Source organism: Mytilus galloprovincialis, chromosome 2, assembly GCF_965363235.1.
Source record: "Mytilus galloprovincialis chromosome 2, xbMytGall1.hap1.1, whole genome shotgun sequence".
Taxonomy (NCBI): Eukaryota; Metazoa; Mollusca; class Bivalvia; order Mytilida; family Mytilidae; genus Mytilus; species Mytilus galloprovincialis.
Genome location: NC_134839.1, coordinates 17,612,974 through 17,685,062, shown reverse-complemented (window position 1 = coordinate 17,685,062; position 72,089 = coordinate 17,612,974). Strand labels below are relative to the sequence as shown.

At 31.9% G+C, this 72,089-nt stretch overlaps 1 protein-coding gene and 1 long non-coding RNA gene across 2 annotated transcripts; both read left to right on the top strand.

Annotated features, from left to right (window-relative positions):
- The first annotated feature begins 35,545 nt into the window (after window positions 1-35,545).
- Window positions 35,546-49,592, top strand: LOC143063029 (techylectin-5A-like). The gene is made up of 6 exons (XM_076234943.1): window positions 35,546-35,678; window positions 37,472-37,540; window positions 43,867-44,003; window positions 46,752-46,848; window positions 47,144-47,308; window positions 49,315-49,592. Exons 1-6 carry the CDS (start codon window positions 35,606-35,608, stop codon window positions 49,560-49,562), a joined length of 789 nt encoding a protein of 262 aa, XP_076091058.1. The 5' UTR covers window positions 35,546-35,605; the 3' UTR covers window positions 49,563-49,592.
- A 7,721-nt stretch (window positions 49,593-57,313) lies between these two features.
- LOC143062142 (uncharacterized) lies at window positions 57,314-64,424 on the top strand. Its single transcript, XR_012974572.1, has 3 exons — window positions 57,314-57,452; window positions 62,983-63,079; window positions 64,265-64,424. It is a non-coding gene; the product is annotated as an uncharacterized LOC143062142 (long non-coding RNA).
- Window positions 64,425-72,089: the final 7,665 nt, after the last annotated feature.

Sequence of the window (72,089 nt, the reverse complement as noted above, 5' to 3'; positions counted from 1 at the left end):
TACAGGATGTAGTGTTAATCAAAATTCGGAAAAGATCATTTTATTTATCCTCAATTCAGTGCTTATACATTAGTATTTTGTTTCTCATATTTTGCTATCCAAGTTTGCCATGGCATAAAAAGTAAAAACACAAAAATACTGAACTCCGAGGAAAATTCAAAAAGGAAAATCAAAAATCAAAAGGCAAAATCAAAAGTCCAAACACATCAAACGAATGGATAACAACTGTCATATTCCTGACTTGGTACAGGCATTTTCTAATATAGAAAATGGTGGATTGAACCTGGTTTTATAGCTAGCTAAACCTCTCACTTGTATGACAGTCGCATCAAATTCCATTACATTGTCAACGATGCATGAACAAAACAAACATACTCAAAGAGTAAAAATGTCAAAAATAGGGGTACAACAGTCAATATTGTGTTATCATCTTAATATCACTACATAAACAACAAATGTAACAAAGTAGCACAAAAAGGCATACATCAAATTTAACATTCTCATTTTGCTTTTCTTATACGGCTGAATTTATCTAGTATGTAAAGTCTACCCATAAATGAAAGAAGGTTTTCATTACTGGTGTAAAATTGCGCGTTTGAAATTCGCACAGGTAGACATAAAAATAATTTTGTCGTATGACGGCATACATAATTGCAGACTCACGTAAAGTAGATATAACAAAAAAATAACATGTTGAACTGTACTTTAAAGTACCTTCCATAACCAAAACATAGGTTTAAATTTAATTATTTTCGCCTTTGAAGGCTTATATCTATTGTTTGCTAAAACGTGAAATAATTCATTATAAAATTCATTTAACAGTGAAGCCATGTATGCGCTTGGTGCCATTCTAGATTAGACTTATAATATATTCTTTAAATTTTGCCGATTTAACACAAGTTTCACGAAACTGACATGGCTTCGTTTATTAAATTGTTGAAGGTTAACTTTCATTTTTTGCTTTTAACAAATAATAGCTAACAGCAAAGCATTTCACAATGAATAAAATGAAAGCTTGCTTCACGTAAACAATCAAAGTCGGTGCACATAAATTTACCCCCGCCTTTTTATTCTAAAGGTTAATGTCGATCAGTCTTACGTTGTCTTTGTTTTTTGATTACTGGGGTTTGTCTTTTGGTTTTAGTCTTTTTTGCTATGACATTGTCAGTTTGTTTTCGACTTATGAGTTTGAACTACCCTTTGGTTTCTTTCGCCGTTCCTTAATGTATATGGTTCCTGAAATCATTGATATTTTGAGCCGATCTCAAAGTAGATAGGTAATTCTAGACGAATATACCATGCAAATTGAAAGTAGTATCATATACTTTAAATATATGGTAGTTTTCTTAAAGGTGTCTTTACGATGTTGTCTAAAACTGTAGTTACTCAGTTTATAAGTTAACCTGTTTCCTTTATAAAAAGGTACTTTAACAAACATGGTTAAACGTGAATAAGTTATCGTCACTATATTTGTTAACCGTTTTTATTTGTAAAAGGCAGACATTTATTAAATCGAGAATCATATATAACTTTAAATTTATATAAACATGAGAGAAGATAGAAAGAAATATTAAAATCAACAAGTAGGGAAACAATAAAATACCATCAGAAAAAAGACAAACAACATTTCACTTAATAATACACATACAATTTTGGGATTAAGTAACGCGACCAAAGCTGTACCAAGTAAGGAATATAGTTATCAAAAGTATGACAGTTGTTATCGTTTCGTTTGATGTGTTTGAGCTTTTGATTTTGCCATTTGATTAGGGACTTTCCTTTTTGAATTTTTCTAGGAGTTCAGTATCTTTGTGATTACATTTTTTAGGGGTGAATTGAAATATTACAGAAGTAAATGCGAGCGAATCTTGCTTCTTTAGTGAAATCAGCTTTGATATTTCTGCTCATCACGTTAATAAATCACAACAGGTGATTATGCATCATATAATATAAGATTGGTAAGTTGCCCTCGTTTTCCACTATAACACCACAAGATTCATAAAACAGGCGAAAAAAAAAATAAAATTATGTAACCCTTAAACTAAGTTGATCGAATTTGAAAATATGAAATGAAAATTTAATTTTTTCCAGGCCAAGGATATGCGAGACTGAGGCCGGTTGAAACTACAATGAAATCATTGAATAAAAAAGCACAACATACAATACTGAAATGTTAAAATTTCAATTAGTTGTAAATAGTTATCAAAAAATATTAGGATTATAATTTAGTACGCCAGACGCGCGGTTTTTTTTTACACAAGACTCATCAGTGACGCTCATATCAAAAAAGTTGCCAAACAAGTACAAAGTTGAAGAGCATTTAGGATCCAAAATTCCAAAAAGTTGTACCAAATACGGCTAAGGTAATCTATTCCTGGGACAAGAAAATCCTTAGTTTTTCGAAAAATTCAAAGTTTTGTAAACAGTGAATTTATAAAAATGACCACATAATTAATATTCATGTCAATACCGAAGTGCTGACTACTGGGCTTGTGATACCCTCGGGGACGAAACATCCACCAGCAGTGGCATCAACCCAGTAGTGTAAATATTTATCAAAAGTACCAGGATTATAATTTAGTACGCCAGACGCACGTGTCGTCTACATAAGACTCATCAGTGACGCTCATATCAAAATATTTACAATGCCAAACAAATACAAAGTTGAAGAGCATTGAGGATCCAAAATTCCGAAAAGTTGTGTCAAATACGGCTAAGGTAATCTATTCCTGGGACAAGAAAATCCTTAGTTTTTCGAAAAATTCAAAGTTTTGTAAACAGGAAATTTATAAAAATGACCACATAATTGATATTCATGTCACCGAAGTGCTGCCTACTGGGCTGTTGATACCCTCGGGGACCTGTTTGACAGTTTAACAGAGGCAAATTCGAGTTGATTGACTGTTATGGAATATCTGTGTCACAAATTACCACAGATATATTCTTACTTATATTCGTAACCACTATCCAGTCCTATTTTCCTTGAAAATGACATCATTAAAAAAACCGTCACTGAATGTTAACCTACTATGAGGAACACGGAGGGTGCAACTAGTTGAGTATAATCTGCTTCACTTTTATTTCAACGTTTTACGTGTTAGAAGTTTACGTGGATGATCATTTTGCTCAGTTTTCTGTGAAGTCTTTTATGAATAAAGGCGACAGTAGTATACCGCTGTTCGTAATTCAGAAATCGATAGACAAAAAAACAAATCCTGGTTACAAACTAAAACTGAGGGAAACGTATTAAATATAAGAGTTCTAAGACACAACAGAAACACAACATTAAAATGTAACACACACAGAAACGAACTACAATATAACAATGGCCATTTTTCTGACTTGGTACAGGGCATTTTAAGAAAAATATGGTGAGTTGAACCTGGTTTTGTGGTATGCCATTCCTCCCGCTTTAATGTCAATGTTAATTATAACATTAAAATGACAACATTACATGACAGGATTACAATACAAATAAATGGGAGAAAATATAGGATAATGAACCTAATTTCAGTTGTGTAAATCATAATTTATATATATATATACAAATATATCTGGAAAACCCGCAACCCATCTCATCTTAGAAAAGTAATAAAGTTACACATATTTAATTATACAAAAGAAAAATATAATTCAAACTTTTTATTTATTATAATTTATCTAAAGTTTTGCATTGCATCTACTGTACATATCAGTAACCTACCTCAGAAGATCAACACAATTTAAATGTACATATAAACAACATTCCGTACAACCTACTGTTAAAATGACAGATATCATTAACCCACCCTTGAAGCACACCACACTTGATTAAAATATACATTTAACCATGATAACTAACATTACGTACATTTGTAATACATAAAAATAATGTAATAGATTTTGACAACAAGGAAACAAATACTACAAATTTGCAGCAACATCATAATTTGAGGATTCATTGACTTATCATCGGTATTTTAAAAAGAACATACTGGTGAAACTTTAATTGGAGCAGTTTTTCTAAGATAAGGAAGGATATTGGATTTAATTTGTGAGAAATTGTTCTTAGTTTCCGTTCAAATGTTATATAAGTACTGAACGAAGATGACCGCTGCTGTTACATAAAATAAAAAAAAATGCTGTATTATTAAAGATATTATCGATTAAACTTGTAACTTGTGTTTGGTATAGAAAGTTCTAAGACAATATTTTTCTTCACAATACGGATATCATGTGGCAGGTTTAAATGGAACTGACAATTTATTTCCCTATAAATTTGACATAGGAAGTGAACAGTGGTATTTGCATAACAGTTGTTCCTTTTTTTCAAGTTTAACTTTTGGTAATATTCTGACCACATTCCGCGTGTCTCCCTAAACAAATATTGTTTGTCAAAATGCGCATTTTGCGCGGTTAATGGGAACCATTTAACGTTGATATCATCGCCACTTGGTCGCAATCTCTGATGCAGGAATTCTAAGTTCGACATATGAATACTGATATTGTTTTAGGATAGATGCAAAGATATGTACAAAGATCTGAAAACTAGGGATTTTGGCTATAACTTATCTCCTTGTTTGGTACTATCAGCTCTATAAAGTTGGTATTAGGGTTTTTGTTTTGGAATTCTTTTGATCTTGTGAATCTATAAACAAACATTTGTTTTAGGAATACGTTTTTAATGCAGAAAGGTTGGAACTGTTTAACGTTATACTATTACACTGGATTAATACCTTGATGATGGGCTGTAAGTACCCAGATTTATTAACAGTTCAATAACTCAATACTTCGGTAACGACTTGACTTGAAAATATGGATATTGGTACACGAAATCTGAAGTCAATACGGAACAAGAGCTATGCATATAAATGTCAGCTCTTTAACGTTCGTGTTTTAATTTTAGATTGTTTTGGGGTCTTATACATCCCATAAGAGACTTTATTTGTCGAAATGTGTTTTTGGTGTAATTTTGTCCTGTTCAGTACTATCAACTCTTTGACAAAGTATTATATTTTGGAAATACTTTGATCTTGGGCATTCCTAGATAGATACTATTTGTCGGAATGCATATTTAATATACTAAAGTTGCTTACAATTTACTGTATATATACCCCTGGTTGACAACTCTTCTAGTTGAATGTAAGTAACAAGTGGTATTTCAGTAACTCAATACTTTGACTGTTACATGAAAACACGGATATTAATTTTAGAAACATACAGGTATAAATGTATATACATAGCTTTCATTCTGTTTTCTCGTGTTTACCTTTTGTCTTGCTTGGTACCTTTCGCTCTACGACATTTATATATGGTTGTGTGTTTTGAAATTATTAAGCAATGTCCATCAATTTCTATCCTAGAGTCGAAACCTCTGCTATTTATATGTCAGTCTCTAATTGAATTTTATCCTACAGTCGATACCTCTGCTATCTAGACATGTTATGCAGTCCCTATAGATATTTCTTTCCTAGTTATATTCGTATGATGTGTTTGAGTTTTTGATTATGTCATTTGTTAAGGGAATTTTCGTTTTGAATTTTCCTAAAGTTCGGCATTTTAGTTTATTTTACTTTTTACTACTTTTGTATCGACATGAAAATATTTTAATTGCTCTTTTCCTTAATCCATGTTTGACTGCATGTTTTGTCCTGTCTCTTCAACTTTTGTATAATGTTTGGATTTTTTGTCGTGCATTCATAAAGATATATTGTTTGTCGGAATGTGCATTTGTCGTTTAAAATGGGTACCGTTTACTATTTTATTATTACCACTAGTTCAATTCTCTGCATCTACTGATCAACTGCCGGTTTCTGAAAGTATGTCTTTCCCAGCAAGTCAATATTTTGTTTCGCCATGACAACGGCTATTGTTTTTAGTAAATTTGCAGTGATATTTGCATAGCTAGAAACTCTAGTTTCTTTACCAGATTTGGACAAACGTTTTATCCAGTTTCGTTCTGTCAGCTCTTTAAGGTTTTTCTTTGGTGAAAGTTTGGAAATATGTTGTCTTCTTTTATTTCTAAAGAGACGATATTAGTCGAAATGCGAATTTTGTGCAGTGACGTTGAATATTGTTGTTTGAACCATTTCAAGTTTTCCTTTCACGATGTCTTTGGATAAGGATCGATACTTAACAGATGCTATTAAAATCATGACTTTAAAAGTTTGACAGACGCAATCATGATTTTGTGAACGGATTGACTATCGGTGTCACGAAAAACCACATACACTGTATACAGCAACTGTTTAACTTCCCCAAAACATCTGAGATAAAAAAAAAAAAAAAACTGCTGTCGTTCTCCTATTACGATCAAAATTAATAAAATAAGCTTGAATATGAATTAGTTTTATCAAGAATGTGCTTCTTAAGCCGATATTTTATCCTTCGCTATAGCTCGTGGTAAAATTTTTAGCACAAAGGGCTTACCAATGGTATAATTGATATTAATTCCAGCCCCGTGAATCATTTCTTAATTCAATATTTTTTTTCATGAACAAATAATCATTGATCATACATTAGCAAATAGGAGACCACCAAGATTGCTTCACAAATACGTGTAATTTCATTGTTAAAATTTAAAATTCCAAATAGCAATACTTCACTCATGAAATATCCATTCTTTATGGCGCTTTAAGCCAATTACAATGTTTCGGAGTACGCCTTTGAAAAAACTTCCAATACTGAAATTTGATTTAAAAACGGCGAACTGGTTGAACAAAATTTGTAATACTTCACCAATATTTTATTTTATTTTCAATTTGATTAATTGGATACGTCGGTTACATGTAATTGCAGACACCGTTTTATTTTCCAAATTTATATATATAATTATATATCTAGTAATAAAGATTAAGAATTCTTCTTAATAGATTTTTTATAAAACTGATGTATTTTTTGGAAAAAAAACAAATGACGGATCAGAAATGTTTGCAGTCAAGGAATATTCATCTTCGCTAGCCAAGGGTTACGATCCACTCCCGCTCTCTTCACCCTTGGCGGATTGAGATAAAATTTCGAAGACACAAGGTAAGTATTTTTATTGGTTGCAGTAGAAACTCGCTGCATCCAATCAAAAAGCGCCTATACCACGATCACGTGTAGATGAAGAAATTGTTTGTAAACAATTGCCACGTGTTTATTGTGCAACAAGTCTTTACATCACTAAACATACGACTATATTTAGTGATAACTTGAATGTTTTTAATCAACTAATAGAAGTCCCTGTGTATGTTTCATGCACAAATGCATGAATGTTGACGCATATTTTCGTTTCCGGCTTTACCAAGTGTGTAGAATCGAGACGCTACCGTGTTTTTACCTCCAAATTGAAGAATTCAAGTGCTATCATTGGTCAAGAATAATGTATTCGAAATAGGCTTGACTTTTATTTTCCGATAGATGGCGCAACATTGATATCACAAATGTTAGCTCTATCTGCCAAGGGTGAAGAGAGCGGGAGTGGATCGTAACCCTTGGCTAGCGATATGATGAATATTATGATCCGTTAAGTTAGTACTATTGCAGCAACTGATTGGATTCGTATGGGGTATTTGTAATGAACTGTTTGACTATGTACTACATAATGTACTAAATTGAACTGTCATACACATCTGTCCCAGGGTAGGCGCAGGCATTGGCGCCGGTAACCAAGCCGCATTTTTTTATTTGCATGTCTTGTTATTCGGTGGTTGTTGTTTGTTGCTGTATATTATACATTCTATATTTACCTTTATTTTCATTCATTGATGTTCATTAATCGCATTACTATAATCTTACCTCTCTTCTTTATCTGGTGTTATACCATACAAATTATTTTCCCCAAGAACGATATGTGACGGATACCACAGCTTCATGTTTAAATGGACGACTATCGATCTGATTTTTATACATTTACAAATAAATATAGCAACTGTTTTGTTAAAGCGACACGATTTATCTAATATAAATATGTGGAACACGATTGCAAAATAAAGGCAACAGTTCATAATATAAGTAATAAATCGATTGCGAAAAATAAAAACAAATCCGGATAAGAAACCATAACCGAAAATCAACTAAAGGAACAACAGGATCACCGAAGTGCAGGTAAGATTAACGTAAACAACTATAGGAACAAACTATTCCTGACTTAGTACAGAAAATCACTTACACATACAACATTGAACATGCGTATTGAAAAAATAACATTAAACAAAGACCGTGTGAATGAATACAGTTGTTTGCTGTACGTCATGTAGATTGTAACCCGTATAAGCTCTGTTGCCAATTTTTTTCAATAGTAGCAATGGTTTCAGAAAAAAAACAAATTAACCTACATAAGTATATATTTTGTACATCGAAAAACTAATTAATAGTACTTGTACAATAAGAAAGATGGTTGTGTTTTCTTAAAACATAGATGTATTTCAACAAGATTGATTTCGAAGAAAAAAGCTTCAAACCTTGCAGCAATAAAAAAAAAAAAACACAGACCTATCTGTCGTTACCAATAAAAAAAGACTAGGCATACCTCTTGTGTCTTCTACGTCATTTTGTTGCTGATTGAAAGTTGTCTAATTGGCAGTCATACCACATCTTTTTATTTTTATACTACTTATACTTATATATGAGTCATCAAAAGACAAAACGATTGTAGTGAGAAGGCCCAATGTTCAAGTTTATTTACTGGATGTTTCTTGTTCAATACCAATTTCTCTCCTATCAAAATTCGTGCAAGGATGAAGATTTTATCTGCATATGAACTGGTTTTATATATTTCGACCTTTTTTAAATGGTATATTTAGATAATCATTTTTTTCTTTACCTGCCACCTTCTACTCAAATATGGCTTTAAAGATAATGTTCTTAAAGATAGCTGGATGTCTTAAAAGATATACACAATCCCAAATATCTATGTTTTTAAAAGCAAAAAAACCTCGTCACGACCTTTGGCTGACCATCCCTATAATTAAGAAGCAAATTGTCAACTATAATTCATGTACTTCATAGAAATGCCATTTGTCTCAATGATGACTTCCAAGAAATAACCGGATTATATTCGGTTCTTTACTCTTTTCTCTCATTTGTCAAGTCATTAGTATTTTTCATTGATATTACCAGATCATCACTTGAAAAATCTATACGAATTAGTAGGACAGGACACAAAGGTCTTACAGCCAAATAATCTCTCTGAATGTGCAATCTATAAGTATTTTTATATTGATGTACTTATAAATGCAACACCATGAACAAGGACGTGTAGAAGAGGTTAGTTAAAAGTCTTCTCATAATTAATAATGAAAAATTATATCTTTATCACTGTCCTAAGTTAAACTGGCATACTTGGATTTGATAAGAATAAGTCTTATGTCAGCACTATGAGAAAAGAAAAAAAAAAACATGTGTATTTGATAACGATGCTATGACTTTATAAATTACATATATTACATAAATAAAAGTCATTTAATAAAAAGACAGATATTTCATACAAATTCAATAATTTAATGTAAGAAAGGCAAACACATAATTTAATATTAAGAATAATATTCTTATTGATATCGTTGACTGTTTATAAAAAATATAATTAATCGTATCAAAATTAAACGGTAATAAGCATATATGCTTCCAAAGATCAACTGTATTCTTACACAATGTCAATAATAAAGATTGCGCTGTGTAATTCTTGGCTTCAACGTGTATACAATGTAGTGACAAAAATTGGGGAATTTAAAAGCTAAGTAGCCTACTCAATATTAAAGTGCAGTTGAAAAAGAACTTTAAATTTTGTTTGAACTCATTTGGATTTATTTATTACAACTAACCGCCATTACAAAACGCTTTTATTCAAGTAATAACTACACAAGAAACATATAAATCAAATGAAAAAATGTTCACGTTCAATCCTAACAAGCAAATTTAAATACAAAATGCAACTAGTGATTTCAAATGCAAAACAGGTTGCCATACAAAATTTAATCCTGGTATCTATAATGAGTTTATTTGCATAGTAGGCATAATACATTAAACCAAGTTAGAATGAATTTCCATGCAAAAAGATGTTTGTAAAATGAAGCAAACTGTATCATTAAAGCACATCGAAAGTGTTTCCTTCTTATGATGGTTTCTCTGTTGAAAAAGTCTTTCTGATATGCGTTTTGTGTCTTTTAGGTTTTCAATATCTGCAACCAAAAAAAAAGAAAACCTTTTGCATGAAATTATTCTTCTCGAAGATTTTTGTTCTAGCAAACTACATAATTATACACTTAAACTTTATATGTAGTATAAATATACAACCATAAAGACTCTACAGATTGTTTTATGTCATCGAAAAAAAGTAGTTAGTTGTTAAACCATCTACCAGTAAACCTACCTCGCAGATAGCGGGTAAAGTGGAACTGATCCAGCAAGTTCTTTCAGTTGTAATGACTTGTTTTTTTTTATAGTGGCCACCTCTCATAAATGGAGGAATGTGTCTCCAGAGAGAATCACCAACCTTCGGTAATAAAGATTGGCAATCCTAGTAAATTATTGAATAAAATGGACTCGTCCACGACTGTCGAGCGTGGGGGTTGAAGTCACAACATTAATGTTGAAAAGTTAGTGATACCGTATTCCTGTTTGAAGAGTGACAACTATTAAATACACAATAGGCGTTGGTTGCTGTTCTCAAATATATAAATTCTCTTCTGATGCAATACTTGTAAAATGTTTAAACAATGAAATATCCCATAAAACGTTGAGTGCGATTTTACTATTATTTTGCAAATAACTACAACTTACAATCATGAAACAGTCGTTATTACTATAAATATGTAGTTTTATGGCAATAAAGATTTGATTTGAGTTGAATTGTTATTCAATTATAAGGGACGTTACGTATCATATTTCATAAGAATCATTACAGATATAAATATAATAGATTTGCAGCAAAAACAAGTATTGCTATCATTCAAACCATTATTGTCAACCTAAACTCGTTTGTTCTTATCTTCGAAAGAAGAAATACAAAAGTACAAAACTATACTATGTGGTATTTAATCACGTGATGCGCTTTCACTGATTTGCGCATAGGGTGAGAAGGTATGATGGTTATCAGGTGTAAAAAACACAATCGAATCATGTGATCAGGAGACATTGACTAAAGTAAATATTTTACAATCAAGCACTTAGACAATTGATGTAACATGTCGTTTTATCACAGAGTAAAATGAATGTTTAAAACTGATATAATATGACACTACATGAACTTTTTAGTATCTCGCTTAAAATCGTAGAAAGTATTTACTGTCTAATATGTTTGATATGGAAGTTAACTCTAGAATTTAAGCTGAATCGAGACAACGCGGAGACATCAAGGAAGAGAATGAGAACTCTCATTGGCAATCATACCAAATCTACTTTTTTATATCTATCTTAACATATAAAATATACGTATGTACTTCACATTTACATGTTGTTTTTCCTCTCTCAAAATATTTGCATCATTCTTTAGTTTATTAGAATATACAAATAAGATTTTATATAAATTGAAGACAACTAATTTGAAAATACAAGTCAAAAGAGTTATGACATTTAGCCCAAGTCCCATTAGACCATGATCGCACTACGCTCACCGCGATCTAAAATAAATTCAGATCGTGGTGAGGTCGCGGTATGAGCGACATGAAAATGTAAATTTTCGTTGCTTTCACGATGCTACTACGTCCTCATTACGCTTCTACAACGATCCCGATTATACCACGTTCTCACCGCGCTTATTCTGCGACCTCACTACGCTTATTAAGATCTTTCTACGCTCATCACGTTATCACTACGACCATTCCACGAGTTATCCGATTGCAACACGATCTTACCACGATTTTACTGCATTATAGTACATTCTTACCACGATTATACTACGTTCAAACCGTGAACTTACTACGTTATCAGTAATAACGTCAACATCGTGTTCCATATCAATGCAATTATATTCCTTCTATTTCTTATTAATTCATAGATTTTTCGGAAACAATATAGTCATGCTAACAAAATCTTCTTGAACACGTAGGCGTGGTGGTAGTGGTTGGTGTAGAGGCAGAGGGAGCTCTGATAGTCACGAATCCTGATCAAGCAGAGGTTTCGGACCAATCCAACCTAAATTACAACCTTTTGCAGGGCCATCAAGCTCAAATGACGATATTTTAGTGAACGATATCAGAAATGACACAGATGTGTCAATATATATAGGAAGATATGGTATGAGTGCCAATGAGACAACTCTCCATCCAAGTAAAAATTTATCAAAGTAAACCATTAAAGGCCAAGGTACGGCCTTCAACACAGAGCCTTAGTTCCCATCAAACAGCAAGCTATAAAGGGCCACAAACATTACTAAACATGTAAAATTATTCAAACGGGAAAACCCACGGTCTAATCTATATAAACGAGAAGCATGGTTGAGCCGTTAGAGAAAATGGACAAGAACTACATATAGACAAACAAAACCTGGAGAGATATAGTATACTTTATGTGAAAATGACAATGAGAATGTTGGTCGTAGTATGAACGTAGTCAGGTCGTAAGAAGAGCCTGATGAGGACGGCAAGGGTATGCTAGAATTGCACTATGGTCTTGAACAGTGTGTTGTAATCGTGGCATAACCGTAGGGGAAGCGTAGTTGGGTCGCGGTGAGAACGTGATGGTCGTAGTGAGGTCGTAATAACGTCGTCTGTGAGATCGAAGTATAGTCTCTACGAATAGAATCACGCTTTCGCTACGCTCTCGCTACGATGGTACAGTGACCTTTGCGATCTTACTACGAACTTAGTGCATTCTCACTACGCTTCTACTACGACCTGATTTCGCCACGACTGCACCACGATTGTTTTGAACATGTACAAAATTGGCCACGTTCATAACGATATTGAAAACCCTATCACAACCGTGAGACGACCTTACTGCGATCATCAAAGTTTGCATTTTTTTCCACAGATTGTAGTGCGATCGTGGCCTAGTGGGACTGCGATAATAGCAATGGCGTATAATACATTTTCCCAAATGATGTGTATTGTTATATAATAACTAAGTATCTGTTTGCTCACACAATTTTACTTTACTTTCCATCAGTTTAATCACTTCTAAAAGTAAACTGATTGATTGATTGGTGTTAAACGCCAGTTCTAATAGTTATCAAAGGTACCAGGATTATAATTCAACACTTTTGTGCTATTGTATGGCGGCCAGTTTTTATCCATTGGCGGAGGAGGAACCACTGACCTGCTGTAGGGCAAGAGACAATCCTATACAATTACGATAGAAGGACTACCAACCTCAGTGTTGACCGGTCAGTGGTACATGAGTTTGACTTTTTATCTCTTGATTGAATTTTTGACTGTCTGTGGCTTGACTATAAGGATGCCAACATTTTAAGAGTTTCTAGTTCAATTAAATGGCATATATTTACCTTTATTATTATGAAAAGTATTTATATTATTTGAAATTCCCATTATATGCAATGTATTGACCATTTTTGTGACAAAGAAACTAAATCATGATGTTGAAACAACATTATACGTCTGCGAAGTGGTCTATAATAAAAGTAATCGGATTGTCCATCCGATTGAACCATTTTCTTTTAACCAAAGAATGGACAGCATTGTCATTACCTAATGGTTTTTCGCATTTTCTATTTCATTTTTTGTTCCAAATGATTTCTATCAAAACATTGGCTTTGCCATTTTATATCTTAGAGGGGTGATTATTCAAATTCGCAACGCTTTTTTAAACCAGTGAATGGATTTGATTTTAATCAAACTGTCACGGATTCTTTATAGCAAAATGTTCTTATGAATCTTCATTTCACTTTTTGGAAGCATTTTAGAACATTTATTTTTAAGCATACAAAACACAAGATTTGCCTTTTCATGACTAGTGGGAAAATTTGCTATCCACATCTCCTCCTAAACCATTGAACAGATTTCAATCAATCCGTCACAGATTCTTCATTACGCAATGGAGAACCTCTTAATTTACGTAGTAATTAAAATAATTTCCTGGGTTCTCATACTATAAAACCCAACAAACAGAGACATTTTGTTGTGTTAGTTTACAACATTTACTGATATATAGTTCTTTTTGAGATATAAGACTTTAATAAACATTGAATTTATTTGAATACATTTGTATTATTTTATGACTAAATTACTTTGAGTTATCTTGTTTCAATCGGGGTTTGTAAAATAAATTACGAAATTGATATTCTTTTTGTCTTCTTTTTTTTGTAATTAATTTTTCATGAGGAAACATTTGAAATGACATACTTAGTTTAGTTTATTAAAGAAAACTCAGCCGCAGAAGTCTGCGTAACAGGAGCATATTATGCACAATATAAATCGCAACATATTTCATAATACATACAGTATACATTTTTAAACTATACATCTTCAGAGATAAATCTTTGTTTATTGCAGTTTTAAATCAGACAAGCCTCTTTTCTACCTTTTGAATAAAAATTGTACAGTATTCGATACATTATAAAAAAAAAAAGTAATGCTTGAAAGATCAATTATGTCATAAGGATATAATAAGGTATAAATATAAATATTACAAACGATTTTGTTAATTAATTAAATAAAAGCTGCTTATAACAAATGTCATTTCTGATCCATATTTACTTTTTGTACAGGGATTATGAAACAATACAGAGTATTTTTCTTTATTAATCCAATATTTCAAATATTCTACCACATCATATTATGTGGGAGCTATGTTTTTACATCTACATTTGTATATATATTGACATTCTGGTTCGATATTCGAACTATCATGGGTCCGAATACACTACAAGACCTCAACGACACGTTTAAATGTTTTTGGACTTTTTTTAAGACGACTGTAGAACGATTACAATCATCAACTTGAATTTGTCTTATTATTGTTTGGATAAAAGATTTATACTTTAATGTAAAAATACCAGGAGACAAATTCAATATTATCATCCACTCGATGTGTCAAATAAACGTTGAAAATTGAATTCATTGACAAAAAAGAAACATAACAGCCCTTGACTTTCTTTTTATCGTCTCAATCGAAGAAAAAATTCGAAAATTTTGAAAGATTTGTTAAATATCTTCTTTTCTTGCACAGAACAAACACATATTTGTGTGTAAAGTTATTATAAACTATTACGTTGCTATGACATATATATTATATAAGAAATAAATTGCTAGAGAAAGGTCAACATTGGTATCATTGTAAATTCCTTTTTCTTTCACCTTCACACTTTACAAGGACCCTATGATTTTTTTTTTAAATTAGATGTACTGATTGAATGATTGATGTTTGCTCACTCTTAATGGCAAATTGATTTGCATACAATTTTAAGAAGAAGATTATTCTTTTTTAATTACTAAAGTCTGCTATATATTTTGGTTCAGAAGTACTGCATGCTTTGTATTCTTTTCTATTGAATATATCATCGAAGAAATACTGATAGAGATTAAACGAAATTTCATTAAAAAAAATTGATTTAAAAGTCTATCAAAACAAAACACATAAATAAAGGCAACAGTAGTATACCGCTGTTCGAAATTCATAAATCGATAGAGAAAAACACAAATTCGGGTTACAAACTAAAACTGAGGGAAACGCATCAAATATAAGAGAACTTCGACACAACAGAAACAAAACATTTAAATGTAACACCGACAGAAACGAACTCTATTATAACAATGGCCATTTCTCTGACTTGGTACAGGGCATTTTAAAATAAAATGGTGGGTTGAACCTGGTTTTGTGCCATACCAAACCTCCCATTGTTTGTTTGCTTCATGAGTAATATCATCATAGAAACCGGACAGTCACGAAAAACCACATGTCTATTCATTCCTGAAAATACTATCTCAATTTAGCAAGAAGTCTTAAGTTTAATTTATCTTAGCTTGCGACGTAAGGAGACATGTCCAGATTATATCACCGTCGTCGATTATACTGCCAAAAGTTAATCAGATGCTAAAAGATATGGCAAGATCCCAGAGAGACATTAAAATACATTCAAATACGTAAGTTGAAAATAAATTGACAACGGCATGGCTTAAAGGAAAAAGACTTATAGACAATCAATAGTACACAAAACACAGCACAATATAGAAACCTTAGCAATACGAATCCCAACAAAAGACCTCGAACTGCTACACAGCTACTTTTGCATAGGTACTATTTGTGTACTAAAAATATGTAGTACTGGAAATTTACTTTTAATATTCAGTACTATTTCTATATTTTAGAATTATTGTAATATTTAGGTACTTGTATTTTACAGTACTTGATTTGTACTAAATATTTCGGTACAGAAATAATACAATATTCGGTGTTTGAAAATCATAATTTTAAGAGATTTGAAATAGAAAAAAATTTCAAAATGCTGAAAATGTAACAGTAGTTACCAAAAATCTGTAGTACCTAAATTTCAAGTACAAATTAAGTACTGTAAAATACAGGTACCTAAATATTACAATAATTTTAAAGTAACAAAATAGTACTGAATGTTAAAAGTAAATTTCAAGTACTACAGATTTTTAGTACAGAAATAGTACCTATGCAAAAGTAGCTGTGTATCATGTGCTCAAGCAGGATGAGCAGATCCTGCTCCACATAAAAGGCAGACAAATTGATTAGAGATAGATTACCTAAGGTGTAATGGCAAAACGTTTTGAAATTTAGGGTTCTCAATGCTCTCCAACTCCGTACTTTATTAAGTCTTTTTGAACGTTTTGTATTCAAACGTCTCTGATAGGGTCCGTTTGCAGCGTACACAATGTGTAGTCTGATATCTAAGATGTAACCCGACACGTCGCTACAAACACATGCATATCGGAAAATAATATGTAAATTTAGAAACATGGGACCAACATATTATTTTCGTCATAAAAATGAAAATAAAAAAATAAATTTGAAAAAAAAGAAAAGTTACATATCAACGATAACAAGAAAGAAGATACCAAAAAGAACATTAAAATTCAGAAGTCGAAGAGAACTGACAATACAAAGTCAAAAAGTCATAAAAAAATACGAAAAGAAAACAACGTCTACAAATCAGGAAGTGTGTGGTAAAGTTCGATAAAATTAAATTTATTTTGCTATTGAGAAGGACATTTAACAATTCTGCCGCAAATACGATATAGGAACAAAATCAAAAGAATACAGAAAAAAGCAAAAATTTTGCCTTTTGCTTAACACAAAATTCAGGAGAAAAGAGATTTCAACTATTTCATGATCTGGTATAAAAAACCTGAATAGGTGGTGTTAAAGTCATAAACTTAAAATTTTCATCAGATATCAATTTTGATATTCTTTACGAGGGAGGGGGTAAATCCTTCATAAAGCCAATACAGTGCTGTAAGCCTTTGCAATACTTACATTCATATAGTGCCTCTAAATTAAGCTGTATAGTTTATAAATAATTTATAAAATGCTAATTTTAAATTTTGCATATTATTGAAAAATTAACTTTGACTCTTTTAGTGAATTTAATAACTTGAGTTAGACAAGTACTGGATTCCTACTAAAACATTTCTTCAGAAATCATCAACGCTCAGATTTGTTTTGTACTGTATCAACGAAGACATAGCAATTGGAAGATTAAGTTTGCATACCGACTTAGACTATATCAGTTTTCAAACAATTTAAATAATATCTAAATTGGAATATCATTGTCTTCGTTTATCCGAAAGCTTATCAAATTAATTTAAAAGTGCAAATTAAGATTTTTAATTAATTACACATAGGGATTTTTAATTAACTATAAATAAGCCATATGAATCGTTATAGCTTAGTTAAAGAGTAAGAAGCGTTATCTAAATGTCAAACAGCCTTGGTGATCATATTAATGACTGTATCGTAATTTCTAGTTCCTTTCAAATTCAAAAAAAAGTCTGAAATAATCAAATGTGCTTGAACAGGTATTTATAAAATGTGTATTTCGAAATAAATGACAATTTGATGATGTAACCCTAGATAATTGATATAAGATGTGGCATGAGTGCAAATGAGACAACTCTCCATCCCAGTATCAATTTGTAAAAGAAAATACATACGTCTCTTGTACAATTGAGAGGTTTAGCGCTATAAAACCAGATTTAATCAACCATTTTCTACATAAGAAAATGCCTATACAAAGTCAGTTGTTATCCATTCGTTTTATTTGATGTGTTTGAGCTTTTGATTTTGTCATTTGATAAGGGAGTTTTCGTTTTGAATTCTCCTCGGAGTTCAGTATTTTTTGTGATTTCACATTCCATTATAGGTCAAACACGGTTATCAAATTGTCTTCTAAATATGTTGTATACTTTGTTAAAAGAGAAAAAATCAGTTGTTTTGTTTAAAAACAATCTATTGAACTGCTAGATCGAATATTTAAATACAAACTTATTTAATTGTAACAATTGTTTTGCGATGTGTTTATGTTTTAACGAGCATTGAAAACTATGCAATGAAACAATATCGCATCGTCCAGGACCTTTAACAAATATTATTACATTTATTTTTTAATGTAAAATTACAAAAAACTATATGTTATGACTGCAGTTGTGTTAGTCTCCAAATTATTGTACATCGACATAAGCCGATGCGCTAAAGCGGTGTTAAGTTAACTTCAATCAAACGACCAATTGCATCACTAAATAAATGCAACAGTGTCGTTTTATGTATTCAACTTTTATGGTACTTTACTTTTGAATTTTAGAATTTATTGAATCCTATAACTGATCCTGTACTGTTCTGTCTACAATAACTCTCTTTTGATTTTTTATTTTTCAAAACTTCTTGAAAATGCGTCTTAAATCCTTTATATTTTCAATATATTTTTCATTCAATTTCAAATAAATTTCTTGAAAGCATTTCTTATCAGAAATTCCAGAAACCTTATTTCCTCACCAAAATTCTAAGTTTATCAAACGCTTTATTGTTTTATTTATGTATTTCTCTGTACTGAGTATTTTGTTTGTACTGTATCAACGAAGACATAGTAATCGGAAGATTAAGCGTACATACCGACTTAAAGTATATAAATTTTCAAACAATTTAAAGGATATCTAAATTACCTGTCTGTTAGTGTTGTATTTCTGGCGGTATTTTAACATTGCCTTATAAGCAGGATGTTTGACTAGCCATACAACCAGGTTCAATCGACATGTTTTTCTTAAAATTGTATGTACCAAGTCAGGAATATGGCAGTTATTATCAATCCATTCCAATGTATGTTGGATTTGCATTTGTTGGAGTTCATTGTATCGTTGTTCCGTTGTTTCCTGCTTATAGGTCATGGGTTTCTCTCGGTTCTACTTTAAATTATGTAATGCACTGTTTACAAAAAATCTGTACTTAAGATAATGGGATGTGGTATGATTGTCAATGACACAATGATCCGCCAGAGACCAAAATACAACGAAAAAATCTTTATGTCTGAGTGCATACCACTCATCCAGTTGGTTATCATGTATGTCAAGTTAATCTTTAATCTGCTTTCAACAATTTGAAGTCTTGCAGGATTTCTTCCTCATATTTTTATAAAATTGTCCTCATTAAGTTGCAAATCTTTTCCCAACTGAAAAGCTGTTTGTCAATAAGATGTTATAATGCAGACGTTCGGTACTGATTTAAGTTACTACGATGTGTTTTTGGAAAAATCTTCCATAAGTAGGCTAATAGAGTCAAAAATACATACTGCAGGTTTTAAAAAGTACCAATACAAACAGCAAATGTCTACAAGGTTTAATTCTGTCTCAAAGAGTTCAGTAACCTTAGTAGCATGATACCGTGAATGAAACTATTTTGTTTTTACACGTCTTCTACAGCTATTTTGGGTTATTGAATTAAGTAGGAAACCTGAGTAAAATATGCCAAATGCTTCAAACCGGAGAGCATTTTGCTATTATTGAAGATTATGACAAGAATATTCGTGCTCGACGAAATATTATCAATAAAGTTTTAATGATGAACTTTAAATATAACACGATATATAGTTCTGATTATAGTTCATTAAACTAGAGAGAAACTCGTCATAACGAAGTTTTCGTTATCTTTTCATCATAACTGATTAAGACTAAAATGTAATAGTTGTTAAAGTGACGACACACAACATCGATCCAACAAAACGACATAAAATATTAAATAACCACTAAGACCAAGCAGAGCCGTCGTGAAGAAGTTGGCGCATCGGACTACAAACATAATGGTTCCTGGTTCGATCCCCGTTCCAGGAAGAAATATATCTGGGACTGAATATTCACCTTTCCCTTGACGCTATTTGCAAGTGTGGTCTTCCGAAATGTAAATAATCCGTCGGAGGGGGACAATAAATGGTTTCCCGTGTTTAGAGAGCAATATCTCTTGCACGTAAATGACAGCCTTGTAGATTTCGAAAAATAGCAGGCTAATGCCGCTATGAGGAAGCACTAGCACCGGCAAAGTTGAAAGAGATTAATGTAAGTTTTAATAACGTGATTCCCTATCCACTATAAGTAAATATGTTTCAACTAAGAACAAGCACTTTAAGCACTTTCTCAGAATTCCACCCAAGACGGATACATAGTTATTCAGATTCATACCAAATGCAATTAAAAATGAAATCGGCGACCATTACCAAGTGTAATTCACGGAAAAACAAGCTAACTTGTTTATTCAGTGGTATTGTCATAAAAGAGGGACGAACTATATCAGAGGTACATTCAAACTCATAGATCGAAAAGTACAACGCCATGCTAAAAAGAAAAAGACAAACAGACAAATGATAGTAAACAGGACACAACATAGTAAACTAAAGACTAAGTATTCAATTATCAATTGAAAACGAACTCACTTATAAAATGATGCTTTTTTAACCTTAACCAACGAACAATCATACATGCAAAACAATCATGTTTATGTGGCTAGAGCCATTAAAATCTGTATGAAAAAATATAAGATGTGGTATAAATTGCTTCTTGACACAACAAAAAAACCCACAAGAGGATGTAAACTGATATGTCAGAATGCATCTGACTCATCCAATAGTGATTATGTATGTCAAGTTAATCTTTAATCTGCTTACAAAATTTTGAAGTCTTGCATATATGTATAACTCTTCCTATCTGTAAATCTATTTCCCTACTGAAAAGCTGTCTGTCAAGATTTTGTATTGCAGACGTTTGGTACTGATTTCTGTGCCCACGACTAGTTTCATGGAAAATCTTAATTATGGAGGCTGAGGGTGCCAACACAAATACCGTTTACACAGCTAATCGAAATTCTATTCAAACAGCACATTTATACTAGGATCAATTTCGTCTGAAACAGTTCAACAATCTTAGTAACACGAAGAAGTAGTAAATATTTTGCTTATATACTTCTACAGCTATTTTTTGTGGTTATTTCATAAGCAGAGGAAACGTTGGTGACCTTTTAACTACAAGAAATGATTAACAATGCCAAACATCACAGCACTAAATTTATAGAAGATTATGAGTATAGTATTCGACCTATAAATATATCATAAGAAGATTTTAAGTCTAACTATAGTTCATTTATTTTGAGAGAATCTCGTCATTGTTAGGTTTTGCTATCTTTGCCCTTTGACAAGTCAGGAAAATGGCCATTGTTACATTATTGTTCGTTTCTGTGTGTGTTACATTTTGGTGTTGTGTTTCTGTTGTGGCGTAGTTCTTTTATATTTGATACGTTTCCTTCAGTTTTAGTTTGCAATCCGGGTTTGTTTTTCTCTATCGATTTATGAATCTCGATAGCGGTATACTACTGTTGCCTTTATTTACCAAAAATCGAGTTTACGTGAAGAGCGGTATAATACTGTTGCCTTTATTTACCAAAAATCGAGTTTACGTGAAGAGTGGTATAATACTGTTGCCTTTATTTTACTTAGTGTTAAAACCAAAATTGTACAGACTTGCATTCAGTGTGATAACACAGCAGTACACTAATAACAAATTGTCTTTGAAATATAATGATTCAGATATTTATATTCGTTAATGGGAAACAATTGATTTGAAAAATATCAAATACAGAAATAAATTTTGATTTCAAGAAAAAACTGAATTTAAGCCTCATTTGATTTACAATCATAATTCATAAATTTGTGAAGATAATATGAATTGAATAAACATTTTATATCAGCAATGATTTCTAAATAGTTCTTTTTTGTATTTTTTTTATTTCATCTGAAAATACACCAATCATTGTGATACATAAATATATAGATAATTCATAATACATGTATTGATATTAATTAACTTTTTCAATAAAAGTCTAAAATTAAAAAGTTAGATATGCTAATTGTTATAAATTTCCCACTCGATCATACACACCATTTATCACTCTGGATTAGAATGCCTGAATATGCTGCTTAGGTTAATGATGGCATAAGCCTTCTCCTCTAGCCACATGCATCACTGCCTATACATTGATGTTGAACATGAGAGGTACCAGGAGAGAACACCAGAGATCATTAGCAGATAAGGGTCAGACATGACATGTTGGACAGAATCACATAATTAATGTCAACCTAAGTCAAGGGGAGATAATTCAAATACAATCAAACAAAAACAAGTATATCAATATATATATAACAATATCAATAAACATAGATAATACTTTTAAGATGCACACAAATCACTGTCCAGTTGTGATGTGCATCAACATATTATCATTATTATAAAGCCTTAAGTAAGTACAAAATAGAAAGATCTCTCCTCACATGTGAACTAAGTTTTTAATTCATTCCCCTTTACTATCAAATGTCTCTCTTGCTTTAGGGGATCTGTAAAAGGAGGTAGATATTTTTTCTATTCGGTAGGAATTTTTTATCATAGCTATGACACATATAAGAGTCGGTAATGAATTATTAAAGCGACATGTATAAATGAAGTATTTAACCAGAATAGCGAATAAGCTTAGGGAAACATCTCACGATTCTGACCCAAGAACAATATTTTCCACATTAAGTATTAAAGTGAAACTATTTTCAACTAGAAAAAGTACTGCAATTTCTTACCACAAATTTCTAACTAGAGTGCATTTCCAGAAAAAGGGACCAATAGTTTCCTTAGTTTCATTACAGAAACCACATAAGTTAGTTTCTTTTAACCCATATTTCTGCAATAATGCATTTGTAGCAAGAGTTCTATGTAAAATCTTAAACTGGAACATACTAAATTTGTTGTTTTCAGTGCAACAAAAGGGTAAACTATAAATGACATCCCAATTTTCTATATGAGTGCCTAGTTCCTTACACATTTTGTCTTCTTGTTTTGTAGGAGGTACTGTATGCATTGACAAGATTTTTTTTATAAAAGAACTGACATGACTTTTTATAGTTTTTTTATAAATTCAAATTTATCGTTAGATATGTGCATAATTTTCTCTGAAGTAGTGATTAGATCTTTCCAGTCTTTTGGTATCAAATGAAGCAAAGAATGGTATTCCAAGAAATTAATATTAAGATTATATTTTTCGTTGAATTCTTTTAAAGTAAAAAAAAAATACTGTTTTCATCAAGTAAATCACCTACAAAGAAAACTCCTGATTCAACCCACCTCTGGTAACAGACAGTTTTATTATTAGTTTCCAAAATCTTGTTTTGCAATATGGATTGTTTCATGATCCCTTGAGCAGTGCCATTAGTGACAGTGCTTAGGATATTCCAGTTTAGTAAAATATCTTTCAAGAAATTATCAAAATTTGAAGAAATCTTTTGGATACCATCAAGGGTCATCAACTATGTTTTGTCTGCTCCTAATCTGTTGTATTGATCTATTAACAATATAAAAAAGAAGATGTGGTATAATTGCAAATGAGACAACTACTCACAAAAGACCAAAATGACACAGACATTAACAACTATAGGTCACCGTACGGCCTTCAACAATGAGCAAAGCCCATACCGCATGGTCAGGTATAAAATGCCCCGATAAGACAATGTAAAACAATTTAAACGATAACACTAACGGCCTTATTTATGTAAAAAAATGAACGAAAAACAAATATGTAACACATAAACAAACGACAACCACTGACTTTGGACAGGCACATACATAAATAATGCGGCGGGGCTAAACATGTTAGCGGGATCCCAACCCTCCCCCTTACCTGGTACAATGGCATAACAGTACAACATAAGAACGAACTATAAAAATCAGTTGAAAAAGGCTTAACTCATCAGATGGACAAAAATACAAGTGGATGGATTCCATGGGGAGATATTCAGGGAGTCTAAAAGTTTATTCTTCATGTCATCTTTAATGAATAACAAACATATCTTATATCTAACATTTTCAACCCCTCCCCCCCCCCCATTTTCAAATAACCCTATCATAACTATTCTTTTAATCTTGTCTGGTTTTTCTGACCACAAGAAACTAAAAAAAAATATTTTGAATTTCTTTTATTTTATCATCAGGCGGGTTTGGCAAAACTGTCAATTATTCAATTAGAATAGGTAGAGCTAGTGATTTAATGACACTGATCTTTCCTAATATGTTAAATCTATATAAACCCAGGAATTTAGTAAGCTCTGTATTTAAAAAAAAATTTCTACACAATTTACAAGCGTTTTATTTTCACTGAACAGATCAAATTTTATTCCTAAAAGTTTAAATTTTCCTGAATAATTCCAGTTCAAATTTCTTGTAGTTGTTAGTTTATCCCTTGAGGGAATCTTTGACCCAATCCATATGGCTTCAGTTTTATCAAAATTGGCCCTAAGTCCCGCACACTCAGAAAAGTTTTCTAAAGTATATAAACATTTTTCTAAAGATTGCTCATCCTCGTCTAATAAGAGACATGAGTCATCTGCATACTGGCTAAGTAGATACTCTAAATCATTCATTTTCATACCATTTATATCTGGGTTATTTTTAAGTGCAGCACTCATAAGTTCTAAAGATAATATAAAAAGATATGGAGATAGAGGATCACCTTGTCTAACACCCCGACCAATATTAAAAAATTGAGAGCAATGTCCATTATTTATAATACAGCTCTAAAATTCTGAATATCAGGTCTTGACCAATCTACAAAAAATAGGACCAAATCCTAAAAAAGACAAAGCCAAGTCTATAAATGACGACTTAAGAGTATCAAAAGCTTTCTCAAAGTCTAATAAAAATAAAAGACCTGGTAGATTATCATCTTCTGCCTTTTCCATAATGTCAAAAATAAGCCTGGTACATTCACCAATATACCTTTCCTTTATGAAACCTTGCTGTGTTTCACTAATTATATCCCCAAGAAAAGGTTTTATTCTATTTGATAATGCAGCTGATGCAATTTTTGTATCAACATTTAATAATGTGATAGGTCTCCAGTTTTTTAATTGAAATTTTGATGTACCCTCTTTTGGAATGCATGTTATTACTCCTTGTTTCTGACTAACCGAAAAAGATCCAGTTTCTTAGCTATAATGAAAAGATTTTATAATAAACTCATGGAGGTCTATCCAAAAGAATTTATAAAATTCTGTTGTAAATCCATCCATCCCTGGAGATTTACCATTTTTCATTATTTCAATGTTTTTAACCATTCATTAGCATTCAAATTACCCTCTGCCTGTAACCTCTGTTCATCAGAAAGTTTGCGGATAAAAGGATTATTTTCATAAAAAAATAGATTTTTATGTACTTGGAGAAAAATAGGATTTGTTGAGGAGTACAATTTTTCATAAAATGATTTTTGTTATTCTAAAATGTCACTTTGATTGAAAATTTCCTCTCCATTATCCTTCATTAATTTTGGAATTATCTTTTCATTATAATTTCTTTTATCAAGATTACAAAAATAGTTAGTACATTTTTCACATTCTGCTACCCATCTTGCCTTTGCTCTTGTCATAATACCTGTTGCTATTTTCTCTCTGTGTTGAACAAGTTCATCTTCTAAAATTTTAATTTATGAATTTAATAATTCTGAGGGAACTATGTCATAATTTTCAAGTAGTTTAGCTAACTTGAGTTCTAAATCATTTTCAGTTTTTTTGTTTTTCTTTTTTTATATAACTGGCATATGATATTGTTTTCCCTCTTATCATACATTTTAAGAGTTCCAAAAACATGTGCGGGTTTACTGATAGTTCTGTTTCTAGGTCATTTCCAGGCAGAGAGTATTGATTTATAGTTTCCTTAATGCAATTTTTTTTATTTCAGTTACATAGACCATATCATGTAGTAAGCTATGTTAAACTTCCATGTTACCTTTAATCTGATTGTAAAACTGTAAGGTCAGGTACACTGGAGAATGATCAGACCTGTAACTTATATCTATGTCTACATTTTTTACAAATGGTTCAACATAAATGAAATCAAAAAGTAATCCAAACGGCTTTGCTTAAGCCCAGGTCCATCCCATGTAAATCTTTTTGTATCCGGATTTAATGCTCGCCATATATCAACAAGGTCCAGGGACTCCTATTTTTTTTACCAGATACTAGACTTTATATTTTTCAAAAAAAGTTGGGGAGTCCCCATTGGGACCATATATTGCAACAAGAGAGAGTCGATAATCTGGAATGGTCATATCTAGAATCTTAAAATTGTGTTCCTGATCCTTTTTTCTTGGTGAATAGTAAATGTAAAACTATTTTTTTATTAGAATTGTTACCCCTCTTGAGCGGCTGGAACCAGAGCTAAAGTATGCCTCATACCCCCACTCATGTGCCCACTGCTTTTCTTTTTCATTCGTACAATGTGTATCTGTTAATATAATTATATCATATCTTTTCCTATATCTTGAAAACAATCTCTTTCTCATCTCCTCTGACTGACCTCTACAGTTAAGGGCACCTAATTACAAACTAGTCATTTATCGAATAGTTCAATAGGTGTAATATGTAATTCTATCCAACAGTCAAATGTTTTCAGTATACTATGATGGTATGTCATTTCTGATTTTTTAACATACTGACAAATAAACAATATCATACATTTAGACATCTGTAAAAACATATAAAGTAAATAAGATCACAATGAGCTTGGTAGCAATTCAGGGTTTTCAAAATAATAATTCCCTACCCTTTTGAATTCCCTCCCTTTGTACCCCCCTTTCCGAGTTATTCTAAGTAGTAACTAAATTTGTAAGACCATGGATAAGTTGTTTAAATTCATTAAGTAATAATTATGTTCCTCGTATAGTAAGAATTTTGCAAACAGATCTGCAAGTAAATCAATTTCACCTCATAAACTGCAGAAAACTATAGAGCCAAAATTAATTAAACATATATACAATTCCCCTGAATCCCTAATATTGTTGGTGTAACATGGTAAAAAGTTCACTTTATAATGAATGTGCAAATTTTTCAAGCCCCTTAAAGGTCATTGGACATCTTGCTTCTCTCTGCCAGGAGTTTACCGCGACAAACTGCAAGTGAGGGTGGGAGGTCCGGTGCCACACTGTATCCGCACCCCTAGGCAGTGTTGTGGCAGCACTAAGGATATCTTCCCTATCTATCAAGTTTGATAGCCTAAGGATTATATCGCGTTTCTTTTCAGGACCATTCGGCAATCTATAGACTGCTGTAAATAGCATACTTTTCACCTGCGGAGCAGTAAACCCAAGACCCTTTTAATTATTATGCAAACATATTCGGACGATGTTTTCGGTGACCTTAGGGGATTCACCGATTTTTCCCTCGAGCCCACAGGGAATCAAATTTCATTTCCGTCCCCATATTTCCAATTTAAGACGTTCATTTGCCTCCCCGGCAATTAGTGACTCTAAGTTAGGGATTTTGGAGTTATGAATTTTATGAAGCTCACCATCGGCAAACTCGGCCTTGATTTCAAGGACTTTAACCCTATCATCGATCTGTTCTTGTTTTACTTCTAGTTTCTCCACTTCAGTATTGATATAAACATGTAGTTTCTGGAAACATTTCCCAATGTCGGCAAAATCTTTGCACTGATAGTCAGCCATTGTTATTGTTTAAAACAGACAGAGGCGGGAATTGCCGATTAAAAACTGGTTAGTTCAGGAGAAAATTAAAGGAAAGTCACCTCGTTCAGGTAGTCCTATATGAATATTACGCTCTATGTATTACTCTGTTTAATTAAAATGTTAAATATTAGGCAGATACAAACAATTTACCAGGAGCAATTTTTCCGCACGTCTCACAACATGGCTGTCAACCGCAAACCCCGATTTCTATATAGTTGACAAACTTTTAATGGCAAATACTAAAAAAAGAATTAAGGACAAGGTTCCGTTTGTTTTTTCAAAACCAGTTGACCGGAATAACAACTAAAATGTGAGAAAGAAAACAAAGGAAAAAGAGAAACACATGTAAAACAAATTTTCTTATGTTAATTATAAATTTCGTCTGAACCGCGAGACTACCAACTTCCAATATACAAGCATATTTTAATACACAGCGAGCTCTACAAATATTTACTGTATATGTCCTTGTACGGTTCTTCATCAATTTTCAAAAGTTATCTGTTATAACATACTGTTAATATGAGGCAGGCATAACCTGTGAATGGGGACGAAGTCTGTATGTATTATTTTCTTACCTCAAACATGTTAATAAAGGAAACGGAAATACCGTGACGATTCCGATTTCGGTTCTGTGGTTAGGGATTTAGCTGTGACGTTGTTTAAATTATGACGTCATATTCAATGTAAACAAAAGAAACGCTTCCATCAGGTAACGTTTTTTTTCAAATCAAACAATTATTAAAAATGAAATTGTATTGAGTTCCAATCTTATATTTTACTAGACTGATACGTATAATTTTCTTTTCAAAGTCTCATGCAAACAAGACAGATGTCTGCGCAAATGCGGGAAAAACCGGAACAGGAGCTAGATCTGAAAAAAAAGTTAACGATTTTGAGTTTATTTATATATAATTTAGTAGAATGAAAAATTCGGGAAATTTTCCCGATTTTTTTTTTTTATTATTGATTTTTCTACCGTAATTGGGGACTTCGTCCCCATATAAAAGAGTTATGAAAGATACCAGAGGCAGAGTCAAACTCATAGATAGAAAATAAACTGACAACGACATGGCTTAAAATAAAAAGACAAACAGACAAACAATAGTACAGATGACTGTTACCTTGCGAGGTAAATTTGTACACATACTTACTTCATTGAATAAAATATAAATCACTATTTATCGTTACTATATAAAACTGAAATCCTCACCAGGATCACCAGTATCATTCTAATATAATTTAAAATATAATTATTATATTTTAATGGATTGGTTCAACGAGGTTTCATCAATGTATGATATCGGTTGCATATAATAGATATCAAAGAGGGAGTTTGATTCCAGTGGCGACAAATAACAATATTGCAAAAGCCAAGGGTTTGTTTTAGACATTGTCTAATAGAACTTGGAAAATAAGCAAATTCAAAATTAAATGGAATCAAGCATATCAAGGTACCAATAATCGAATATGACTTGATTATTCCATTTTAAGCGACCGATTTTAGAAGTGTTGATTCTAGAATGGTATAATTACTGTTTATGTTTAGTTAAGTTGTCGTAGTCAATTTGAGTGAATTTTTTTAATACTTCCTTCATATAAAGGTTGAAAAATTCAAACGACTCTCAAAAATAGAAAATCTTTGGACAGCATATTGATGAATGACTTCCAATATTTACATGCTTCTTATGAATCGAGATAATTAGGTCTGTCTAAATATCTAAAGATTTTCTAAACAGTTAATTAAACATATGTCAATCTTAAAATCCTACTGAACTACGATGAAGACGTTTTTACCAATATCTTGATGAAATTTATTATTGCTGAAACAATTGTATCCTTTACAAGGACTTGTTAATATGACAAATCTCAAATCTTAGTGCCGACAATCGATTAACCTAGAAATGCTCCAGTAAACAAAAGATGACAAACTTCTGATAAACTTTAATTAAAACAACTAACAACTAAAACCATCTGTCGATCTTTATATACATGAAAATTCTCATTCTTTGTGGTTGTTTATATTTTCACAACAGCCACACATTTAATACCGATAAGTTCAAATCTTTAAAATTATCTGAAATGGAGGATTTGTCGATTTTCAGGAAGATTTTTGGTATTAACTTGCGGATATAAAGGTTTTTTCTAGCGTTTCCTCTAACAGGCAAAATACAGTTACTGCTTTACATTGATTTATAAATGCATGTTGTATGCAATTTTGAATGCGAAATAGTCCAAACGTTATTCACAAATCTGTCACGTCAAAGGCATGCATAATAGGATTGGTAATTTTTCGCAGAGAAGTATCGAGTATTGAATTCAAGTAAATACTTATTATGCATAGAAAGAAAAAAAAAATAGGGATACTGCATGAAAATTGGAAAATGGTCCGCAATAACGTTAGTCAACTCACTAAGTTGAAATTAAAGACCTGAAAAACTATAGCCCTTTTTAGTATGTTTAAAAAAAATCATGGTTTGTTTAAATTATTTCAAAGTAAGTTTAAAGTCATTAACAAATACTCACTCACAGAAAGACGTCAAATCAATCAACAAAAGAACAAAATAAATAGACGACCTAAAACGCACAGAATATCATTCATGTAGGTGATCCGGACCATATGAGTATTTGGCCCATACGCGTATGGTCATATGATCGGACCAAATGAGTAAACTCGTATGGTCCAAATATATGAGTATACGCGCATGCTCGTATGGTCGGACCATATGAGTATACGCGTATGTTTCAAATACTCATATGGTCCGGAACATATTTTATTTGCGATCACAAAATGCACGAAGTCGTCAATTTCTATGTAAATTGGGTCGATTTGAATATAAATAAGATGAATGCGTTTTTCACAAGTATAGTAGCAATATAGCAGAACAGTTTCCTATAATAACATTTTAGACAAGATAAAAGTTAAAAGATGACATAATTCGACAATCGTAGTTGTTGAAATCGCTTTGACATCCTAAAAAGATAACCAATCAACACATGCATTGCAACTTTTTTAGTCAGTAAGTCATTCTTTTTTCTGAAAGAACATGCGATATTATGAAAATTGATTGTCAAAACATAACAAAAACACAAGTAAAGGACGTTTAATTATTCAATATAAATCAAAACACAATTTCCTTATTAGTATTATGAATTATTTTATTTAGGCGTTTGAGAACCTTTGGTGACCCCACGGTTTAAATGTCTATACTAAGTACGTCGTGAGCAATGGGCTTTATAGACGAACGTTCACCTAATCTGTCCCAGTCAATGGGATATTAAAGTGCGCCAATCAATGTCTACAGCCACACTGTTATGAATTCGATTCTAGTATCGATTCGCCCCTAAAAGTTGATCCTCCTTTCACGGGTAATGGAACTTTCCGAATGTCCACTGATAATGTATCGTCATATGTATATAAAGCATGGACGTTTAAGGTTAATACAGATTTTGTTGATGCAAAATATTAAGAATAATTTAATTCCAACTTTGCTTAAGCTAATATATCATAACCTTATATAAAATAGAGTAAATCATTTGCTACCAAACTTAAAATGCTCAATCTTAGATTTCATAACAATTTGGAAATGAAAAAATATGACAATACATTAAAATAAATGAAGATGTGATATGATTGGCAAATGAGACAACTCTCCAATTGATATAGAAGTTAACAACTATACGTCACCATACGGCCTAGCTGCCAATTATACCAGACAATTCCTACACATATGCAGTTATTGCGGAGAATGAAAGTATATTTTACTTATAGATTACAGAGGTCCTGGGTTATGTATTACGGAAACTTGCACAGAGAAGACAACGTTTTTCTAAAGTTACATTGTTGTTTATTCCAGCAACAAAGAAGCAAAGATAACTTGAGTATATATATGACATATTTAATAAGTCTATTTTGACAACGACAACGATTTGAAGTGAACAAAAACATGCATAACTATATGAAATAAAAACAAAACTGTTTAATTACCAAATTTTTTATTAAATGTTTCGAAAAATAAAGTGTGTAATGCTCAGTAGATATGGTAGAAATATAACATTTGTATAATAAGGAAACAATTCTTAAACATGAGTATTGGTTTAATTTCAAAGATAAGCGTAGGCCTTAGTTGTGATCCAAAATGACGATACTTATTCACGTGTTAATGAAATCAATTGAGTATCAATCTTGAGAGACGACAGATAAATTCAAGTTGTCGTAACACAATTTCCGTCATTTTTTACTCAAACATGACATCACCGAAATATAATTAGCACCTAATTTGTACATACATAAACAACACGACAGGGGCCATATATGAAATAGGATCTTCTTACCCTTCCGGAGCACCATATACCAAGTCTTGTTTTGATATACCTTTGTTATCTTCGATCTTCTTTTACATCGCATCACAATTTTTCTCACGACATCTAGTGACAAAATATCTTGTGAAAATAAAGTATATGCATATTCCTAAATATAAATGGGAAGCTCTAAAAAGAAAAAAAATATGTGAAGCCATTCTGTTAAAGCAAGACCTTTAAAGATGCATTTCACTTCAGCATTTGGACTCGCATGTGCCGAATGTTTTAGTATTTCGTTACGTCTGATCAGTCATGACGCATTGACTTTGAATCTTTTGAATGATTTACATGCATGTAAAAGGTGTCATAGTACGTCACATCCGGTTGCATTCGAAAAAGGGTCGAAAAAAATATTCCTTTCCATTAGACAGTTGTCGGAAATTCATCCTTCAGCTTAGTCATAAACATATACCGTTAGTGTTTCAAAGCACCACTCTGTTATATTTGGTGTTTCTTTATTTTGGAAACTTGAGGTTACATGGTTTCTTAAGCTTGTTTCAGTAAAAAAGAATAAACATTTGATTTGTTAACTTCCTGTGGTGGTTATGTTTTGTTGTATACAATAAAATGTGATGTGAAAATTTGTCTGTAGTCCTGGACAGGATAAAACGTTACTAATCCGAAGTATTTCTTTTTTTGAAACACAGATATATTCTGGTCAATTTAAAACAAAAACCAAAAAATTTATATTATTAGTGTGTGATGAGGATAGTGGAAAGCGCGTTGATAATAGTGAGTGATAGCAGTTGTATAATTACAAATTTTGCATGAGCGTTTTTCATTCAATAAAGATAATTTGAAACAAATCCCATGACCATGGTCATATTTACGTTGAAACTTTTGCTCACTTTTCATTTTTAGATCGTGATTCGAAGACTTTATTTACTTATATATCAGTTTTATTTTGATTGTACGATGCGCACATGTCTTAGGTACACGAGGTCCATGGCTTTGTTTATCTAAAGATTTTATGATTAATGTTTGCTGTTTCTACGCTAATCAAATGGCATTTAATAGTAAAATAACTGATCGGTTCAAAGTTTGATGAATATGTCATTTGGACTGTTGCCTTATGAAATAGACGTTAAAAATCTGACTCCAGTGTCAGTCGATTACAAAGAATGTTTTCTATATCAAGTACTCATACATTTGCAGTAAAAGTATTAGAGGTGTAATACCATCAAATCATGGTACGGCACATCCAGTTGCAAACGAAAATAGGTCGAAAAACAATATTCCCTTGAATTTGACAGGTAATTATAGTCCAGTCAAACTAAGATTTAAGCTCAAACTAATCGCAACAGAAAATGTTTTATTTCTAATCTATATCATTAAGCCCTAAACATACAAAGAAAAAAGTCCCATAAGATCTAACTTGAGGAAAACGCAAAATCATCATTTTCAATTTCCTATTGAAATTAACATTGGAAGGGGTGATAACTCCGCAAAAATGTGTCTTTTTTTAGTCAGTTTTTGGTTGATTTTCTCAAAATGTATGTAAAGTATGATACTTGGATGGGGTTATAAGTTTTTATTTGACTAACTTATATAATATTCCCTCATAAAATGTACGAAACCAAAGTGCTATGGGTAGTTTTATTATTTTTGTGCATTTGTCATTAAAGAAATTGCGGCTTTGTGACCATTTTGAAAAAAAATTAATGTGAAACTTTGGTAATGTTTGTATACTTTATTTTTTCAGCATCTTACTTGTCTAAAGAAACTTTAAACCACAAAAAGAAGAATACATGCTTAATTATTTTGATTAAATTTAAGATTTTTTACCTTGACATGTTGAAAAATTCAATAAATGGTCAACTAATGAATTACGAAATGTAGATTATGGCTTGATAAAAGATATGAAAACACCAGTAGTGTTGTTTGATATACTCTAGAGACGGCTAAAAAATGAAGGAATTAATACATTCTGATGAATAGAAGCGGTAAAGTTATAATTTTGTATGAATTTTAATTGATATTTCTGCCTTTTGTGCAGAGCTATCTCCCTTTTCAATGCAAATCTCTATAGGAATTATAAATAGTGATTTTTTTAGTCTTCTTCAAGTGAGATTTTTTGGGACTTTTTTCTGTGTATTTTTGGGGTGTAATGCTAAAGATTAAAACATAAAAATCTTCTGTTACAATTACTTCAAGGTTAGGGTCAAATTTATGCTAGATTGACTGGACTATTAATCCTACATTTTATTGCAGTAAAAAGTAAAATCACAAAAATACCGAACCGAGAAAAATTCAAACGGAAAGTTCCTAATTATTACATTCCTGGGTCATAAACATATATCTTGGGTATTTCAAAGCACCATAATTTTTTTGTTTTGTTTTTTATAAAATATTTTGGAAACTTAAGGTAACATGATGACTAAAGTTTGTACACAGTTTAAATAAGGGAACAATTTGTTTGGTTAACTCCCAGTGATGGTTATTTTCTTTTATGCAATGAAATGTTATGTGAATTGTTTTCTATAGTACTAGACAGGATAAAAATGCACTCATGCCAAGTATTTCTTTGTTTGAAACAAAGATAAATTCTGCACAATTTTTTGAAAAGTGCAAATTTAACAAATACTAATAGGGGGAATTCAATGGTGGTATTACACTTAGACGAAGAGCGATAACTATGATTGCAAATCGTGTAATGTGTGAATATGAACGAATCTTGTCAAGTAAAAGGTTAACTTTTTCTAAAATATTCAGTTCATTTAATTATGCTATTGGTATTATCTTAGTTTGCCACTCATTTAAGAAAAGTTTACCTTTGATTTTTTAGGCTCTGTTGGTAGTTATGTTTTCAAACGGTTAAGGCTTTTCAAACTTTTGATCTTGAGTGTAGATTTTAAAGGCAAACAAGCCTGAAACATTATTTTTATATTTTTTGTTATAGTCATTTGTAAATCGTGTTTTTTAAAAAAAATTTTTTATTAGAGTGTGTTTACGATAATATTACACTTATTATAAGAATGCTTCTTGAAGCTGTATTTCTAAGCTACCGTCAATTTTGATTTAAAAAGAAATATGATCTACGAAATAAAGGACAAATTAATTATTAAAATGATGTAAGAAATGATTGCATATTTCATTGGTACATGTTTATTATTATACTATACCTACAGTCAGCAGAATAAACATATTAGCATAACTACGTAGTTTTATTTGAAATAATGTTCAGGAAAACAAAGCCACTCATATTACATACTAGTAAATCACGCAATCAACCTGTGCAAAAAAGTTTATTTGATATGTTAACATATGCATATGAAGTCATCAAAAACAAGGAAACACATTCAAAATTGTTGTCCACTGGAGTGAACGTCTGTAAACCATGCATAGAAAACTTCTGTTAACTGCTTTTCTCCTAATATTTGAACAAAGTGATGGTCATGAAATAAGCAAAGGTAGGAAATGTATATACATGTTTTTCCTTACAAGTTAAGATGAATTCAACGACCACATACACATATATAAAACCAGGTTTCCTACCACCATTTTCTACATTTGAAAATGCGTGTACCAAGTCAGGAATATGACAGTTGTTGTCCATTCGTTTGATCTGTTTTGTCATTTGATTTTGCCATGTGATTAGGGACTTTCCGATTGAATTTTCCTCGGAGTTCAGTAGTTTTGTGATTTTACTTTTTAGGGAAGGCAACGAGTACTCGAGTTTTCTGGTACTCGCTCGGAAGGCCGACTACTCGAGTACTGGTTTAGTACTCGGATACTCGTTTGCTGTTATACATCTTGAGATATTTCTCTGCACATTTCCACTGTTGTAGTTCCGTTGAAATATCCCCATGGTAATACTAAATAAAATCAACTAACAACATAAATATGTTTATCCTCAGGTTACTATTTGTTATAGTAGTACCAGCAACGTCCTTTCCTTACGAGATAATGTTTTCATGTGCACTACTTGAAACAAAAAATAGAAAGTCAAACAGTGTTTCGTCTGAAACTGTTGACCAGTCATATTTCTTAACAAGAACAGAGTGACTTGCGGTGAAACCTACGCAACTGATAAGAGACATTTTTAACGGTGTTTAAACATGGATCAACACTGTCATGGATTAATAATTAACTCATTACAAGCCGTAAAACTTACATTTGTTCGTTAATCAAGACTTCTATGTAAACGTGATTGGAATGAGATGTATATCTTAATTAATTTAATGACTTTTTGTTTGAAACTTAACTATAATTGTTTAATTTACAATTTAAAGATATACGAAAGTACGAGAGCGACATTCACACCCAAAAGTCGAAAATAAACAACGTTATGACTAAAAAAAAAAAATAAGACAAACGATAGTGCATAAAACAAATCACAGAAAAAGTAAGACTGAGCGACACGAAAAAGCGCAAGTAATTTGAAGTCCAATATTGTTGTTGACAAATTAATGGACAAGTCGTATTATAAAAAAATACCAACTCCGTAGGAACAGATGATACAAATGTAATTTTCTTTGTCGGACTTTTCATGCAAATATTTTTGATTTTATTGAAAATTGGATCATATATGTCTCTGGGTTCATGAACACGCACACAAAAAATAATTGCTATTATGATAGGTTGATGTAGAAACAGCGGTCGGTAATTCATTGTTTTTTAATTGACACAAAACAAAACAGAGGAGCCAGCTATCATGGTTGTAGTACATTTGTCTTATGTTTATGAAAAGTAATACCAAAATCACTGCATTCCACCTAAAATCTAAACTTTTCAATAGACGTTTAATATTCATCCGAGTATTCGCGAGTACTCGAGTATTAGGACCGAGTATCCGAGTATTACATTTCAGATCTTTTGACATTCCTACTTTTTATATATACAATATTTCCAATTACATACTAAGTGAATTATCAGGTACACCTTACAAGCACACAATGAAAATACCTTGTACTATCTTATTGAATATTCAAAATCCGTGATTTTCTCGTCAATATTAAGTCTTAAATACAGAATCAATACGAGTTTAAAATGTTTTCTATGACAGTTTGTATAAACGGTTTCTGCAGGCTTAATATAACATCGACAATATTTGAACCATTCGTCTATTTAATCTGTTTTGGAATTATTATATGTGAAACAAGATAGCTTCGATGTTTAATGCAATAAAGAAAAAAAAACAACATATTTTTGTTGTTGAACAAGGACAAACGTCTAATACACAAAATTTTTTAATTTATTGAAGATGAACGTGTTGCGGAAGTATCCGACAAAGTAGCTAAACGTATCACCAAAAGAACGAGCCCCTGTGAAGGTAACGTGTTACTATATTGAAAATTAACTGATGCAATTACTTACTTACATGTAATCATATAAATACATAACAATGTATTTTTAACATACCAATTAGTGTTATGAAAATAGTGGTTTTATTTATAGATTCATTTTATGTTTCGCTAGTCAAATTAGTTTCCTCATCGATGCTGATTAGAAATGCTTGTAGCTTGTCGTACATTTCGTAGCTGAATGTATTTGGTTTCTGGCAAAATAGAGTTTCATCTCTCTCGATGAGTCCATCGGGTAACAGAATACTGAGCTGATGGATCCAAAATCTTCTGTGTCTGTCCAAATATGGTGAATCTCTAGTATCTGAAAAATGATAATTTCAGTGCTAGTGGACAAAAGTTGACACGTGCATTAGATCGTGCTGAAAGTTGACAATAAATTTGATTTCATGAGGATCTTTTCGATCTTTTTCTAGAGCTTTAAAATTTGTTGGAAGCTTCTATGATATTTGTTTTTTTGTTTTGTATTTTGAAGGCAATTGTTATCTTGTTAGTTTTTCCAAACGGTTGTTGCGTTTGGATTAGGCTTTAGACTTATAAATTGACTGTAAGAATGATCCCGGAGCAGTGATTTGTATGACAATTTCTGATCGGGTTCTTTTTTTGTCAATTTTGGTCACTTTACGGTGTTTCATAATCAATGCCTACTGCTGTTTTATTTTTCTGTATACGAAAACCATCGTCACTACATTTTAAGCATAATAACATGTTGTAATGATTTTAATATTTTCAACATTTGCATATCGGCAAGCGCAAATGACGTCCTTCAATCCATTGACCCGCCTATGTTTTGTCTGTTACAGTCCTTAGATGGTATAAACTTCCCACTAACACCATACATCTTTACACCATACACCATACACCATTACACCATACACCTTGTTCCATTACACCATACACGTTACACCTTTGCACCATACACCTTACACATTACACCATACACCATTCCCCATTCTATCTACACGATCTGAAATTACCCGTAATGCAATTAAATTTCAAATATTAAGATTATTATTATTGTTTATGACTACAATTCGAAAAATTAAAATAAAAAGAACTTCGTTTTTAACCAATGAAATGTCGTACACCGTTCATTCACACCATTCCCAATCGTACGTTACCCCTTCACACCATTCCTCATACACCATTACACCATACACCATAGCACTATACACCTTACACTATTGCACCATATGCCATACACCATTAAACCATACACGATTTTTTGGGAAGTTTACACCATTCAAGGGCTGTAATTGGTCAATATTATTTTCTTAAATATGTTCGTCCGTGCTTACTCGTGCCCTCACAAACTCTCATGGAGTTTGGTTGTGTTCTGGTATAAGCATAAAATACCAAATGTTTACCATTAGACCGCCGGCAACAGTATCTATCCGAGGGTTTAAAAATATGTATCTGTTCTATTGAAAGTTTTGTGCGGCAACTGTTCTCTACATGTCAACCTTTGACTTACTTTTATTGTTTTACGATGTTTATATTCATGTGCTTTGGTTATTTATCCATTCGTGTCAAGTCCGATATACATTTTTTGTTTGTTGGCATCTCTGTTTGATTTAGGGAAAACGGTACTATTTATTCTGCCATAGGCGACAACATTAACATTTTCTAAATTTACCACTTTTTATGATAAAAACCTGGATAAACAGTTATGTGTGGTGTTAGTACTTTATTATTCTGTTTTAAAAAATAAAGACAAAAAGTATCATAACCAACTTTCAACGGACCTTGTTTATGTTATCCATCCCCACCGTCATTTTGCACCAAATTTATGAAATTTTGGAAGTCTTTTCGAATAATTCTCTAGAAAATATTTCAATACGTTACAAAATTGATATTGTAAATATACACACTGCAGTTATTTATAGATAAATAAAAAATATATTTTACCATTACGTCCAATCACAGCGCTCATAATTTGACTTCTCTCACCTGCCTTGGGTACACAAAAGGCCAACATAATGCTGGGAAAATGTAATAGCACCGTGTTCCCTCCATGTGTATGCTTGTTGGAATGTTTTGATCAGTTATGATATATTTACACCTTTTTAGCTGCTTGATCCCATTTATTGTTTTCATATTTAACTATTATGTCTCTCTAGTTTCCACACCCGGGTTTGTGAATATAACGGAAATTAATTAACTGTCATAAAATTTGTTTTCGGAAAAATGCCTGTACAAGGTCAGGATTATGACTGTTGTTTTCATTTGATTTGTTGATTAATAACGTTTGACTAAAAAATGTAAGTTTTAACGATATTCGATCTTTTTGAAATACCTTTGAGTTATTTATTTTTCATATTCATCTATTTTGCAGTGAAAAGGATTATATGATGTAACCATATGTATAATAGTAGTTTCCTTACTGATTTATTTTTATAATGAGCAAAGATGCTCAGTTTATATTTATTATCCTGATTTAAAATGATTTCTTGCAATTTGACTCGCTGATATTGTCCTAATAGTTATCAAAGGTAACAGGATTATAATTGTATACGCCAGACGCGCGTTTCGTCTACATAAGACTCATCAGTGACCCTCATACCGAAAGAGTTAAAAAGCCAAACAAGTACAAAGTTGAAGAGCATTGATTCAGTGTATAATTCTATTAACTCATTCGAATTATCTTCCTTATACCATACATACAGTTGACTTAATACTAAACAAATACTTTCATCATGTTTTCTAAAACGGAATTCATCATGGAAAAAAAAACCAAATAAAGAAGTGATGAGGTGCAAAAAAATCAGGATTAATTAGTTGCACAGTGCGCAATTGTCCTAATACGAAATTTATCATGAAAAAAAACAACCATAAATACGTTTTTTGATAACCAAATCATTATCTATTCGTAACACAGTGAATAATTGTAGTAATGCGAAAACTATCGGATGGTTAATTGTTTAAAGTGTAATTTCTGATTACATGACTTACTAGAAAATGACTTTTTAGAGGAAAAGAAGTTATGTATATGCTGGCAAAATATCCTACCAACAGCCAGTAACTACATGCATTATTTAGCATGTTGGAAAATCGTCTACATTATGCATACGTGAAACGTATACAAAATAATATAAGACGGAATTCTGTTTTCTATTTGCTGATTTTTTTTTTGTGTCATTGGTGTTTGTATCTTACTTTTGAAAGAACAGTGAGTGATTATTGTTAATGATACAGTACAAAAGAAAAAAAACATGCTATCCGTATTAAAAGCAATTATCTGTAATGACCAAAATTAGCTGGAAATGCATGGTTGCATATTTTTTTTAATTTCAACATAAATTTGAAGGACCTCCTAATATATGTTGAAAAACGTAACTTTGATTCATTTAAATGTTTTGGTTACCATGGATACGGCATGCAAATTTTCCTTACTCCACATTTCCTGTGAAAATATAGCTAACATACTACAAAGATGTATTTTGATGCTTTCTCTAATAAATAAATCTCCATAACTGGTTCCATTTATCAGAGTGATATCCAAATAATTCTTAAATTTGGAGAAAGAAAACTTTATGCAAACAAAATAAGTTTGTTGTCCCATGAAACTTAGTAATATAACCTAGATTCGGTCCAGCTCACCTATTTTTGAACACAAAAAACAATATTTTGTCAAAATCAGAAGAATTAATTCTTTTTCCCATTTGGAAGAAAAAATATAAAACTACATATTTCAAACCAAAAATTGGTGGGGTCTATGCTTATGTAGAAATATTGCCCTATTCGGCTCAGTCATTATCACTATCTTAGTCAATACCACAGTCCTGTGGGCAGTCCATATATCACGATAATGACCAGTTTTCAAGAACTATTATATAAGTAACATACTTTTTAAGGGATATATTGTATTACATTAATTACACAGATACATATTTTACTGTTTTTAAGAATCCAAAATTCGATTGTATAACAAGTCTCATGCATGGGCTGTCTTTATAAATTACACTCATGAAGGCGTGATTTAATTTACACCAAATATTTTGTTTTGTCGCATTGTATGTCAGGGGGAGCATTTTGAAAATATTTCAAGTAAACAACATGATAAATGCAGGATATAAAACTAGGTCCTTTGAAATTTTGTTGTAAATATAACTATATGGACGTTGAATTGTGTCAAATTACAGGTACATACATGTAAATAGCATAAAACATAAGAGACTTCCAAATGGGAAAGAGACTTTTTATAATTATGTTTTCAGTTCTCTAATAAGTTAATGATAACATAAAAAACTTAAAGACAGCGATGCTCAATTATGAGAAAACTAACGGAAACTATCTCAAAATAGACAATGTCCATCTTGACACCCCAAAGATGTGAACACTATATAATTTTAAACCTTAGTGACGATAAGATGGAAAAGTTTAATATTAAAGATTAAGTACTATGAACTTACTTAGTTACAAAGGAGGATACTTAAAAAAAATCTTATTCACGATGTAGCAATGAATATTTTAAACTTTTCTAATATATTTTAACTGTAAAAAGTAAAATCATAAAAATACTGAACTCCGGGGAAAATGTAAAACGGAAAGTCCCTAATCAAATGACAAAATCAAATGATAAAACACATCAAACGAATGGACAACTGTCAAATTCCTGACTTGGTACAGGCATACTCAAATGTAGAAAATAGCACAAATGTAGTTTTTTTCATGGCGCAATTGAAATAAAAAAATTGTGGCACAAATTAAAGGTTGTAAAAATTGGCACCAATGAAATGCGTTCAATTTGACACATAAAAACTACCCAGGTTATTTTATTCATTGTATATCATTCTTATATTCATTAATATTAAATACTTAACTAAATAAATATCTGCTGGACCTATTTAAATACTTTTTTTACTGAAACATTCACTATAATCCTAAAAAAAATATCAAATTGATTATAAAACCAACTTATTTTGAAACTACTTATTAATTAAAATAACTGTTTGGCTATTATCAAAATGGCCTTATTCAAAACAAGTCGATTGCTATTTTAATGCTACATCTATGGAGGAAATCGACTTGTCTCATAGGATTGACTACTAATGTCGAATTCATTCCGTTATTTTGCGTAGTTCTATCTATAAAATAACTACTCGTTTCCACTGTTTAGCACACATCAGGATGTTTTGTACACGAAAATACACAATACAGCTACTGATAATGTCGGTCCGTTAGGACACCTGTTCGTATTTTTAGGTAATACCATAATAAGATAGAAAATATGGCCAAAGTTTGGGACAATTTCATGATAAAAGCCGAAACATGCAGAAAAAGTGGTACAACAACTGGCACTGAAGGACAACAACTCCTTTAAAGAGTCGATTAACGACTTCGGTCATTTGATATATATGTAGAAAAGTTGTTTTTCAGAGACTTCCTTTTGTTTATAGTTTTCAATATGATAGATAAAAACTAACACAAATGGTAAAACTCATCCATTCAGGGCTATAAGTCGTCTCACTAGTAGGTTTAATATATATAGTGACATTTCACTTTAAAATTTTAATCAATCTTTACAAGTTGTTTCGCCGTTCTCGCATTTCAATTCGTGCTTTGACAGTCATTTAGGTAGCCAGATAGAATCATCGATCACATCTTAAAAACTAGATACACCAAAATATTCTATTTGCCAAGTTTAATGCACATCATACTGAACAAGTTTACAACTTTATAAACAGCTTATCAAACAACAAAACAATGCACCTTTTGATATTAGTATATATATAGGACATGTTGGGAGAAAGACTATCATTTATTTTTAATTTTTTTGACATATTTACATATTTTGTTTGTTCGTTTTATTCACACATCTTTGTCAATATAATGTAATTTTATGCAACTGTCATACAAATAAGATGTTTAGCTAGCTATACTGTGGATTCAGTATTATTCGTTGGATACTAATTTTCGTAGATTTCATGAGTACAAGTGAACCACGAAATTAAATGTTCAACGAATGACACATTTACTATTCACTTGTTTGTAGACTTCGGCAAAGACATGAAATTATATATACACAAACTAGCAAGTTTTTCCTAATCCACGAAAATTGGTACCAACGAAAATAAATGAATCCACAGAAATCCATGTTTTATCAACTGTTTCTATATAAGAAAATACCTATACAAAGTCAGGAATATGACAATTGTTTTCCATTTGTTTGATGTATTGAGCTTTTGATTTTGCCATTTGCTTAGGTAATTTCCGTTCAGAATTTTCCTCAGCGATCAGTATTTTTGTGATTTTACTTTTTATCGTATTCTTCATTATGTAATTTATAATTCAGATTTGGGTTTCCGACCATCTGATTGTGGTGATTTGAAGAAGTCAAAATACAAAAGTGGGATCTATAAAATTTATCCTGATAGAAGTACTGGTTTTTACGTCTATTGTGATATGCGAAATTACGGAGGTGGTTGGACGGTTTGTATGATATAAAACATCATATACATATTGATATGTTTTAGCCCGCTTAGAAATTACATAAAACATATTGGCACCATTTATTTGAATATGTAATAATTCTAAATACATAAACTTTATTTGTTTGGTTTCTGAAACAGGCATGAACATGTTTATATTGTCGACCATTTGGTCTTAGTGGACAGGAAGATTTTCCATGGCCCCGCGAAAATGTAAAGTCACTTGTTTACCCATTTGTTTCCTGCATTTTGTGTTCCAGGTTTTAAATTGATGTCCTTTAAAAATAAGTTTATTCAAAGTATCAATGACTTGAAATAACAGTGCTCTTATGTAAGTTTACGGGCTTTATAAACAACACAACTTATAAATTAATATGTAACATCCCGGTTTTTTTAAACATTTTACAGGGATATCCAAAATTTTAAACCATATCTATATGTCTATAAAATAACTTAGTAAACGTTTTTCACAATTTATGTTTTCGACATCCATGACCTGATAATTTTCGAGTTATGCATTAATTTAAGAGTTATAGTTGGTTCATGATCGTACGTGTGACTTAAAGAAAAGAATAAATTATAATATGTAAACAATAAATATATGTGCAGTGGTATTGGATCTGGTACTTTTGTTTACATAGTTGAAGACTTTTTTGAATCACTGAATGGTTTTAATCATTAGTGCTTTTTGCAGAGTAGAGAACAATATAATAAAGATATAATTACGATAAATTTGTAACAATATTTACAAAGAATTGAATTTGTAGAGAATCAAGTTATGTAAAATCAGGATTGTTTATTCGTTGAAGCCCCACAGTGTCACAGAGAGCCCTTGTGAGTTTCCTTCGTTGCAAAAAATCTGATATTGTTAATGTGTTCAAAAATCAAATCACATATGTGATAAAGTTCAAGATTCAAAAAGGTTCATCATACATATCCAAGTTAACGATATGAATGGAAGGATTTTAAGAAAATGATACTATTACTGTATAGAAGAAATAAATTGCGCGTATTCAAAATTACGCATTTTTGATTACGACTTGTTTTTTGAAGCTGTTAAAATAAGTATACATATAAATGTAGACTGACCTCAGGTATTTAAAATACATTTCAACTTATTTAAACATTTTGTGCTTCAAACATTGAAATAATTCAGATTACTGGTTAGTGACCTTTATGTCCCTTGATGTTTTTTCATTATTGCTCGTATAGGTTGTGAAAATATCTCAAACACGTTAGTCCAGTCAAACTAAGATTTAACCTCAAACTAATTGCAACAGAAAATTTTGAGTTCTAAACTATAGCATTATGCCTTTAATGTACACAGAAAAAGGTCCCATAAAATTTAACTTAATGAAAACTTAAAATCAGCATTTTTAATTTCCTATGAAAATTAACACTGGAAGGGTAAAAAATGAGTCGTTTTCGGTTGATTTTCTTAAAATTTATGTAAAGTATGATATTTTGATGGGGTTATAAGTTGACATTTGACTAAATTATATATTATTCTGCTCATGAAATGTACAAAACCGAACTGTTATGGGTAGTTTTATTTTTTTTTGTGCATTTTTCATTAAAGAAATTGCAAATTCGAAGCTTTGTGACCATTTTGAAAAAATAATGTGAAAATTTGGTATTGTTTATATCTGTATATTATATTTTTTCGGCATCTTACATGTCTAAAGAAACTTTAAACCACAAAAAGAATAATACATGCTTAATTATTATTTTTTATTAAATTTGAGATTCTTTACCTTGACATGTTGAAAAATTAAATAAATGGTCAACTAATGAATTACGAAATCTAGATTATAGCTTGATAAAAGATATAAAAACACCTTTAGAGTTGTTTGTTATACCCTAAAGACCGATAAAAAATCAAGAATCAATACGTATACATTCTGATGATTAGAAGCGGTAAAGTTATAATTTTGTATCAATTTTTATTGATATTTCTGCCTTTTTTGCAATAGTTATCTCCCTTTTTAATGCAAATCTCCATAAGAATTTTAAATGGTGATTTTTTTAGTCTTCCTCAAATAAGATTTTATTGGACTCTTTTCTGTGTATATTTGAGGTATAATGCTAAAGATTAAAACTTAAAAATCTTCTGTTGCAATTACTTTCAGGTTAGGGTCAAATTTGTGCTAGATTGACTGGACTAGTTTAACAACGAGGGTATTAACTCGTTGAATAGATAAACTGCTGAATTTCATAACCGGCGTTTAATACGAATAAAAGGATATGTCGACGAGAATATGTCGCCCAAATACGCAACGAGCTACAAGTTTAGATTGCCGATTTGGATCTTAATACTTATAAATGTCATTCCACTTGGTAACGACACATAACATATATAGAATTTGTCGATAGAGATAATTTACGATATATTAGCGGAATCAATTACTATTGTCCTAATGTCATAACAACAATTAAACTAATTGCCGGGTTTGTAGAAATATGAGCAACACGACGGCTGCCATATGTGGAACAAGATCTGCTTAGGCTTTCGGTGAACCTCATTTTACTCCCAGTTTTTGGTTGGTTTCCTGTTTCTCAGTCTTTAATTCCCTATGTTGTGTTCTTAGTACTGCTGTTAGTCTCTTGTTCTGTTTTTTTTTTAAATTTTAGCCATTGCGTTGTCCGTTAATGTTCGACTTAAAAGTTGGAATGTCCCTTTGGTAACTTCGCCTCTCCCTTTTCATCTCTGAAATTCATGTCGGTTGACTTTAATATCATACTTCCACAGGTATTTCAACGAAGAACAAATGGTTATGTTGGATTCTACAGAGACTGGAGGGCGTATAACGAAGGTTTTGGAAATCTAAAAGCAGATTTCTGGTTGGGTAAGGATATATCTAACATATTTTGGCTTGCATTGACATATAATTGATTTTATAAATATTTTATTATTTACACATTTTAACAATGCTTGAATAATTTGAGTGGTTATTGACACATTTAGGCTCTTAAGGTTTCCCAAAATACAAATATAAATAGGGTGTATGCACATAGTGACTACATCATTCATGATTACTTAAGATGTAGGAGGAAATATCATAAATTAAGGAAGCACACAAATACTCTCAGTTAAACTAGCAGATATCACAATAATTAGTCATATTAGTATTTTTCCTACAGGGAATGAGTATTTGAGCAAACTCACTCAACAGGGCTATTACATATTGCGGATAGATATGTGGGACTTCCATTATAACCACCGATATGCCATCTACAACACATTTGTTGTGAAGAACGAGATGTCAGGATACAAGCTTGAGGTAGCTAAATATACTGGAAATGCAGGTAAGACAATTCATAATAACTATAATTGAATAGTAAAACAATAGAAAATGACTTTGAAACACATTAACCCCTTCATCATTGGCCAATGGCCCAGTGATGCTGTAAAATATTCCTATAAGAAATTTACACGTATGATTCATTTTAAATCAGCAAAAGTGTATATGCAAGACAATATCCCTGTACAAGAAAGCTGTAAGTTATTGTCATTTGTAGTTGCCTGTTATAGGCTTTACAGTAATTCAGTACCTGTTTTGATGATATCTTGCTGCTCATGCTAGCATTCTAAAGCATCTGATAATAACTGTAACTGGTGTCGTCCACAGACTTCATGAGAAAATTATAAATTGTAATTGTAAACAGTAATCGATGGTAAATAACTGTATTTTGATTTGAGGTCGTTGGTTCATGGACATGAGAAAAAGAAAATGGCTAGATCGTGTTTTTAATTTTGACTTTTGCTTATTATCGCTACTTCTGAGAAACAGAATATACAAAATATCTGAACTATATTGTTGACTGTGACATGTTCTAATACATCTATTTTGGTTGAAAGGATACATTGACATTTAATGAGAATGTTCCCAACCTGATATTTAGAATATGCTGTATAATGATATAACTCATTAGTCATATATAATAAAGACCTATGGTCTTTTGATTTGATTTCCTAGCTTTATAACCATAAAAATGAGGTCGAGGTCAAAGTGTAATTTGACGTTTTATATCAAAACCATCGCGACATCTAGTTTTATATTTAAGAATATGTTTAAACAACACTTTATAAGTTTCATGCGTTTGGATCGCTTTTTTGTGGATTTACATTCTTCAGGAACAAGCAAAGCTGAATATTTATTTTTGTTTATTCTTTACTTTTCTATGTTGTGTCATGTGTACTATTGTTTGTCTGTTCGTCCTTTTCATTTTTAGCCATGGCGTCGTCAGTTTATTTTACGATTCATGAGTTTGACTGTCCCTATGGTATATTTCGCCCCTCTTTTAAAGTAGCAAATTTTTGCGCCAATTTCATTGAAAAAATATTTGAACTACATATCTTATGACATCAGTAAAGAAATTTTATAAACAGGTAATAGACAGACATTTTCCTAATTTTAACAAAAGTAGATAGTAACCATATTTCGTTGAATACTTAGGTTATTTCGAAACACTTAGACACATATACATGTTTATACGTACCGAGATATATAAACTCATCATAGATACCAGAATTCATTCAAAGTTTTGTAAACAGTTAATTTATAATTATGTATGATAATGCATGCATGTCAACACAAAATTGCTGACTACTGGTAAATCTTCGGGGTTAAAAACTCCACCAGCAGTGGCATCGACCAAGTGCTTGTAAATAAACTCATCATAGATACTAGGGTTGAATATATTTATTTGTGACAGACGCGCGTTTTGTCTACAAAAGACTCACCAGTGATGCTCGAATTAAAAAAAAGTTGAAAAGGCCAAATAAAGAACGTTTGAAAACAGTTAAAAAAAAAAGCAAAATCACAAAAATACTGAACTCCGAGAAAAACTCAGAAATGAAATTCCCTTACCAAAATTATAAATATGACAATTTCAATGATTATTCATGTCGACACACAAGTTTTGTAATGCCACACATTGTTTTAAACATCTGTAATTACTTCATCTACTTTATATCAGTCAATAGTGCTAATTTTGAAAATAAACAATATTTATAAGATTCTTTTAGCGCGACTTTACTGGTTTCTTTTCTTTAATTTTCTTATTAGAATTTGAAATAGTTAATTCATAAGGACTTGACGAAATGTATAATCTATGTTAGATACTCGACAAAATAATGTAAGCACGACACGTTTCCTTGTAATTGATATGGCATTTCAAACTGTTCAAAATGAACACTGTTTTCCTTACTTTTTTATTCTTATACATTTTATTAATTAAATAAAAAAGAAGGCACAGCCCATCTAGCTAGAATAGGCTACATATTAATGTTACATATTTATGTCATTTAGGGGATTCATTAAGCGAACATAATGGATATAGGTTTTCTACATGGGATAGAGATAATGATGTGTCTAGAGCCAACTGTGCTGAGAGGTATAAAGGAGGATGGTGGTATAACAAATGTCATCGCTCCAATCTTAACGGGAAGTATCTGAATGGATACCATAGTAGCTATGCTGATGGTGTTAATTGGTATGACTGGAAAGGATATCACTACTCATTGAAAAGAACACGTATGATGATACGGCGAGTCTAGCAAATTATAATGAATAAAAATAAAAATGTGTATTCTATGTTATCACTTTCATGAATACTTCTTAAATGCAAGCAACGCACATGGAATCGTTTATTCTTTTTCTGGTCGTAGTCATATGTGTGTATATGCTTTTAATTTCAATCAAGTTTGACCTTTAATCACACATTAGATATTGTTAAGTCTGCGTCTACCGTTTACTAATTGTTTCAGGGTAGGGGAGGGTTAGGACCCCGCTAACATGTTTAACCTCCGCCACATTCTGTATGTATGTGCCTAACCCGAATCAGGAGCTTGCAATACATTAGTTTGTCTGTTGCTGTGTTACATATTTGTTTGTCGTTCATTTTTGTCATTTTTTAGGCCGTTGATTTTTCTCGTTTGATTTATTTTACATTTGTGATATCGGGGATTTTATTGCTGACTAGGCAGTTTGGGCTTTGCTTATTGTTAAAGATCGTTCGTTGACCTATAGCTGTTAATTTCTGTGTCATTTTGTCTCTTGTGGAAAGTTGTCTCATTGACAATCATACATCATCTTCTTTTTTATATGTATATATATATAAGAAGATGTGGTCTGAGTGTCAATGAGACAACTCCAAGTCGAAATTTGTAAAAATACCATTATAGGTCAAAGTACGGTATTCAACATGGAGTCTTGGCTAACAACGAACAGCAAGCTATAAAGGCCCCCAATTTGACTAGTGTAAAACCATTCAAACAGGAAAATCAACGGTCTAATATATATAAAAACGAGAAACAACGAGAAACAATAATGAACCACATCAACAAACGTTGAACATTCAGTTTCTGGTTTAGTACAGATGATAGAAAAACGCAGCGGATTTAAACGTGTTAATAGGTACCAACCTTTACCCTCACCTGCAACAGTAGTGTAGCATCATAATATATAAAGATACACTATAAAATATCAATTAAAATGGCTTAACTCAATCAAAAGACATATTAACACAAATACAGGTAAATTCAAATTTTGTTGTACGGTAAACAGTATAAATAGTTTTTACAAAATAAATTATTTAGTTTTCCATACTACGAGAACAGAAGTAAAAGCGTATATTCATACCAAAGACTTATCAAAGCTGTTATGTATCAAAAGTGGAGAGGCGAAATATTAAACTAAATAAGTAAACAATAAATAACACAAAATCATTACAAATTGTATCAACAGGTCAAATTAACACGAAAGTACAATAAATGATAAAATAAATCATGCATCAGAGACTAAATTAAGTAAAAAACGTCCAAGGGATTTATAATTTTAACGTTATAGACAGCATACATACACGGACATGACATGACATGACTTGTACAATGCCAAAAAGAAAAAAATCGACAGACAATAGGATACAAGTAGTCAGAAGTTAACCGCGATATAGAAAATGAACGTGGATGTGTATTTATACATCCTGTTTGAATAAACTCATCATAGATACCAGGACTAAATTTTGTATTTACGCCGGACGCGCGTTTCGTCTATAAAAGACTCATCAGTGACGCTCGAATCCAAGAAAAGTTAAAAATTCCAAATAAAGTACGAAGTTGAAGAGCATTGAGGACCAAAATTCCTAAAAGTTGTGCCAAATACAGCTAAGGTCTTCGACTAAAAAAGGTCAGTCTCAAAAGCTATTGCTGTTCGATATCATATGCAAAAAAAAAGCAAAGCGACATCTTGCGAAACCACAAAACAGGGCACGTAACAAATTTGGCGGAAAAAGACAATAGGTCTTTTTACAGAATAGTGGAGATACCTAATAAGTATGAACATAATAATTATTACTATTCTTATTATTTACTAACATTGTATTCTTCATTATAAGGAACATGAAATTTTATATGAAAAGGAATTAAAATCCTTGTTTGGACACTTTTGAAACATATCTTATGATAATGATATGTTCTAAGACCATCACTAGACATGTCTTAGATACTTTTGAAAACCAAGCCAATGTCATTTTGGGACTCTATTCTTGGTCCGCATTTAAGTTTACTCCATTTCTATATAAATAAGCAATTGGATCATTTGAACGCACAAAACTAAACGCCTCAAGTGCCATGATTAGATTGCAAGGTTAAAAACAATATGCTTACACAGTCGGTCAATATATTATTAAGATATACTGCACAACAAGAGAAAATATCTACAATCAAGCAAACATTATGCAGTTATATATTGTGTCTAGATCAAATAATGCCTCTGATGAATATCGATTCCATTTTGACAAACGCTGCATATACTTCAAACATTTGAAATAACTACAGAAAATATTTTCATGATTACCTGCAGAAGTATAAAAGTCATTAACATTCTTTTCTCTTTTTTTTTCTTTTTTTTTTGTAAAGATAAACGTTTTCTTTAATAAAGTATGGTTAAATATTTCACATAATACCGCATTGCTTACGGAAATATATATTGATACTTCAATCGGATTTCGTTTACAAATATACGATGCAAATGTTTGGACGAATAAATGGGAATAATTCATGCAATTTAAGTTACATCTATAACTCGTGTGTTGTTTCCTTTTTCATACTTTTTATTGTGATGCTATACTCATTACAGTCTAATTATTTCTGTTTTATCATCTTTTGGTGTTTTGTATGCACGCATAGTTTCAATTTTTAGGCTAAGAGCGATAATTTTTTTGGCAATGAAATATTGTTTTAGAGTCAGATTCCGTTATTTTACATCGCTGAAATTAAACGAAACTGTGTATTCAGTCACCAAACGTCATTGCATAGTTTTTGTCATAACAATAATGCAACAATGTACATAGAGTGCATCGTAATGTTTCTATACAGGGTTCAAATATCGTGAATGGTCGGCGCGCATGGGTTCATTCCATTTAAAAAATCATGGCATATTTTCAGTCACAAATGGCCACAGAATTACACTGGAAATCTGAGATAATGCTCAATAAATAAGTATATATAGAGATTACTTAGAACCTTCACTAAAATGTTCTCCTGGAAACAATTATTTGGTATAGCAAGTCTGAATGAGATAAAGAAAAACATATTACAAACAGGACATCTCGCCTTCATTTTGATTTGATTTTTTTTTATTGTTCTAGCCGAACCATTTTCATTCAATGGTACCTGCTGAGAAATTCAAACAACAAAGGTACCAACCAATTGATAGTGATTTTTACATACACGTGGTTCCGGTATGCAAGACACAAAAAATGTAAGGTCTTAACAAGAAAAGGTTCCTCGTTTCAATGAATTAGAAATACTTTTACAATATTGAGGTTCAACATTGATAATAGGACAATTATCAGATTTATAATCAAAACATATTAAGACATGTGAAATCATATCAATATTAGTATTCCGGAGGGTACCACCGAGGACTAGCAGTCCACTATTAGATGTTCTAGTTCGGTGATTGTGATTTTAACGTAGAATGTTGTATTCAAAGCGTATTCAAAGCGCGTGATACGTGATTTCGATATATTAGTTAACTTGGAAAAGTACGTCGAAGAGCAGTTTGGAAAGCAAATGTATTAAAATTTGTTTTGTCGTTTAAGGGGAAATTTCTTTTCGTATCTGCTACGCACTGCTATTTATTTTTCGAAAGTTAACAGAGCAATGTTTTTCATGAAAATAAGAACATTTTTGTGACAGTAATTATTCTTTGAGCTAGACTCTGCGCTGAACCATTTTTTATATGTTCTAGTTAACAAGATAACAGTCCACAAGATATATCGTCCTACCCGAACACATTTTTCTGACTCTAAAACTTTCACTTATTTCATTATGATTGTGCTTATCATAGAAGCAGTATTTACCAATTTTCATGTTTATAATTTAATTCAGTGGCTGACGGACACTCGTGCTCCCACTCTCACGGTGAATAGGTTACCTCGAAACTACTGCATTGGTAAGTTTTAAGCTGTTTTCATACATGTATTTAACATGGAAGTTTTGCGTCACACGTTATGAACATATGGTTACTTGTCCTTTATTTACAATTCATGCAGGATTTTTTTTTCTAGCAACCGTTTTGGTCCAAATATGTCACAATTGTCTTAGATATACACAGGTTGCATGTTGTTCAAATGTATATATTTAATAGAAATCGTTACGGTATGTCATGAGTTTTGTGAATATACTTCTCAGTCTGTCTTGGGTTACTTTTATTCGCTTGATAAAAAAAATAGACATCGTGCTACTGCATTTCTATATTGATTTATTTAGTTAGTTTGCTTAACGTACAGTTGTAAATGGTTTATGCATAGTCAGGATGAGAATACGTATGCATATAATAGTTAAGTCTTGTGGTAAACGCTGTCCGGGATGAGAATTGGGGAAATTTTGACTGCCACTGAAAATGACATAATGGGTAGGGACATTTTACCTTACAACAAGGCCACCTACATACTCTTCAAAGTTTTTGCTAAAGTTCTTAACGCGAAGAGCCATAATACTCTCTATACACAAAAGATTCTCATTCTGACTGGACAAGTTTGTGTACCTCTTCGTTTGGTTTATCCAAACAGACGCCCTTATATAGCAAGGGTTTAACTGCCGGTCGGAGGAAGATCAAAGTGGCCATATTACTATTCCCGAATCACACTTGGGATGTATTTTAGCTAGCTTCACAATTGGATATGAAAATAATATTCACAAGTAATAAATGCCTAAAGAATAAACCAAAATAAATGAATAACAAATTACTCACGAAAGAAGGTAATGAATAGTTGCATAGAATGAAACCATATCTTCAGTCCTTAAATTATTTTTGGGAATTTCAGCATTCAGTGTATATATTGATCAGGAAAACAATACGGCTCATATCACATGCAACACGACAAAAAATTTATAAAATGTATTTGATATGTTGACATATGTACATGATGTAGTCAAAATACCATGGAAACACATTCAGTACAAATTTTCCTCTGAAGTGAATATTGGAATACCATGCACATGAAGATATTGTTAACCGCTTTGCTCTTTGTTTCTGAGGAAAGCTATTGCCATAAAATAAACAAAGGTAAGAATTGCATATGTAATAATAGATTGTTGTTTACTTTACGTCCACAGGGAAATATGTCATGCAATATCAGAACGACGATGTTTATATAAATGCTTGATTTGGTGAACAAATGAATATAATCAATTAATATCTGAAAAATAAATAAAGATTTTAATTTGAAAAGCGAAATTAGTTTCGTATACGTACAATAACAAAATGAAAATACATACAGTTGTACGAACAAACCTGTGTTGCATATTCAATCTCATTCAAATGTGTCAAAGAATAAACAAGTGTGTTTGAAAAGACATTGAATAAATAAATTTTGTAATATTAGTAAGCTTATATTCGAACGTTGAAGAACAGTTTGTTTGGAAAGCAAATGGTTAAAAGGGTGAACGATGAAATCCAAAAGGGAAAAACAAAACATTGAAAGCAAACCTTAAAAGTCAACTAAAAACTTGTTAAGAGGGTATGATTCTCTTCAAATTCCTAAAGTCTTTCTGATATCATATTACACTGTAAGTTTTGGTGAAAATATATGTATTAAGACATACCGTTAAAAATTTAACTTAAAAGAGTTATGAGTCTGACTAAAATAATTTGCTTTTATAATATAAGCATGTGAAACAACCCAATTGATATTCTTTGGTGAAGGCGTGTGCTGTTAAAAAATCAGTTTCGCAATCAATCTTGTTGAAAATTTGACAAGGTGAATTAAGTGTCGGCAGAGAGAATATTTAAATGCAACCTCACATCGACATCTTTAAATTATCTAGATCGTAGTGTATAATTCGCGAACAAGATATCTAATTTACTTGATATGGGGTGCTCATAATATTTAAAATTATGCATGCGAGATCATTTAATTGCAATTTAACATCGGTATTGTTTTTAAGTTTTCGAGTTTTAACTTGTATACAATTTGTAATTGTTTCTATTAGACCTTTTAGTTCTAAGGACTGAAATTATAAATAAGACGTCTTCAAATATTCATTGTAGAGAAATGTGTCAGGGACGTAGCCGACAAAGTGGCTTATTTAATTACAGAAACTACGAATCAGTGCCCCCTTCAGAAGGTAAAAAGTAATCTGTCAAAAATATCACATTAAAAAAAAATTAATCATGATAGAAACTCCATTAACAAATGGCAAAATCAAAAGATCAAACTCATCAAACGAATGGAATACAACTGTCATAATTCTGACTTGGTACATACATTTCCATATGTAAACAATGATAAATTGAACATGGTTGTATAGCTAGCTGAACCTCTCACTTGTTTGAAAGTTGCTTGAATCCCAATGTGTTCTATAAATTGAGACAAATATATTGCAGCTGAATGATAACTGATACAATGTCTATTATAAAGGCATCATATACTTTGCTGAACATGTTGTGACGACGTTTTTCTCCTAATGACAGCACATTACGAACAAGTCATGTTCCTATTAAAATAATGTGTTTAAATATTAAACTACGAACTATCAAACTGAGATCGAATGACGTAATAGCTCGCGGAAATAGGTCACCATAATGCCTGCAACAATGAGCAATATGCATACTGTATAGCAAGCAATAGTAAGCCTCCTAATGACAAATACAGTAAAACCTGTATAAACCGGCCGGCTACGGGACTATGAAAAAGGGCCGGTTTGGACAGTGAGCCGGTTTATTCAGGTTTCTGTTTTGACCGGAAGTTAATGACTTGTGACGTCCGATATTTTGCATGTAAGAGTTCTCTCTGATTGTAAATTATATCTGATAAATTAAAATACTTTCACTTCGTTTTTCATTGTTTGCATTTGCATCATAATGCTCGCGTTATTTGGATTGTAAGACGAGAGTTTCGATTTACTCCCATGATCAATAATTTGAAATGTTGGAATGGCCGATTAAAAAGCCAGAATATTATCAAATGTAATTTATCACTTTCGAAACATTGTCGTACAGTGTACAATATCCATTGATTGTTGTCATCCGGGTGTTTTTCATTATCAAGGTCATTTGTTTAGGGGTTCACAACAGGGAACCAAGGATTTCGAAATCACGATGTGAATTTCTTACTCCGCAATTTTAATTTGTTTATCCAGGACTGAGGTTAAAACGTAAGTTCAATCCGAGATATATTCGGTGTGTCTTTTCGTTTCATTGACACGTTTATAATGTTTTGATAAATAATACAGCTCACTACTGTACGATTGTAGGTTCACCTGACTAATTGATTATCAAATATGTTTTGATTGCATATCGATCATTGAAATTAATTAGACAAACCGGTTTTGACCGGTAATAATTAATGTAATTAAGAGTATCGGGACTTCATAATTAGACCGGAATTCGGAATACACAGGGTCCGGTTTACAAAGGGTATTTTAACAAAGACTTTGAATGGGAAAATATGGGACTTTCATTTTCGGCCGGAATGGACAGGAAACCGGTTTAATCAGGGTCCGGTTTAATCAGGTTTGACTGTACAAAACAAAAATGAAACGGTCAAACTAACGACTCGATTTATGTACAAAACAATAATCTATTTTTTTTTATAATAAACAGCAAAAAGCGGTACCATTTAATTAGAACTTCCTGTCGTGGGAAGGTAATACCAGAATCTGGTTGGTTTAGCATATTTTGTTGTAAATCATGTCAGTTCCGAAACACTGATAAAATCATTCATGTGCGATTGGTATCTTGTACAGCTTTGAGAGCAATTCAATCATTTTAATGTATCTCTTTCATGTTATTTAGGAATAGTTGATCATGAGCGACCTTCTGATTGTGGTGATTTGAAGAAATCAGAATACAAAAGTGGAGTATATAAAATATACCCGGATGGAACTTCTGGTTTTCACGTCTTTTGTGACATGGAGACTGATGAAGGTGGTTGGACGGTTCGTATGTTTATTGACATGTTTTGTAGGTTAATAAATTATATTAGGAGAATTAGCTAATTAGAATTAGTATTTATATTACTAGTGAAAGGTCTTTCCTGTAAAAGTGATGTTTTCGTAATGTACTTTTACGACAGGCATAACTTCTGAAACTTTACACGTTTTACACTTAATGACCCCATCCGACTACATTTTCTAGATTGGAAGTATGATATATGTAATGTAGACTTGATGGTCTTTCATTTGATATGCGACAACACCATGTTCTACAAAGTTTGATTTTTGCACTAAATAACCCCATCAAACTCATTTTTGGAGGACAGGAATTTGATATTTGAATGTACAGGTTAAGACCTTTCATTTGATATACAACAACCTTATCTTAAATGAAAATTTATTTTTTGCACTCAATGACCCCACCCAACCCATTTTTGGAGACGTCAATTTGATATTTGAAATGTACTCTTTATGGACTTTCATTTGATATGCGACAACCGAACCATCTGAGAAGATTGATTTTTAACACCAAATAGCCTCACTCTTCCCACTGGGTTTATTTTTCATTGAATGGAATTGAAGGTCTTAAACTACTGATCATTTTTACAATTTATAGTAGGTTGATATCTGTTACCAATAAAAAGATATACACACAATTCTATACTTTAAAGAATAATATTGTTGTAACCTTTGAACAGACGGTCAAACATTGCTTAGCTTAGTGTATAAAATGTAGATCTAGAGCTCGTCGAGTGGAACATTTTATACACAGTATGTATGCAGCAAACTCTTTTCGTTTTCCTGATATGTCAGCTTGAAATTGCAGTGTAAATTTTGTTTGCACTCAGTGACCTTAACTTTGACCATGGATGCAAATTAAAGGTCACATGAATTAAAGATTATTGGTGAAGGTCCTAAGTCTCTCCAACTTCCGTTCTTAAAATAAGAAGTTTTCCAAAATTGTGTATAATTTTTAAAGGGAAATAACTCCTTTTAAGGGTTTATAACAAACTAATTGTTTATGTTTATAAACATTGCTATCTGTTCTTGGACATGTTGCTTTTTTCAATTCGATTCTATCTCTAATACTTTTTGAGATAAATGCAAATAAAAGAAATTGCTTCAAGGGGATATAACTCGCATAGGGTATGATGAAATGCTATGCAGCTTCATATGGTTATGCATCATGATAAGATGTACCTATTGTACAAATAAGGTCGTGATATCTTAAAAAACAACGAAAGGGAGCCATGTCGTAAAAATCCAATAAAAGGGAGATAACTTCTACAGGAGATGATGAAATCTTCAACAGGGTCATTTGGTTATACTTCATGATGAGGTCTATCGAGGGTCTATATTTGGTCTTGATAACTTCAACAGAAACGGGGGGAGGGCATGTAAAAAAAATGTTGGAAGAAAAAAAAAGAAAAAAAAACCAAACATTAGAAAAACAATAAAGTCTTTCCTCGCGTAGAGGAACCTTTAAATACACAAAACGTATTTTCTGCATTTAGCACTGGGATAACTGTGAATTTATTGTAGTGGGTACCAAGATATTGATTATAATTTCTATCTGAAGGCACGATGTTAGGTCAAATTTAACTTGCCAATTAATTCCAAGTAACTTATAGATTCTACCACACCATCCCGTTGATAAATACTGTAGTTACGGGGCAAAATAGTTTTGTTTTCATGTAATGGATAACGACGAGTGTTCGAAATAGTTACACCCGACATATTTCGTCAATGTGTAGTGTGTAAATTAGCACTTTTCGCAAGTTATTTATTTGAAATTTCAGAAATAATCTATCATTCAGTCTAATGTAAAGTGTGGAATTTTCAATAATTAAAAAGTAAAGTTAATATATATACTTACTGGAAGTGTGTTGCGATTATTAAAGCTGTATGTAAATGTAATCCATAACAAAATTCAAGACTGTTTCGGCCATTAAATTTATCGACAGGTTGTAGGTTTTCCCATTGGAAACAATTGGGCCCTTTAAATTACATATATAAAAGACAACGGGTTGGTTGCTTGCAAACATTGTTTTATCCCGTCACATTCTGTATGTACCTGGCAAAAGAGCCTGGACTTTATCAATATATTTATAATTAATAATATTATTATTGTTTGACGTAAATTTTACATTGAGGTTCTGAAAAAAGAAATTACCAATTCACCAACATTCCAACTGACTCCATTTTCAGAAATCGACATCTGTAACAAACATAAACTTTTAGCTACTGCTTTACAAGCAGAACCGAATACAATGAAAGTCCCTACTATGTATTGGCTTCCGAAGCTACACAAAACACCTTACAAATATAGATTTATTTCGTCTTCAAGTCATTGTTCCACTACTAAATTGTCTATTCTTCTTACCAGTACACTTCGTACAATCAAAAACCTGATAATAAATTGTTCAAATAAGGCCTTCGAAAATAGTGGAAATAATTACTTTTGGAGTGTCAACAACTCGTTGGAAGTACTTGATAAATTGCATGCTTATATTGGGGATTTTGAATCTGTTCAAAGTTTTGAGTTTTCTACCCTGTATACCACATTGCCTCACATTCTCATTAAGAAAAATTAACCCACCTAATTAAATGGACATTTAAAAAGTCAGAATGTGAATATATATGTTCAAACTCTTTTAGGTCATTTTTTAGTAGCAATAAACAAAAAAACTATGTCAATTGGACATGCTTTGATACTATATATGCCCTTGAATTTTTACTAGATAACATTTTTGTTCGCTTTGGAGATTCCGTATATCGTCAGGTTATTCCAATGGGGACTAACTGTGCACCACTTATTGCGGACCTGTTTTTGTATTGCTATGAGTTACAATTTATGACAAAAATCAGCAAAGACCCATCGAAACAACATCTCATAAACAAATTTAATGATACTTTTAGATATTTGGATGACATTTTGGCTCTCAATAATGACGACTTTAGTATGTATACTAAAGAAATTTATCCTGTTGAACTTACTTTAAATAAAGCTAATACTAACAATGACCACTGCCCTTTCCTCGATCTTGATATCTATATCACTAATGGAAAGCTTAATACTAAAATTTATGATAAAAGAGATGATTTTTCATTTTCTATCGTTAATTATCCATTTTTAGATGGTGACGTTCCATTGTCACTATCTTACGGTGTTTATATATCTCAACTTGTACGATTCGCTCGTGTATGTAACAATGTTTTAGATTTTAACGAGAGAAATTTATGTATTACTGAAAAATTATTACACCAAGGTTTTCGATATCACAAACTAGTCAAAACATTTACTAAATTTTATCATCGGTATAAGGACATCATTCGTAAATATAGCTCAACATGCAGACTTCTTATACGTTCAAGTATTTTACATCCAATTTTTTATGGAAATATTCTTTATAAAGCACAAAAATGTCAGTATTCACCTCAGAAACTAACAAAACCTTTAAATAGACTTATCAAGAAGGGATATAGTTACGATACTGTTGTCAGGTCACTAAAGATTGCTTATTTTGGCGTTAATATTGATTCACTTATAGGGTCTTTGCATCGGAACTAAACACATTTATTAAAAAAACCAGTTGTTGGCATGACACGGGTTATGTTCTTCTCATATATGTTATGATGGTATGATACTAAACCCCTAACGGGAAGGGTTGTGCCTGATATTCTTATGATGAAATCATAATCTTTCAATCAGTTTAATTGAAGTCTGGAGCTGGCATGTCAGTTAACTGCTAGTAGTCTGTTGTTATTTATGTATTATTGTCATTTTGTTTATTTTCTTTGGTTACATCTTCTGACATCAGACTCGGACTTCTCGTGAATTGAATTTTAAATGTGCATTTTGTTATGCATTTACTTTTCTACATTGGCTAGAGGTATAGGGGGAGGGTTGAGATCTCATAAACATGTTTAACCCCGCCGCATTTTTGCGCCTGTCCCAAGTCAGGAGCCTCTGGCCTTTGTTAGTCTTGTATTTTTTTAATTTTAGTTTCTTGTGTACATTTCGGAAATTAGTATGGAGTTCATTATCACTGAACTAGTATATATTTGTTTAGGGGCCAACTAAAGGACGCCTCTGGGTGATGGAATGTCTCGCTACATTAACATCGTCTGTATTTTTTCTATGGTCGGGTTGTTGTCTCTTTGACACATTCCCCATTTCCATTCTCAAATTTCCATTCTCAATTTTATTCAGTGATTGTTGTATGTTGCTCTGTATCATATATTGTTTTAGTTTATTGTTGTGAACATAAATCGGGTGTTAGTTTTTACGTGTGAATTGTTTTAGATTTGCCATTTCGGGATTAATTATAACGTTCTATGCGGTTTGAAGTCGCTCATTGCTGAGGCCCGTAAGGCGACCTATAGTTACACACTTGTACGTCATTTGGTCTTAGTAAGAAAGTGGTTCCATTGCCAATGATATCACACCTTTTTATGCCCCACCTACGATAGTAGAGGGGCATTATGTTTTCTGGTCTTTGCCTCCGTCCGTCTGTGCGTCTGTGCGTCCGTTCGTCCGTTCAGGTTAAAGTTTTTGGTCAAGGTAGTTTTTGATGAAGCTGAAGTCCAATGAACTTGAAACTTAGTACACTTGTTGCTTATGATATGATCTTTTTGATTCTAAAGCCAAATTAGACTTTTGACCCCGATTTCACGGTCCACTGAACATAGAAAATGAAAGGGGGAGTTTCAGGTTAAAAGTTTTTGGTCAAGGTAGTTTTTGATGAAGCTGAAGTCCAATCAACTTGAAACTTAGTACACTTGTTGCTTATGATATGATCTTTCTAATTTTACAGGCAAATTAAACTTTTGACCCCAATTTCACGGTTCACTAAACATAGAAAATGAAAGTGGGAGTTTCAGGTTAAAGCTTTTGGTCAAGGTAGTTTTTGATGAAATTGAAATCCAATCAACTTGAAACTTAGTACATATGTTCCCTATAGTATAATCTTTCTAATTTTAATGCCAAATTAGATTATTACCCAATTTTCACAGTCCATTGAACATGGAAAAGGATAGTGCAAGTGGGGCATCCGTGTACTTTGGACACATTCTTGTTATTCTTATATTGAGCAAAGTTTCAGTCATTTCTGAAATAAATTCGGTAGTCTATTTGCAAGGAACTAGTAATATTGAATGCATAAGTCAACAAATCAAAATTATTATAACGTTAAATTAACGGTACCAACTTTGCTGCAATAGATGTATATTTCGACAATTGATGTCTCTTCACTAATGGTCGAGGCCGAATTATTTAAAAATGAAAATCTAAACAAATCGTTGAAGTTCTGATCGATTAAAAGCAACTAAAAGTATAACCAAATCCAGACAAGACATGAATGTCATATTGCATTAGAATTGGAAAAAATAACCTAATAACAGTTCTTGTCCATTCGTTTTTGATGCATTTTGTTATTTGATTTTGCCATGTGATTATGGACTTTTCGAATTGATTTTCCTCTAAGTTCAGTATTTTTGTGATTTTACTTTCTAATACAATGTACTTTCACAGGTGTTTCAACGAAGGACAAACAGTTATGTCGGCTTTTACAGAGACTGGGTATCTTATAAGAATGGCTTTGGAAATCTAAAGAGCGATTTCTGGTTGGGTATGGTTATATTTTGAGTATGGCATTAACAGTAATATGATAAGATATACGTTTTAAACAATGTTAAATTAAAGTGATAGCTGTTTTTTTGATATTTCAATCACGATAAATCAATTAAGAAGTAAAAAGATCAAGGTAACAAACAAACACTGAGGGAATAAAAGCAACTGCAAAAGGACGTAGACCGATTTTGCCGATAGAATAAACGTCTCCTGATATGCGTGCATCTGATGAGTTATGCCTTTTACAATTGATTTTTATAGTTTGTTCCTATGTTGTACTGTTACACCACTTTCCCAGGTTAGGGGAGGGTTGAGATCCAACTAACAAGTTTAACCCTGCCATATTGTGTATATATTTGTCTGTCCTATGTCATAGCCTGTTATTCGGTGGTGTTACTTATTTGTTGTTTTTTTGTGTGTATTTTTGTACATCAGTTAGTTTGCTTGATTGCGTTGTTTTACATTTGTGATTTAGAAGCCTTTAATAGCTAACTATGCGGTATGGGCTTTGTTCTTTGTTGGTGACCTAGAGTTTTAATGTTTGTGTCATTTGGTTTCTTATGGAGAGTGCATCATTGTCAATCATACAACATTTTCTTTTTTTTATGCACCACCAACCTGTCTGATTCTCACTAAGTTGAAATGTAACAATCGGGAATCGGACGAACACGATAAAATTACAGATCAGACGACTATAGATATAAGAAGATGTGGTATGAGTGCCAAGTCACAATTTATAAAAGTAAACGATTATATGTCAGGGTACTTTCTTTAACAAGGAGACTATGCTCACACCGAACAGCGAGCTATAAAGGATATGCCAGTATCTATATGTAATCATATTAATCTCGTAAATATGTCGATAGTGAGTTGAATACAGACACATCCTATCAGTTAGCCAATTCATGATAATTTTGCAGTTATATCAAAGCCTTTGCTTTTTCAACGCTTTACACTATCGTTATTTTAAACTTTGAAAACTCCAGGATCCTTTACTTTAATGGTTGTCGTTGTGCATGTCAGTCGTATTTGTTTTTTGTTAATTGTTTTGTTATCATTTAGACTGGTTTTTTTCATTAAATTTGTATCACATTGTTCATTCGATATTGTTAACTGTGAAGTATATTCATTAACAAATTAACTGTCAATTATATTAAAAAAGTGTAAGTGTATTTTATTACAGGGAACGAGTATTTGTACAAAATAACTGAACAGGGATATTACATACTGCGGATTGATATGGAGGACTTTGCAAATAATCACAAATACGCCATCTATGAGAAGTTTGCTGTTGAGAACGAGAAGTTAGGATACAAACTGAAGGTAGCTGGTTATACTGGGAATGCAGGTAATAAAATTATATTTGTAACGGAATGATAAAACAAGCGAAAGTTTTATACATTAAAAGAAAACAAATGTATATAAGATAAACTAAAAAAACAAAACAAATATGCATCAATGACACTTTTGTTGAATATATAGGGACACATATTCTAAACAGCCATGGGAATTTACAAAAGTGCTAAATTGAAAGTCTAACTGTATGAGGAAGTGATACACTTAAGTTCCAAGCTATTTAGGAAAATGGTTTTTATAACTGCTCTACATCAGGAATGGATGTTAGATGTCAATTTTGGTCGTATGATCAATTTCAACCTGTATGGTGTTTCTTATGAAGCTGCTCGGCTTTTCGGCTTTGTTATCTTTCTTTTCACGATAATGTTTGTAGTCTGTTTTCGATTGATGTGGATCCAGTCAAGCTATCCTCTTGTCTTTGAGTGTATATTACTAATTTTAATAGGAAATCATACATGTATAACATTTTCATAATATTTACGTTTTATTCTCCTTGCTAAGAGACCAAAATCGACTTAGATATTAATTATGACTCTCGAAATGTCGTCATATTGATAGCATCCCCGATGTAAAAAGTCACGTGATATACATAAACAACAAATTACCAAACTTAACTTGCATAATACTTCTAAAAACAAAATTTTGGCGACGTGCTTTTGCGCGAAATTGAATTTTAACAAGTATTACTTTGCGATAATTATTATTATTTTGTTTGCGCTAATTGACGTGTAACAGTAGTTTTAATGAGTTTTATTCAGTGTTCAATCATGAAAAGTCCTGAACTCTACAAAATTGTTATAAACATTCATCATAATAATAAATACATAATTGTATCGCTTATATAAGGACGTAAAAGCAATGTCTAGGATGAAATAAAAGTCTTTCTTTTCTAGATTTGTTTTACAATCGTTGTTCTCATATGTTTCGTTAATCAAAACACTACTACATTTGCGATCAGAAATTATTATTTTATTTTAATTCCAAGACTGAAGTTCAGCTTTTTAATCGCATTAGCTTTTTTACCGACTTTCATAAGATTTTTGTCTTATGTTTTATCACTATTTGTGTTCCTTTCTTCTTATGTCAAAAACCTAATAGTCGATTGTCAATATCTTAGACTAGTTACAGTTATATAGATATCTACTGCTGGATTTTGAAATGATTTATAACATGTCGAATTTTACCAGTGAAAGTTGATTCTTGCATTATAGAACAAGTTTCAATATAAATTGAATATGTAGATTATGCCTAAAATATTCGCATAACTATCAATGCGCATAAAGCCATTTATAATTGATCATGACAATGCTAAGATGACGTCGGTGTATCTTCTTAACATAAAAGAACGAGTAGTTTAAACACGTTAATCTGTTTTAATTATTCAAACCTATATTAGCCTATCGTTTCTTGCTTTTCGTTTGTTGGTATGGCTCATAAGTGTTTCTCGTTCTTTGTTTTTTATATAAAATAGACCGTTGCTTTTCCTGTTGTAGTCATTTTGCGTATGACATCATTTTATACTTACAAATCAATATAAATAAAGGTAATCGTAGTATATCGCTGTTCGAAAGTCATTAATCTATTGAGAGAAAACAAATCCGGGTTACAAACTAAAATCGAGGGAAAGTCAACATAACAATTTTAAAAGGAAAACAACGAAACAACAGAAACACTGAGTGCAAAAAAACAACACAATGCAACGCAACGCACACAGAAACGAAATATAAGATGACAACTGTCATTTGCTAATAATTACTTAAATTGTCAGTTCAGAATAGTGAACGGTAAAAGGTGCAGATTTTTTTTATGAAGATTTTACATTTTATAAATATACAGTTATGTTCTATTTTTTTTTAGAAACGAACTGGCAATTTAGTACTTAAATACATAGTTAATTTACGTTTTTTGATTGAGTTAAACCTTCCAATTGATATTTTATGTGTTTTTCTATGTTGTGATGTTATACTATTGTTTCAGAAAAAGGGAGAAGGTTTGGTACCATTTAAATGTTTAATCCCGCTGGAAATGTTTGCACCTGTCCTAAGTCAGGAATATGATGTACAGTAGTTTTCGTTTGTTTATATGATTAATACGTGTTTCTCGTTTCTCGTTTTTTTATATAGATAAGACCGTTGGTTTTTCCGTTTGAATGGTTTTACACTAGTAATTGTTTGGTACCGTTAAAACGTTTGATATCGCTGCAAATGTTTGCACCAGTCCTATGTCAGGAATCTTATGTACAGTAGTTGTCGTTTGTTTATGTAGTACATACGTGTTTCTCGTTTCTCATTTTTATATAGATTAGACCGTTGGTTTTCCCGTTTGAATGGTTTTACATTAATACATTTTAGGGCTCTTTATAGCTCGTTGTTCGGTGTGAGCCAAGGCTACGTGTTGAAGGCCGTACATTATCCTATGATGGTTTACTTTTATACATTGTTATTTGGATGGAGAGTTGTCTCATTGGCACTCATACCACATCTTCCTATATCTGTATAGTTATACATGTTAGACAGACATGATATATGAATATTTTCATTATATTATACAGGGGATTCATTAAGCAAACATAATGGACATAGATTTACTGAGGTGTTCTACGGAGCATGGTGGTATACTAGTTGTCATTACTCAAATTTGAATGGAATGTACCTCATGGGAAAAAACAGTTCTTATGGAACTGGTGTTATTTGGACTACCCGGAAATGATACAAATACTCATTGAAAACAACACGCATGATGATACGGCGAGCTTAATAAAAACAAATCAATAAAAATGAACACATTGAGTTCTATTGTTTTTATTGCTTATATGATCATTAGATAGAAAGTACAAGCGACATACACGATAGTTGAACTTGTTTGTTCTTTTTGGTAGTATTTATATATATTTCTTTGAGTCTTTTTGAAGACAAAGCGCGCGTCTGTCGTACAAAAATGTAAGGTGAATGTCCTGGTATCTATAATAACTTTATCCAGTAATGTAAACAAGCATTAGAGCATTATCATTTAGTATCATTGTATACTCGCATTAATACAGTGTGTCTTTCTTTAACCGCGCCGTTCTTCAACCATACCAATCTAGATGACTTTTTTATATTTTGCATAACTCCATCCCGTTGTATTCAAACTTACATCTAATTGCATAGCTCTGTCCAGAAAAGAAATGAATTGATAAACGATTTAAAATGGTATCAACAATAACGTATTAACAATAATGAAGTTAAGGATAATGGTGAAATTGTTTAGCTGGTGCCACATACATTAAAATATTTGCTAACAAATCAATCGTCATACACTTATTTGAATCCAGAAATAAAAAAATACCGATTGTGTCCTATCCTGATTGCTAAATGTTAGCTGACTGAATATGCATGGTGGGTGCTCAATAATGCATAGCAGGGGACCCCTACCATGTCTCGCTCCTTTTAGAGTTTATGCGAATCCCCCAGATTCAGTTTTATTTACCATGATTAGCCTCCCCCAATCGGTTGTAGAGATTTTGATATCGGCAATGTGCTGTCGCGTGTATCAATGTCAACACCAGTATAGGTAGGCACAGTTTTCTGCAATGATGTAGAATTGTGTGGAAGTTGTTTATTAGTTCCGTTATGTTGATAGCATTGAGTATGCAACAAAATCCAACATATTGGATAATGTAACAAAAAATGTAGCCCAGCAGCTAAAACTGCGTAAATATGTTTTTTTAAATATCGAACCCAAAGGAAAGTTTAAAGCGGAAAATCCAGTATCGAATGCCAAAATCGAAATCACTAACACCTCAAACGAATGGAAAACATGTCATATTCCTGGCTTGGTACAGGCATTGCCTTATGTAGAAAAGGTAAATTAAACCTGGTTTTATAGCTAACTAAACCTCTTACTTTTACAACAGTCGAATAAAATGCCATTATATTAATAACAATGCGTGAACAAACAGACAGACCTAATAGATACAAATGTCAAAATAGGTCTACAGCAGTCAATATTGAACTATATTAGTAATATTCTTTTTAAAAAAGGTTGTCAATGAAGAAAATCAAAATGGCATATATTCAAAGCACATCCATGTAATAAAAAATGAAGGACAAAAATACAAAATATTACCAAAGCAAAACAGCAAATTGGGAGACTGCATAAGTCTTGAGCCACGATAAAAGGATATAACCAAAAATGCACTAAACCATAAAGGGTAATAAATTACAAACACAAATAACTGAGCTTATAACACGTTATTAAGATAAAAAAAAAACAAACAACGTCAGTTCCTACAATCAATATTTCAAGACCATCATGTATTGTTTATGAAGTTGATACCGAAGTTTTATCAAAACGCTATAAATATACATGTACCTGAACCATTTTTTAGAAAAAGGATGAGACGGTGTGCCTTTTCGTAAACTTGATAGAAGTTCCAAGCTTTTGAATACCGAATGATTTGGGAAATGATATTCCGAATGCAGGTGAAGTCGGTATATTGCTACTTAGGTGGGAGACTTGATAATTTCAAAATTAAAATCGTTTGTCATAGATTCTGGTACTGAATAAACTCATCATAGATACCAGGACTAAATTTTGTATATACGCCAGACGCGCGTTTCGTCTACAAAAGACTCATCAGTGACGCTCGAATCCAAAAAAGTTAAAAAGGCTTAATAAAGTACGACAGCGTATGCCAAATTTGAGGTATAAGTCTAAAAATGAGGCAGAGGAAGCCGTGTCCTGTATTTCTTTTATTTCTACTTGTGGAGAATATGTTAATGGAACCAAATCATAAAAGTTTTGGTTCTTAATGGAAAGCCCATAATCACTTAATTTAAATGTGAAAGTTATCTTCTTGTTTTACGTGTCTCACTGGTATTAAAGTGATAACCGTAACTGGAAGTACGACTATCCCAATATGGCGACGGCAGATATAGGTAAAATATTTACAGTCATTTTTCTCAAATGTAGGATGCTTTTGTCAATAGTTACTCAGATGCAAGGTTTTTCTTTACCATTACATCATATTTGAATCGTAACGGTGCACTGGAATTGCCGTTGAAAAATTGCAGTTACATGCATGTACGACAGACCAAATACAGACATTTGAAATGTTTTCTAAGACTGATAACAAAATAGTGGTAGGTTTGAAAGTCAATCACTGATCTTTTTTAAAAAAATAATTTGCTGATAAGTTGCTGTCTGATTTATGTATATATAGTATTAAACAAATAATTTGTTTATAGGTTGCTGTCTTAATTATGTATATATATATAGTATTGTATAAAATATGTAAGGGGACGGCGGAACACAGTGTTTCGCCTACTTTTGCTGTTAATTGCAGGCTAAACAAAAATGAGGGGAAAACATAATTAAAAAAAACACTTGATTCTATCTCTATATTGTGAGCAGCTTCTGTCAAAGTCTGGTAAAAAAACCCAGGATAGTTAATGAATATAATAAATAGTTAAGAAGATGCTCCGCAGGGCGCAGATTTATACGACTGCAGAGGTTGAACCCTGAACGGTTGGGGCAAGAATGGACACAACATTCAAGCTGGATTCAGCTCTAAATTTGGATTGTGATTAAATAGTTGACACAGCATAGGTTTCTGACACAGAATGAATGTGGTGTAATAAAGTTAAAATTTGTTTTTTGCCTTTGAGCAATTCACTATGCTGTTGAATATTAATCCTCTCAAAACAAATGTTTGAAGAAATTTTCTTTTTATTGATGAAATCTGAAATGAGAAAAATTGAACCCCCTCCCCAATTTTTTTTTACATCCCCCTTTCCCTTATCCCAAAACTGATCTCAATTCAAATTAATAATGGAGTTTGCAACAATAACTACTCATTTAAATACATCATAAAATATTAAAATGTAAAAAAAAGTGCTTGTTATCACTAAATGGTAAAGATTGTTTTAATTTATCAGTTCGACATATGTTGTACTGTTTTAACAACCACTGTCCCAGGTTAGGGGAGGGTTGGGATCCCGCTAACATGTTTAACCCTGCCACATTATTTATGTATGTACCTGTCCCAAGTCAGGAGCCTGTAATCCAGTGGTTGTCGTTTTTTTATGTCATCACATCTTCTTTTTTATATTGTATACAACTATCAAGTCAATTTACAGATTTTAAGAATGAGCCTAAGCCAAATCTGTATGGCAATCATTAAACAATGCCCCCAACCCCTTTTTTTATAAAAAAAAAGAATAAAAAGAATTAAGAAAGAAAAAGAAAAGGTAACTGGATTCAGAGATATGAAAGACTTTTTTATTAGTTGTCAGTAACTGCCAGTACATTCAGATCAGTAATTATTCTTTTTGTGGTTGAGATATATACAAGTACCCGGCTACGTCCTCTCTGTGTCAGGAGCCTGAAATTCAGTTGATGTTGCTTGTTAATTTGCTACATATTTGTTTTTTGTTCATGTTTTGTACATAAATTAGCCAACAGTTTTCTCTTTTGAATTGTTTTACATTTTTCAATAGGACCTTCTATAGCTTACTATGTGGTATGGACTTTGCTCATTGTTGAATGCTGTACGATGAGCTATAGTTGTTAATTTCTATGATATTTTTTCTTTTCTGGAGAGTTGTCTTATTAGACATTTGCGGAAACTGTCATACACCTACGATTAGGATTACAATTACACTTACAGGTAACATTCAAATCTTCGGCTTTCTCAAAGTGTAAAATTAAACCGTCGGTCCAAAACAATGTTACGATAGTATTAGTAGATGTTTTTCTGCAGTGAAACCACGTTTTTTTTTCTAATATATTTGCAGCAATGTGTTAACATTAATTATTGTTTACGGTGTTATCCAGGTTGATAATGCTGTAATTGTACGAAATACGATAGAGTTAGAATGAATTAACATTATTTTAAAGATAAATTTGATATGATACACACAAAATATCGCAATTGTCTTTGCAGTATCTAGATTGGGACAATTGCTGAAAAAAGGAAAAAGGCAATCAACCATGAAGCATGTAACATGTTTATTCTAAGACAAACTTTCTCTCTTTTATTTTGTTTAAAAGAGAACGAGGAAATACAGTGGAAACGAAATTCTTTATGTCGGAAATATTTTTTAAACTGTTCGACAAACTCAGTTAAAATGTAAGAATAGGTGTACTAAAATAGTCAAAACTTTGCTATCTATGTTTTCCACAGTAACAAACATACAAGAACAAGCGAGTTCCAAGCTGTTTTTCTTTTACGCAATTACTATAATAGAGATCTTGGGAATCATAAAGTATGGACGTTTTTTTTTTCGCGGTGTCGATAATTATCCCCTATCAACATGTGGGGCTGGTATGCTCGAAACATGAGCTTTAACCCCTGTTCCTAGACTGGTACTGTTTTCATGGAGTTGTTTTATAGAGTGCACTGACGACGCAGGAGTCGATCCAGCCATTTTCAAAAGGGGATTCCAACCCAAGATAAAACGGGGAGTGCAGTCATATGTCCCTATTCAAAAGCATTGATCGGAAAGAAAAGGGTGTTCCAACCCCCGGAACAGTCCGTTATCTCTCACTGCGACGTTGTTCATTTAAACACAAAGTTTATACGCAAAGCTATTCAATTGATTGTTAGGGATAAAAAAAGTGTAGCATGCGAGAAGAAATTGTTAAAATCACAATACATTTAAGTCGGCAAG

What these genes read in the sequence shown, in the direction of transcription:
- LOC143063029 (XM_076234943.1), top strand. Translation starts at nt 35,606, where the DNA reads ATGCATAGAAAACTTCTGTTAACTGCTTTTCTCCTAATATTTGAACAA. An exon ending in ATTACGGAGGTGGTTGGACG is followed by an intron (nt 44,004 to 46,751) that starts GTTTGTATGATA and finishes ATACTTCCACAG; the next exon opens with GTATTTCAACGAAGAACAAA. An exon ending in TAAATATACTGGAAATGCAG is followed by an intron (nt 47,309 to 49,314) that starts GTAAGACAATTC and finishes TATGTCATTTAG; the next exon opens with GGGATTCATTAAGCGAACAT.